Genomic DNA, 72,089 nt, shown 5'->3' on the forward strand with positions numbered 1-72,089 from the left:
GCTATTGTCTCTGAGGATTCAAAAAAATACTACACTCTGAGGATTTGTGGAGCCGGGTAGAGGTAAGAGCTAGTGACCAGCTGCTTTGCTTATCTGACCATCAGCTTGAACCCCAATACCTATCTCGGGATTTTCCTTTTTAGTGATATACTTTGGATCAGTCATCTTCAAATGGGATGTGTTTATGAAATTCCTCCCCTCAAGTCTCAGGGCTCCACATGGAAGAGGAGGTAGAAAGATAGAAGGGGCCAGAGGTGATGGATGGCCCCAAGGAAACAGCTTCTTCCACACACCACAGGACTGATACACGTAAGAACTCACAGAGACTATGACAGTATGCACAAGTCCTGCACAGGTTCCAACTAGACAAAATCTCATCGCTGGAAAGGTGAATGTACACAGAGTCCTTCCCTTAACCAGGAAAATATTTGCAATTGATAAGTGCTGAGAAAGAGAAATGGGTTTCCTCCAATGGGATGTCAGTGGGAATATCAACCACACCACAAAATGGGCCCAGGAATAATTGACAATGCAAAATGGACTCCATGTTTTTGTAAGTGTGTGTGCATTTGCTGTTTTGTTTTGGCTTTTTTTATTCATATAAATTTCTTTTTCATAATTTTTAAGTTTCTTTTTATTTTTCATATTTTTTTCTGGCAGAGAGAGAGAGAGAGAGAGAGAGAGAGAGAGAGAGAGAGAGAGACGAATTGAGTGGGTAGGGAGGTGGTGATGGAAGGAAGGATCTGGAAGGAATTAAAGGAGAGGAAATATTGTGATTAAAACATATATATAAAAATAAATAAAAAGACAACAGTATGAATGTATACAAATACATTGTCCTACTTTGACATGAGAAAGAATGTTTTGATTATGATAGTCAAGACTGCCTAGGGTGTATGCCATGAGGCCTATAGCCAAGACACCTAGATTTCTGATCTTTTTTATCTGATGTCAGCTCTGTTATCTCCTAAGAGAGTTCCTCCCCAACTTTCAAATCCAAATTTGGAAAGCACTCCCACCCCGTTTATTTTCTCCCCATCATTTTCAATATTTTCTCTCTTCTCAACGCCCCACAGAAAATTACACATTTGTTGGCTGGAAATGTGCTCCAAGGGTAGAACATTGACCCTTTGATTCCAGTACCACAAAACAAAATTACATGTTTGCTTTGTGTGTTTCCCTGTTTGTTTGCATGACTTCCCAGAGGGCAACTCGATTCTGTCCATTCTGTTCCTCGCTCTAAATCCAACATTTTACATCACTTCAAACACATACTAGGCATGCAATACCTAGCCAGTCATCAGTTAGTTAGAAATATTTCAAATGAAAGCATATGGAAAGGTTGAAAAAATCAAACAAAAAAATGCCTTTTGGGGGTTTCTAGTCCACTGTGAGAAAATAAGCAATGTATACATAGATAAAACTATGCCTATTTGAAGAATATCAGATGCCACCATTTCAAGGATGTACCGTAGACTTTGTATTAAATAATAAAACAGTATCTCAGTTCTGCCCTGATGTTGTTGATACTTTGATGCATATTAATCCGAGAGACATGCAAAACACAAATAAAAGGCATCTTATGATTGATGGAATAAAACAGAGTGCATGTTAAATGGTGACGTGGTAATGAGAATATGCAGGTAGGCAGAATGTACCAGGAGAAAGTGCCTTGCATTGATGAGTGGATTAAATATATATAGAGGTTAGTCATCAGAAAAATAGACATATTGAGCAGGAACCAACTCTTACTCATGCGCACATTGTGACTTTAGTGACAGATACAGCCGAACACCAGCTATGGCAATCCTTATTATGCGGATTTGAACAATGTTTTCAGTCTGTCTGCTAATTTGAAAACCAGCAATATTCACCAAAGTCATTAAACTTAAATAAAGCATTCTGTATATGGGTGTTTTATTTCATTTTTATTAGTTCATTCAGAAATGAACTTCATTTAATTTCTTTAAAAATAATTAAAATATACATTATTCTTCCTTTCCTTTCTTTTTCTTTTCTTCAAACATTACATACACCTACTACATGTATATATGTGTGTATATATTTACCCCCACACACACACACACACATATATATATATATATATATATATATATATATGTAAGTTAAGTCTTCCTTTTTCTTATTTTTTATATTTTTTATTTTTATAATGGTAATTAGACAAATTTTAAGTTAGAAACAAGCTTCTTTCACATGCCAATCCCAGTTCCCTCTCCCTCCCCTCATCTCCTGCATCTCCAGGCCCTATCCCAACCCCTTTCTGCTCCCCAGGGAGGGTGAGGTCTTCCATGGCAGATCTTCTAAGTCTGTCATATCATTTGGAGCGGGGCCTAGACCCTCCCCCTTGTGTCTAGGCTGAGAGAGTGTCCCTCTTTGTGGAGTGGGCTCCACTATCAGAGGCCCCATAGATTAACCAGATCTCCAAACTGACATGGTCATTCAGGGGGGCTGGAACAGTCCTATACTAATTTCCCAGCTATCAGTCTGGGGTCCATGAGCTCCAACTTGTTCAGGTCAGCTGTTTCTGTAGGTTTCTCCAGCCTGGTCTTGACTGCTTTGTTCATCACTCCTCCCTCTCTGAACCTGGATTCCAGAGTTCAGTTTAGTGTTTAGCTGTGGGTGTCTGCTTCTGTTTCTATCTGCTACTGGATGCAGGCTCTAGGATGGCATATCAGGTAGTCATCAATCTCATCAGAGAAGAACATTTAAGGTAGCCACTCAATTATTGCTATTAGATTGTTAGTAGGAGTCAAACTTGTAGATCTCTGTACATTTCCCAAGTGCCAGAATTCTCTTTAAACCTATAATGGCTCCCTCTATTATGGAATCTCTTTTCTTGCTATCTTCTATTCTTCCCCTGACTAAATCTTCCTGCTCTCTCATGTCCTCCTCTCCCCTCCTCTTCTCCCCTTCTCTTTCTTCTAGCTCCCTCTCCCCTCCTCCCCATGCTTCCAATTAGCTCAGGAGATATTGTCCCTTTCCCTTTCTCTAGGGGACCATGTGTGTCTCTCTTTGGGTCCTCTGTGTTTCCTAGCTTCTTTGGCAGTGCAGATTGTAGGCTGGTAATGCTTTGCTCTATGTCTAAAATCCTTTGTGTACATACTATTTTTGTTTTGTTTTGTTTTGTTTTTTTATGATTGGGTTACCTCACTCAGGGTGTTTTCTTCTAGTTCCACCCATTTGCCTGCAAATTTCAAGATTCCATTGTCGTACCCCCCCTCCCCCGGCCCCGCTGTGTGGTAGTACTCCATTATGTAAATGGAAGACATTTTCTCCATTTTTCAGTAGTGGGGCATCTTTAAGAGATCTCACAGTATGATTTCAGGTCCTCTCACTTTCACAATCTTTCAGTCCCTTCTTCCGAGATGTTTCCTGAAACTTAGGTGCAAGAATTGTATTGGAAATGTGCCCATAGGGCCTGGACACATCACCCACCATCAGTTGTCCTCTGCAGTTTTGACCAGATGTTACTTTTTGAAATGGTTTCTGTCTGCTCCAAAGAGATACTTCTTTGATGTGGAAAGAGAAATACACCTATTTGTGTATATAAGGATAAGCATTAGAATGCAATCAGGAATTTTGTTCATCCAGTAAAGTGGTTTTAGGGGGTTTTCCTCTAAGATTCATGACCTCAGTACCCATGACTTACCTAGGTTTCCTTTACCAGGCATGTTTTCCCTTCTTCTGAGCAGACCTTGAGTCCAGTTAAATAGGTGCTGGTTACCACCAAAATATGGGTGTCACTATGGAACCTTTAGGGACGTTTGGCATGCTATTCATCGTTGTGGCTCATAGGCATCACAGATGGGCAGGAATGTTGAATGCTTCCTCCCTTGGCAGTTTGTGTGGCACTTTATGGCACCATGAAAGCTTGACCTCAAGGGGGAGGCGTTCAGATCAAATCCAGTTCTAACCTTCCATGTGCTGTGATGGAAATATGTGCTGTCTTCAATAGTGACATGCCTTCAACCTTCAGGAAGTAACTAAGGACAACAGCAATTACAAATTGCTTTGGGAATCTCTTGATCTACCTTGACCAACAACTTGAAGTTTCTTGGGTCTGCTTTAGTGCTGCAGACTTTTAAAGCCAGCACTTCATGAGCAGAGGCAAGTGAATCTCTATTAGTTCCAGATTATCTTGGCCTACATAGTAAGTTCCAGGTCAGTCGTGGCTATGTAGTGAGACCCTGCCTTAAACAACAACAACAAAACCGTCATCATACCAGGCCGAGACATCATCCCCACTGTATGACTCTCCATAGCACTCCTCTCTTTTGTGTTTTATGTTTAACTTTTACATCTCTGACTAATATTTGGAAGGAATCTTTCTCCCACCAGATAATTCTTCCTTTAGCATTTAAGCCTTGACTTATTCATAGCTAATGTCTGGCAGCTAGAAGTTCCCTATAATGTTTATTGGTTGCCTGAAAGAATCAATTTGAGGAAACCAGTCACAGAACAGCAACGGCTAGCTCCACTTCCAGGAGGTAACTGTTGTAATCCAAGCTCATGCAATCAAAGAACATGATAATGTTTTCCAGAGGCCAAAGGGTGAAAGAATAAAGGTTTTCAATTGGTATTCATTTATGTGAGTCAAGTAAGTAGTTCTCACTATAAAAACAGTATCAGAGGAACAGTGATTTTTTTTTTTTTTTTGAGAGGAGCTAAGTATGCCCATCCCTTGATTGTACAAACTGCTCAAATCGCACACATCAGGTCATTTCTATTTTTGCATATTAATAATACCTCAACAAAGATGCTAGGAACCAATGATTGCATTTGTACCTAGAAAATGGAACATTTTCATGACTAACTTTGAAATTCCTGGTGGCATCCCTCCATTCACTCAACTGAAGTTTTGCTTGAGAGCTAAATGGCAATAGCTTTAACAGAGAACAATGTTGTTTTCTAGAACGCCCAGGAAAATCCAATGGGATACACAGGTAAGGACTCATCCTGGGATTTTCCCATCTTTCCCATAGGGAGTGGCCCTTCCTTGGGAGATTTGCATGTGCTATGTATCTGAGCAGCCCACAATCAATTGCTAACCTTACAGGGTTCTAAGAGACTGAGATGATTCTTTGTGTTCTTGTAAGAGTGCCAAACATTACATCCTCCACCCTATCACGGTGTCTGTCTTTCTTAGGTAATGCAAAACAACATGGCGATGTCTACTTTTCGAGCCTTATTTAGATGAGCATGGCTTGCAGAGCATGAGCTCAGCCTTGGGCTCATTAGCTGACATGCCAATTTGCTCAGTGATCCTCTAAAAATGACTTAGCTATTTTTCTATCTTAGGAACTGAGTAGGACATTTAAAAATCTATGTATGCCAAACTCAAATTCTTGTTGAAATCTTGAAGTCTTTCTAAGCAAAAATAACCTTCTTCTGCATTCAACGGTCAAAAACACTATTAGAAAAAAAAAATAACAACTGCTCAGAAAGGACTCAAATTCAGCCAACCAGCTGCCAAAATCAACACCACTTTGACGCAGATGGGACACTGCCAGAGAAGTTGAGCTCCAGCATCAGACATCCCTCTTTTCTAGCCTGAGGGTGAAGAGAAGAAGATGCGAAGAGAAGAAAACAGGTCAAGAAATCAACAAAGTATGGCACGTCTCAGAGCCAAGTCACTATGTCACAGTCCTTCAGTGCTGCTGACCAGTTTCTCCTGCATCAACAAGACACTTGTAGACTCTCACCCACAGGCTCCAAGCAAATCAGGATTTTAAAACTACTCTTTAGCCTACAAATCCCCCACAGCTTACTTACAAAATGATAGAAAATAGTTTTAATGAAGTTTTGTGAAAACAAACATCAAATTTGACAGACGACAGTAGTTCTGAAAAGATCTAGGGTTTAGACTGTCTTTAATTTGGTGTCCATCTGTTCCTAGCTGTGCCATCTTGAACGAGTCATTTATTTGGTCCTTATTTTTATCCTTATTATAGAACACACTGATATTGCATTAGCCATGTTTGAAACTATCAACTTCTCACTTTGTTGGGAAGGTCAGCTGATTAAGTAATCACAAGATAATTACCCATCTATAGGTGCTGTGGAAAGTTATCCTTTACCTTGTAATTTAGATGACAAATTGATACCATGAATGTAAAGATATGACTATAAAATACAACTTTAGGAATAAATATATAATTTCCCTTTTATTTTTGTGTGTTTGAGTATCTCTCTCTCTCTCTCTCTCTCTCTCTCTCTCTCTCTCTCTCTCTCTCTGTGTGTGTGTGTGTGTGTGTGTGTGTGTGTGTTTACAGGTACACATGTGCCACAGCATGCCTAGAGGTTATGGACAGCTCCAGTGTTAATATTCACCTTCCACCTTGTTTGAGAGTCTTGTGTTTGCAGCTATAGACACCAGGCTAGGCTGTCGGCAAGCTTCTGTGATGCTCCTATTGACACTTCCCACCTTGTTTTAGGATTAGGGTTGCACCAGTTCCCATGTCTAACTTTCACATAATTTTGGAGATCTGATCTCATGTCTTCACATTTGCGTGGCAAACATTTCACTCACTGAGCCATTTCTCTGGCTTGGAGTTCATTTCTCCCACTCAAGTGCTAACTGGGTCTGTTCCTCCTTCGCTCCCAAGATCAGAAGGGACCTGGCATCTTCAGAGTACATGGCTACAGACTAGAAACAAAAGCCAGGTCTAATTTGGAACAAGTAGTTTTGCAGAATGGAAGAAGCCTTGTCTACAGTCATCAATACTGTCTGGTCTCATCTGTCCCAGGACTTTCTCTTGAAGGAAACAACCTCCTTTGCCTTTATACTCTAAGAGCAATGGTATGACATAATAGGTAAAATGAGATACATTTCTGCTACTTTAAATATCACACAGCCTTGCTAACAGGAAAAACTGATACAAAGTATGGGGAAAAAAAGATTAGTTTGCAAATGGTGTCTTAAACTGATATCTGTGGTCAAAACCTTTGAGCCTCTACAACCCACAGAACAATAGAACTATTATTAACATTGTGTGTTCTTTCTCTAAGAGCCCTCCTTCTTTCTCTACTAGTGACTATAGGCTCTCTTAGCCTTGTCCATTTCCTCTTCTGTGGAACCAAACTCCACGAAGTACCTGGCCCTTTGTCACCAATTCTTATCCACCTACCCCGTACCCATCCATTCCTGGACCATGAGTAAACTTTCTCCTATATGGGCTACATTCCCTTCTTGTGTATCCCATGCAAAACTCTGCTCACTCTTCAAAACAACTGTTGCTCAAAAGCCTTTACATAGACCATTCCTATTCAATTTCCAGTATGGGCCATCTTACCTTCCAAACAAAACTCTTCATATAATAGTTCTATGTTTGTGCTGTCCGATCACTACAGTAAGGGACGGTGGCTCCCCCAAAGTCAGTACACGATACACCTTGACACCAATATCACAACACAAATGAGAGATTCATTACTCTGGGGGGGACAAGAAGACATGTGGGGATACTTATGCAAAAAGCAAACACCAAGCAAGTGATATTTATTTATTTATTATTTTTATTTTTTCAGGAGTGAGTTTTAAGCAGAAAAATGGGAGACTCTGTGCTGGGGTGAGATGACTGGACTCATTAGGCAAATAACAAATTTTGATTGTTGGGCCTTGCTTTTTTGTCCCAGTAATGAGTTGGTGGCCAAATACAGGAACAGACTTTAGGGCCTAGCTTTAGTAATATAAGAGTTTTTAACAAGGGAGAGGGAAAGAGGTAAAAAAGGTAAAACCTGTTGACACCATGTTTGCCACACTTGGCCCTGTTAGAACTACATTTATGAATCATTTTGGAAATCATGCAACAGGCTAGGGAAAATTCAGAGGAAGAGATCACATAAGAAGTAATGAGCATACGTGGACATCCAACATGGTAGGTTGTGCAGTGATGGGCACTTGAGGGTCCTGGAATGATTTCTGTCTTTTGAATCTAGTTTTTTCTGTTAAGCAAGTGGGAACTGTAGAATGGGCATTCTTGATAACTGTACAGTTTTCCTGGGCAATGACCTTGGCAGCTGTGTTGACATAGCACAGAGTACACTCTCTAGTAACTCAGCAATAAATTTTATTGAAGGTAGGAGCTAATGCCTGTGGAGATCTAAGGCTTTCCAGACATTGGTTTAAGCGTTTCATGCATTTTATTTATTTCTTTATTTATTTTTTGCAGAGAAGTTACAAAACACAGTACTGACATTATCATCTCCATTTTCAAGATGGAGAAACGGAAGCACAAAGAAATAGGACGGGATGAGTGAGCCCTAGCTCACTCATGGGCAAACAAGCAGTTTAGCTGCACAGCCTGAAGTCATGAGCACTGTACCCTATTGTTCTTGGTCTACAAAATCCCCAGACAGTTTGATTTCATAGGCTGCTAAGTTTCCAGATCTCCATCCCAGGTTGTCCAAGCCTTTTCTTATATCCGTTGGCTTAAGAACAAACTGTAAACGGTCACACACCTAAAACACAAAATCTCCCCTCTCCCACACTTCCCCCTGAGCTTGCTGTTGGAACTTCTGCTTTTGGCTCTTCCTTTCATCTCTCCTACAGCTAACAGGCACTATTGCAAGGGCAAAGCTTCCTTCCAACACAAACCGCGGTAAGTACCAAGCTGTTGGGGATCCAAGAAACTCCTGAATCAGTCACTGTTTGCTGCTTCCTCTAACAAATATCTCTTTGAGATTCTACGGTGACTCAGTCACACACGCCACACCTGCCAGGCAGAATCAGCTGCCCCAATCTCTGAGCTGCCAGGAAGCACACAATTTCGAAGGGTAAAAAACCAGGCTGGAGTAATGATGCACTAGGGAGCAGAAAACAACCCTCAATTATGTCATGTGGAAAATTCAGCAGCCTGGAGACGAACCCTGGAAAGACAAATATTAAAGTAGGAGAAACGATGATTAGCCAGCATACAAACATCTCTTTAAAGGTGAAATAGAAAGGGGCTGGAGAGATGGTTCAGTGGTTCAAAGGGCTTCCTGTTCTTCCAGAAGACCCCAGTTCTGTTCCCAGGACTCTTCTCGGGTCTCTCGAAACCGCCTGTGTAACTCCAGTGCCCAGGTATCTGGCACCCTTGGCCTCCTCCAGCACCCCCACACACGTGGCACGTGTTCATATAGACGAGCACCCATATGCCTAAATAAAAATGAAATGTTAGCAAAAAGAAACCCCACAGAAGAGGAGATGGAAAGATTTACGAGGCAGAGTGGATGGATGTTTCCACGGTAACCGCATCCTCCAAGCACGACAGGACTGTTACACGTGTGAACTCACAGAACTATGGGATCATGCAAGACCTGAGCAGGTTCAAACCAGACAATCACCAGCCCTGAAAAGCAAGAGTAGACACAAGACATACCGCTAATCAGGAAGCTATTTGCCACTGATCTGATACCCATTGGAAAGGGACAATCAGTTTTCTTCAGTGGAATATCACTAGGTTTATCAGCCACACTCCAGCACAAAATAATCACCATTGTTTTTTGAGTATTTGTTTGATTTGTTTTATTATTTGTTGTCTTATTTTTTGTTTTTCATTTTATCTTGAGACAGAGAAAAAGTTGAGTAGCTGAGGAGGTGGGGACGAGCTGGAGGAAATTGGAGGCAGGGAAAGAATATGATCAAAATGTTTTGTACAATTTTTTTCATCTAAATAAAAAGTGAATTATATGAATCTACAAATTTTTCAAGTAATTAAAAATTAAAAAATATTGTATGTCACTCAAGTCCTATAAAGATCAAAAATTCTCATCCCATTTCAAATCAATTTCTCCTTCGGGTCACAGGCTGTGAGCCTTCTGAAATTAAATGAGAAGATGGTATATGCTTGTTTTGTTTGTTTGGTTGCTTTTGATTTTTTTTTCTGGGCAGGAGAACTCTCATTTTCAGACTTTATCTTGCTAAGCAAACCCTTTTACCACAGACTGACTGAAGTTGAAACAAATACTTTATCCTTTGTGAGCCCAGCCTTTGGTCCCTTTGTGCAAAATGCTCCCAAGTGACTTAGAAGTTCAAGTGTTCCTTTGTCTTTTTTTTTTTTTTTTGGAAGCCATCCCAGCAAGAGAAGCACTGTGCCTTTTGAGAGAAGAAAGCAAAGCCCAGATAACGCCTACCAGACACCAGGAGGTGACCTTGGCATACTCAGATTACCCTCTTCTCACATTCCTAGCCCTCAAGCAGTGCCATGTGGTGCCCAGACAAATAGGAGCTGTCAATGGCAATTGCACTGGGTCTAAGGAGGAGTGGCAAGGACAGAAATTGATGTGTTTTATATTTGTGCATCGATTATCGTCATCCATGCCAACAACTCCCTTCCTCTCTTTCCCAGACTCTAGCCTGGGCATTTTCTGCTCACAAATCTCTTCCTGAACACTTCTCAGTTGGACTGGGTTCCTCCTTCCCTGCTCTTCCCTTATCCTTTCCCTGTCTTTCCTTATGTAGCCCATGTTGATTGGGAAATTGGAATTGTTCTGCTAAACCCTCCAGAGCACTGGAATTGTGGGTTTGCACCACCATGCCCTGCTTGGTTTTTATGACTGTAATATATTTTAAAATTCTCCATTACAAACACTCTGACCTTGTGTGCACTCCAGTCAGGTTGAGCTACTCTCTGCAAGGATGACATTTGATTTATTTGTTAGGTCTACTCCTCAGGGAAGAAACTACAAGCCCAAAAGCCAGTCAGTCAGCCTTGTAACACCAGATGCTTTGTTTCTTAATGATACTAAGTGGACCTTTGTTGTGGAAATTATGGGTAGTCAAGGTGCAGGATTGGTTAAATTATGCATTTTTAAAAGGGGAAATATCTGCAAGAGACAAAAGTTGATGCTGAAAGTTAAATCAGGTAAAATACCAGTCGGAGGCAACCTCTGGACTGCAGTGACAAGGGGTATGAGCTTCCATGTCTGGCAAATCTTACTCCCTAGTGTTTAAGTGTCTCAAGTTCTACTGACCAAGCTAGGCAGACAGCCTACTCCTTAGTATTTATTGCATTAAGTTATATTAACCTTTTCTCCTATGTGGGTAATAGTAGTCGAAAATGCAGTCAACACTGGCTTAAAGCATGTTCATGTCTCCTAAGCCTTTGTCTAAATACAGAATGCACTTCCCCATTTATTTTGAAAATCACTACTTCAGCCTTGTTTTTCAGATGTCCTAGATTCCATTCTGATTCTAGAAATACTGGTTTGTTGGGCAGAGGCACTGTTGTTACAGTCATCTACTGGATCTTGTTACATTTGAATTGCTTCATCCATTTTTCAAATGGTATTCATGGAGGAAAGCTCTAACTTCATCAAAAGTATTAGTTCACATAGGGTCACAATGTGGGAACTGATTGCTAATAAGTACATGTCAATATGCACATGTCTTTAATAAGAGAAGCTAATCTTTACTTACTTCTAACTTGTGGTGTTCTGAAGATATCCCAAACACTTAGCAGTTCTGCATAATGAAATTAATTGAATTTCAGCTTCAAAAAAACTTTTCCATCTAGTAAAGGCAGCAGAGATAATGAGAAACACAGATTCTGAAATTTGACTGTGCGGGGCCCCAAATCTAACTTCTGATGGTCTGTAAGTTAGCTAACTGCTCTAGACACACTCTTCCCATCACAGTAAAGCAAACAACAGTATCCCTGGCAGTATGCTGTTTGTGAAATACTCATGCAACCTTTACAGACTGGGATCATTCGAGATGTCATTATTGTTTGGGAAAACAATAAATACCCAGTATACAGAAAATATGTAGATACTTAGAAAAACCACAGATCTTTACATCTGCACCTGGAGAAAGTTTTCATGTTGTATATCTTCCTGTTATTTTGCTTTGTTTATTCTTATTTGGTTTGTTTGTTGTGTTGGAAGCAGAACTCAAAGCCATGTGGATGCTAAACAAATACTTTACGTTGAGCTCTATAACCAACTTGTCTTGGGGTTTTGCTTTTTTTAATGGCAAGTAAAAATTATATGTATTTATATCAAACCATGTAATGCCTTAATACATGTTTACACTGTATAATAGTCAAATCAAACTAAGTCTGTCTATCCCTTCAAACATCTATTATGTCTTGGGGATGAAAACATTCAAAGTACTTTTTGGTAAGACTGAAACAGTCAGTGCACCAGCTGCCTGCCTTTCCATTGAGCTTTTAAAGGCCCTTCTGTCCATTTTGAGTGTTAATTAAAAGTGGGATCAAGGAAGTTAGCTGTCGCTGAGAGCTAGAGAAACTTGGAGTGCTTTGGGACTCATTAACTGTGACACGATTTGGTTCTGCTAGAATCCTGATGTAGCAGGTACATTCATTCAGTTGACTAGAATATCCATTTTTATCAACAAAAACTCAGAGGCTGGAGACACCTAGAGAATTCACCATAGACATTTTGGTTATAAACAATGGAGCTGAAACTCATTCCATCTCTCAAGACCTGAGGTTAGTCCTGGTGTTCGCTACCCAGTGGTCCTTCTGTTTCATGTTTCTCATTTCCATCCTTTTGCCTGTGCATCAAACTATTTTGCTCATGTTTAAGGCGTGTCAGTAGCTTCCCACTGTCTGTGGAAGAAGTGATCAAAGCTTTAGTTGAAAGAGGGGTTTTGAATATTAATTAGACACTAAGTAAGCATGAATTAGAAGTGTTTTTAAGCTTAGATAGACTTTATCTCCTGTTTTGTTATGTTGTCTGTTCACTGAATATTAGATGACTTTGCTCCCTTCTCTTACTGGTTTCTCTTCCCATTCCTGTGACAAACTAGTTGCCACAAAAGCAATTTAAGAAAGGAAAGATTCATCATGGCTCATAGTTTGAAAACACAGTCAGGAAGTCATGGTAATTGGAATGAGACAGCTGGCCACAATGTGTCCATAATCAAAAGCAAAGAGGCATGGATGCTCAACTCAATTTCTCCTTTGTATGGTGCCAGAGACCCCAGTCTTTGGGATGCTGTACTCACCTTCAAGGTAGGCTTCCCTCCTCAGGGAAACGTTTCTGGAAATATTTTCATAGATACACTCAGAGGTATGTTTCTGTAAATGGAGTTCTTAATTGATCTAAATAATAAAAACTCAGAGTCAGGTATAGAGAAAAATGCTGAGAGATCAGAGAGAAGACAGAGCAAGCCACAGCCACCTTTACCTCATTAGCTTCCCAGTGGAAAGAGAGTGAGCTCCTGTTTTTTCCCACTGATATCCTCTCTCTGTCCAGCCATCTCACTTCCTGTCTCTGCCCAGCCATCTCACTTCCTGTATCCACCCAGTCATCTCACATCCTGTCTATCTGTACAGACCTCCTGACCTCTATGGTTAGCTAGTGGCAAGCTCCATCCTCTGATCTTCAGACCAGCTTTATTTGTACAAGCAATTTATCACCACATGTTTCTATGGAAATTCTGGATCCAGTCAGATTGACAAGGTAGATTATCCACCATAACTCTTTAGCTCAATATTTACATAAAGGTGTTCCTTTAAGCTCTACTTTTTATAGACAAACTGTTGTTCTGAGAGGCAATTTAGTCCTGTAGATTAATTTCTCTAAGAAATGTCTCAGCCAGGCTTCTGTTTCCCAAGCATAGTGTTAGTTAAAGAAGTTTCTTTCCCAGACAGAAACAGCCAATTGTCCATTAACAAAGTAGTTCTAGGGATTCCCATCTTATCTCCATTAGGTAGACATAGACAAATTTCACAGGAGATTGCATACAATAAGAATTGTTAAATTAATATGAGCGATGGCCAGATATTCACAAGGATGTTGGAAATGAAGCCTGGATAAGCACATTTCTTTAACATGTTATTGTTATGAATATTTCTTTATGCAGAAGTCTTTGGGTGACTGTTTATTTGAAAAACATACCATTGTTTAATTAAGGAACCAATTCTTGGGACTGTGTAGCTACTCCCGTTGAAGTAATTGCAGTGATTGGCAGTAAAGGTCATACACTTTGTCAGCAAGAAGTCATGCCTCTTTAGCTGATTGGAACAGAGCCCTGCGTAATGGGCTGCTGACATTTTTGGTCCTGATTCCATAATATGCATCTACAGAGATCCCATAAATTTGGCAATGATTTGCAGCTTAACAGTGCTTCACCTTAATGTGTCTATGCGAGGATGGATGGTCCCCATAATTTGTCAGGGTGAGAAATAGGAAAGTATAACCCACAGAAACTATCATGGTCATGTCATACTCTTCTAGGCTGATCCTCTTTCCAAATTCTTATTTTGAATCTAACCACTCCCCATTGGGAGAGTGATAGTAGAAAGAGCAGCATTGGCAAGTGTTGAGGATGGCAAATCATGAGGACGGAATCCACATAGGTAGGATCTGTGTCCTGATAAAAGAGAAACAAAGAGCAAGCTCTCTAACCCTCTGCTGCTGTGTGAGGCTACAAGGCCAAGTCAGTAGTTTAAAGTCCAGGACCCTCACCAGACTCCAGCATGGTTAATATCTTCTCCAGACTTGCAGCCTTCAGAACTGTGAGAAACCCATTTCCGTTGCTTATGAAGCACTCACTCTGTACTATATGGTTGTGGACACACTTGCAAACTTTAAACACTGTGAGACTCCTTGGGGCTTTTGAGAAAGACTAAACTCAAACTTTCTACCCTGGGCCACTCTTCTCTCTAGTATTTTATGTTTTGTTTGTTTTTTTTTTTTATTTTTTATTCTCCATGCTCCAGCCACACTTGCATTTCTGTCCCTTGAAGTCACAGTTCATATCCTGCTCCCTAGAGGTTACTGTCTTTCATTTCCACCACGAAGTGTTCTTTCTCCAAAATTTTCACAGCCTTCTCACCACCTGCCAACAGACTCAATTTTCAGAGTTCAAATTTAAAGTCACTTGAGGTCAAAGGTTCCCTTTGCAATGGATTTCTTTCCCTTTGGCACATAGCCCTGATTATATTTTTCTGGGGTTGACTGGTTAAACTTAATTTTCAGAAAAAGACATTATCTTGATATGCAAGTCACACAAACTTTGAACATCGCCAAGGTAGTAGTTACTTATCTATAACCCAACTCTTAAGAACAGAGCCTAGATCAAATAGAGACCAACTCCATCAAAAGGGACTGGAGCTTCCTTTTCATATAATACTCTGTATATAAATTAATAACAAAACCAAAAAAAGACCAAAGTTCCTATCCAATTTTTAACCTCATACACAATACCTTTAAAGTTAGAAATTGAAGTTTAAAATATTGTTAACGAAGAAACTAGCAAACGTGGATGAGAAGAGCAGATCAGTAACCTGTCAGTACTACAATTTTCTTTCTGTCCCTCTACCTCAGAATGAAGGCTTTTCTTGGTAACAGGAAAATAACAAGGAATAAATTATTATTATTCAAGCTAATGTCCTTTTATACACATAATGAGTATTTTTGATTCTCAGTAGAAGAATCTTAAGTGCACGATGACTATTGATTGGTCACCTCAGAGTCCTTGTTACCCCAGAGCATGACTTCTCTCTCAGATCGCCTAAATCAATTTTGTCTGGGTTTCAGCTCTTCCGGTTATGGTGATGGTTATAAATGACCTTCTGAATCAAGTGCTGAGCTGCTGTGCTAAAAAGATAAATTGCTCCCTCATGGGAGGCACCCAATATTCAGGCACCATTTTTCTAAGTGTTAGAAGTGACTGGTATGGAAGGTAGAGGGACGGACCATGCTATTCCAGATCATCAGCAACATGTGCAATGAAAATGTTTTAATAGAGAACTTGATTTAAAGACCCCAGGAAAGAGAATTTATGATTTGTATGAAGAGGTTTTGCCAAGAATGCTAGCATCATGCATACCTGGTGCCCAGAAACAGGTTAAATTTACAGGACTCTGATTACTATACCAATGGCCTCTGCCTGTGAGGGTACTCTCTGTCACAGAAAGATGAATGTAGTCTTCCAGGTTACTGTTCAAATGTGTCCCCTTGGGATAACTGCATACCTCCAGGTCCATTCCAATTAATTCTTGAGATGAACTGTAGTTTCAAGTGTTCAGGGCCTTCTATCCACACTGGAAGATCACTTGGGAATATCCCAGGGGGCCAGTCAGAGTGGTCTAGGAACATAACAAATTAAATGACCAATAACTCACAGTCTCTGTCCATTTCCTGCTGGCAAAAGATTAATGAACAGCCCACAGTCAAAGTCTGAGATACATAGTCAATACTTGGTCTATCTTGTGATTCAAGATAAATGATGCTCCAATATGTGTCAAGTGGCAAATGATAACCAAATTAGCATCACCGTTTTGGCTAATTACCTTATTCCCACAGCCACTACTATTACGACTCTTTTACTGAATAGTTACAGGGAGCCAGAGGCTGTAACCACAGGAACATGTGGGGTACCTGCTCTCAAGAGTATAAATTCACCTTGCACTCCAATAAGTTTCCTAAAGACCTTAAATAATAGTGATTAGTAACAGTTAAAACTTAATGCAAACCAGAAGTAGTGACACAAGCGGTCATTCCATCACTAAGGGTGTAGCAGCAATAGAATCTAGAGTTCAAGGCTAGTCATAACTATGTAGGAAGTTTGAGACAATCTGAACGTCAGGAGACTGTCTAAAAATAAATAAGTAAAGCACACACACATGAGAGTAGACATATAAAACTTAATAAAAACCATGTGGTACTCTTTTGAGTGCTTTTGGTTCCTTGTCCATTCCCCTTAAGTTGCTAAGTAGTTCCAATTTGTAGATTGATTATTACTCTATACAGATAAAGAAACACAAATTACTTAGGTCATTTGTCTGAGGTGATTGAAGTAGGAAGATGTGGAATCGAGGCTTAAAGCTAGACCATCCTAGACCTCAGTAAATTGAGCTGTTTGGGTGGGGGTGGTTATGACTTCCATGCCAGCTGCACCCACTACCTAGATGATGACGGTAGTGGTGCTGATCCAGAATTCATAATCTGGAGAGATAGTTCAGTCAGTAAAGTGCTGGCAACACAAGAATGAGGACTGGAGTTTGATCCCACAGAACCCTTTAAAAGTACAAATGTGGTATTGCATGCCTGGGACTCAAGCTCTGCAGTGGTGGATACTGGAAACTCACATTCAACTAGATTTGATGTTGGTTAGCCTGAGGGATCCTTTTGTCTCCATCACCCAAGTGCTAAGAAGGTAAGGCACAGGGTGGGCATCACACCAAATGCCTTTAATCCCGGGACTTGGCAGACAGAGACTGAGGCAGATCTCTGTGATTTCAAGACCAGCCTGGTCTACAGAGTGAATTCTAGGATAAGCAGGGCTATGTAGACCAGATCTCAAAAAAAAAGAAAAAGAAAAGAAAAAGAAAAAAACAACAACCTTCTCTAGCCTTTATACACACACACACACACACACACACACACACACACACACACACACCACAAGCCCTGTCCCTTGTAAATATTTCCTATGTGCACTAATTTACTTTGCATCCATTCTTTCAGTTAGTGTTACAACTAAGTGAACATGGGCACGTATTTAATACTATTTAAAATGTTTCGACTTGCTGTCTTCTACACCACCAGGGGTTTTGTTGTCAATGTTGTTTGAAAGTAAAAACAGTCTTAGAAAGACATGAATCTTTTTATTATCCACATTTCAGAATGAATTCTTTTTGGAGAGTAACTGGGACTAAGGGAGTTTACTTCAATCGGAAATTCCAGGTTAGAATACATCATTGTGGAAAATTCAGGGCAAGAACTTCAAACTTGTGAGGGCTAAGAGACCTGCTGCAGCCCCTACCCAGGACCCCAAAGGTGAAATGCTTCTCAGGAGTGAAGGAAGGGGTGAAGGATTTCTCTAGTAACTTCACACACAATCTGAGGGTCAGGCTCTTTATTTTCTGTGCCCTTTATTGTTTTGTTTCTACTCTAAGAATCCTGTCCTGCTTCTAACTTCTCCATGCTTCTTCTTTTAGCTCTGTCTTCTATTCTAAAAACTCTTCTTCAGGAGCCTTGAAGTGATAGAGAAGTTTCTCATTGGTGAAAAGCACATTCCTAGAGCAAGCGATAAGGAGCTGCGCCATTCACCATGGCAACAAAAGGATCCAAGGCCATAGGATCAAAGCCATGACCAGACAGGGAGTCATTGGGACCAGACAGTGCCCAATGACAACGTTAGGACACAGATCTATTGTTAGTAGACCAGCGAGTGGAGAATTAGCATGCTTTTCTTAGTAACCTTGGTAGACATCTGTGACTATGACTTTGTGCAAGCTCTAAAGTTTTCTTTTTACAGAAGCCTTTAGTCTAATTTGAACTTGCTCTGAGGTGAAAGTAAGCTAATTGTGTTACTACTAGTCTGAGTAAGAGAACAAGGCAAGGCTGTCAAGCAAGCGTTAACACTGGCTAATGCCTGCTGTGTCTCTCATGGCCCATGACACAAAACTAGTCACATCACATCCACAATCAAGAGCTGGAAGAAAAGAATGCATATATACACGCTTGCTTCCTTGAACTCATCTTTATTTCTCCCCTTTTATACAGTTCAGGACACACTAGGGAATGGTTCTGCCCACAGTGGGTTGACATCCATTTATTAAGACAGTGCGGCGCACACAGACTCAGAAGTCTTAAGTGTTGGTATCTCCCGGTTTCAGAAGTAGAAACTAAAGTGCAAGCAAGGGGCTGGTGTAGAATCACGCAACTTTGCCTTCTTCCATGGTGTCAAGTCCTTCACTTAAGAAACCAGCAACTTGTCTGTTTCTGCCAAGAATTATTTGTTTGGTCTGGATCTGCTTTGAACTCATTGTAGGATCAGATCCATCCTGCAGTGAAGAGGAGGACGCCCTGATTCTTGTTGACAGAATTTGCCCTACTTAGCAGGTATCTTACTCACCCTGCCCCTGATAAGGAAGCCAGTTCTTCAGGGACTTTATCAGGTGTGCTGTGACCAGCCTTGCGTGTCCACCTACAGCTGACTTGCGAGCCGCCTATGGCACCTTGGAATGAGAAATCAATTCGGAAACAATCCTATCTAACTTCCAAACCGGCTTTGGGAGGACTGGTGGGCGGGACAAGAACCTTGTATGCAAATCTTGGAGCGTGTCAACAGCAGGGGGCAGTGAAGAGGCGACTTAATCATTGACTAGGCACTGGACTAGAAGCCCAGTGGTTAGGACTCTCAGGTGCCAACAACCCTTTAGAGAGGAGGATGCTGGGAAGCGTAGAGTTGCTTGTGAGACTTTTCTACTCCACGTACTAAGAGTTTATTCTTCTGGCTCTCCCTTGCTCTTGATCACCTAGGGCAAACATGAGTTTTAAAAGCAAACAAAAAAGTCTTCGTCGGCGGGTCCAGGGCACTTTGCACAAACTTTCCCTACAGCACTGAGGTCGATGCCACGCCTTTAAGAGAGGGGATGTTTGGGGGCTCCTGAATCTCTGGGAAAGGTTTAAAATAATAGACGGATTAAAAGGAAAACTCCAGACTTCTTCCAGAAAGGGAACAGTATCTGCGACTTTCGGCAAGCGTCTGTTGTAGTTAAAACCTGGGGTGGAGGAGCCAGCGCCCGGAGGCTGCCCGGAGGCTGCCCGGAGGCTGCCCGGCGTGTGCCCAGCCTCTCGCTGCAGATTCCAGCTGCCCCAGGCTGGCCGCTGGCGGGAAGAGCCCAGGAAACCTTAGACGCAGCGGGACAGCTGCCGCCTGATGCACAGCTCAGCGGTGGCCTTTCCCTTCCTTTTCTTCTTCTTTTTTTCCCTCCTACAGAAATCAGTCACCCCCTCCCTTTGCCCCACGCCTCCACGCAGGATCCTCCCACTCCGGCGCCTAAAGCGTTAACCCTGGAGCGTCTCGCACCCCCTACCACTAGCGCCCAGGGTTCCTAAAAAGGAAAGGTACAAGGTTGGTCCAGATGAGACTTGGGAGATCAAAGGCAGGGCACACTTCCTGCTACCCAGACCTTATATAAAAACGTCATGATCGCCTCGGCTGTAGAGACGCACCTAGCACTGACCCGGCGCCTGCAGCCTGAGGTTTCCCCGAGGACCACAATGAACAAGCGGCTGTGCTGCGCGCTCCTGGTGGTAAGTCGTGGGCAGGAGGCTGCTGGCCACCCGGCTTCGGGACCTCCCCTCCGGCTGATGGGGACCAAGCCGGGCTCCCTCCAAACCCCAGGGACCCTTTTTCTAGCTATACCAGGCTGCTCTAGGGGGTGAGTGGCTTTTCCATGAAAAGGTTCTGCTGAGTTTATGTGGAGGGGAGAGAGACACAGCGAGGGGAGACTTAGACTATTGGTTTGATTTTTACCCATTTTATTTACCGTATTTATTTACTTACTTATGCTTTGTGTGGTGCACCGTGCCTTTTCTTGAACTAACTTTTTCATTACAGCAGGTGAGGCAGGCTATGTTAGGAAGAGAAGGTAGAGTTTTAGAAACTTATGTAAAACAGTTTGGATGCGGGGGGGGGGCGGCTGGAGGGTGGGAGGTGTTCTGGTACATCCTTAGGCATTTTGGGACATTAGAGAAAATATTCTCTCATTTAACTGTGAAATTTAATATTTTAATAAAGTTTATTTTTCTAGTTCTCAATATCAATATAGATATGAAAAATATTAATAGACTACTGGTAATGGTGTCTTACAACATATTTAACCATGTCAAGGTCAACATTAAATAGGGTTAAACCTCTTTTGCAATACTGTTTGGGAAATAAAGGAATCTCTTTAACATAGTATATGTCCTTCTTTCCTTTTCTCCTTTAAAAAACTTCTTAGCTTAGGCTTTTGGAAAATTGCTGTTAACGATTATGTAGAAGTTTTTCTGTGTGAAAATCCTTTTCCTTTGCATCAGTAGAGCGTGAAACACACGCAGTTACAAATTAGAGAAGTCTTTAAGGAATGTTTGTGTCTGGGATGCATTGGAGTCCATGTTTGCATTTCAACCTCTCCCACAGCAAGAAAGGAAAGCTATGTAACCTTCCCCTTAGCTCCAAGGACTCAAAGACATGCCTATGCAATAGCAAAGTCACTCCGGAAACAGTGGGCAGGAGACTACACACGAGTATGTTAACTACATGGATACATGGAGAATTTTGAAAATGTATTTATGTTTAGATATATGTGTGTTTTGCTTATATGTCTGTCTGTGCACCACTTGTGTGCCTGTGGCTGACTGAGGCCAGAAGAGGGCATCAAATCCTCTATAACTGGAGTTACAGGCATGCATGAGCTGCCATGTGGGTGCTGGAAATAGAACTCATATCTTCTGGAGGAGCAGCCAGACCTCTGAACTGCCGAGCCATCTCTTCAGTTACACCTAGAAGAACTTTTTAAGACATGAAACTTTTAGGGGACAGGGAGATGGCTCAGTGGGTAAGTGACAACCTAACAACAGGAGTTCCATCGATGTAAGAGGCGAGAACTGACTCCCGAAAGGTGTCCTCTGACCTCCACTCCCACTCCCTGGCCCGTGTGCACCTGCACTAAAACACACAATAAATAATCAGAAGTACCCAAAGAAGAAAGAACACCCTAGAACAGGTGGTGGTACCTAAAGATGTTTCTCAAATTGAATCCTTGTGAGTTGGCAAAAAGATCTACAAATACATTATTAGCACCCCCCAAAATGTCTTTGTATCCCTCTTTTACTACACTGCTCACATCCAGACTAATCAACAGCAGAAATTGGTTCTGCTTGTATTTAAACTTAGATTTTGGGTTGTGAGCCTCACCTTTACCAGTTGAGCCATCTCTCCAGCCTGTATTTAAACTTCATACGTGGATTTTATGTATTTTTCACTTTGGCCCCCTTCAAAATTCCACTCAGAGATTCATCACTGAATTATTTCTTCCAATTATTCTTCCCAAATAACGAAATGATAATTGTCTTTTAGGTGGTCTATATAGAGATATGTACATAGATAACACTAATTTCAGATAATACCATATCAGAAAAGAAAGCCTTGAATGTGCCTTGGATATACAGATGAATAGGAAAGATACCTCTCTTTCTTTAGATTCTGAGATTGATTTTCTTTTATGGGTGATGGGAAATGGACACATTGTACTTGTGTGTAAAGAGGCCGAATTCCCCTTGGGAAAAAGAGAGACTTGGCTGTCGGAACAAGAAGCACCACAGATACTTGGTTCTTTGTATGAAGCGTTCACTGCATACTGGGAATGAAGTGAACAGGCAGGGAGATGTCCCTGCTGCCCTCTGAGCCCAGCAGCCTATTGCAAGAGCATATGTGGGCCAAGTATTGAACATGTAATAACAGTTACAAAAGAGGAACCCCCCAGATGGTTGGGGAATTAAAAAATAAATAAATAAAAACAGCCTTCCATGAGCTCATAAGGGAAGTTGCAGCACAGTGGTTCTCCACTAAACACTTCAGTTGGCCGCATACCACTTGCCTGAGGAAAAGCAGTGACGTATTCTTCCCTCTGGAGTTCCTCTTTTCTCTAACCTGGGATGTTTATAGACAACCAGTGGTGTTAAGACAACCTCTCTGAAGTCTGTGCTTCTCATTAACACTACCTGTGTGATAACAGCTAGAACCATCTGCATACAAGAAGTACTGATGGTGCCAAGAGGCTGAAGGGATGGCCTTTTCTCACACCTTGTAGGAACAACGTGGTATGCTATTGCTGAAAGCGAAATCGAGACATCTTCCCGAGAGATGGAAAACCATGTAACAAACTGTATTCCACCTTCTTCCACGAGAGAAGGTAGCCAGGCAGTAAAAAGAGAGGAGGGCAGTCCTCGGGATAGGTCCATGGTCATGGGCATTCCTAGAATGCTCACCAGGACAGTTGAGCACAGTGCTGTTCTGCAAGGAGAGAGCATTCATCAAACAAAGTCACTTCCTTCTTGGTTGCCATGTGTTACTAAGAGAGCAGGGAACATCAACACGCCTGGCTTAGGTCTAGGCTTTAGCTGTGGTTAAAACTTCCCATCATCCATCATGCAGTGTCAGAACCCACCCTGAACTTCGCAAAGCCAAGCTCTGAATTCTTCCTTTCACGACAGATGGGAGTGGAAGGAAAGAGAGAGGCAGCTGCTCTTGGCTCAGGGAAACTGCCTGATGTTCCTGGTCTGTCTTTAGCATAATATCCTGACTTTTGTTTGTATTCATTTTTGACTTTCCTCCCCTTCCCCCAGTGGCTGAGTTCGAAAGCTTGCCCCTAGCATTGTTTTGTTTTGATTTTGGTTTTTTGGTTTTTTTTTTTTTTTTTTTTTTTTTTGAGACTATGGATGCTCTGAAGGTTTCCAAAAGCATCCGACACCCAACATACACCCAACTCCACACAGGCAGCCCTGCCCGGTGTCTTGCCCTGTGTCCATAGCAACCTTCCTGGCCTGGGTCACCTAGCAATCTTCAGCACAGTTACTAATTTCAATTTAGTATTCAAGTTTACTGAAGTTAAAAAAAAAAAAAACCACAGTTGCTGAATACCATTGGTGGAAGGCTCGCCAAACATTTTATTCAAAAAGTTGTAGAGGCTATGGCCGCGTGTTTTTCCAAGGGACACTAAGCTCACAGTCTGCCTTCCTTGCTTTCCTGTTCAAGACGGTGTTCTCAGCAGCTCCCAGCCCACATGGTCCCTGTATAAAGGCTTTCTGTGAAAAACATTATTTTCCTTAGTATGGCCTTAACCAAGAGAATTTTCTTCAGCCTTAATTTCTGCTTTGCAGGGTGTGGGGGGTGGGAGTTCTTAAGGTACATGAAAACAAAACAAACAAACAAAACAAAAACCTTTCTATCTTTCAAGGCTTGGACTAACAGTGTTTGGCTGACCCTTATGTTGCTCTGTAACAGAAAAGTTGCCAAAGTTATCAGCATTTTACTGAAAATTGTTTGGGTTTTACTCCATAGGGCAGAGTTTTCTCAACTATATTTGATATTCTCTCCCATGCATTTCTATGGTAAATCATTTGAAACCACCCTCACGTCTCTTGAAATGAAATTCGGTGTACGTATATTTTGCCTACACATAAAACTTTCATGAAATCAATATCCTGGCATAACTATACTGTAACATAGTAATAAAAGAGAAGTGATTTATAATAAAACAAGCTTCAGTAGAAGACATAATGAAGTCATGATATGTTGGCATTTTTATGTGGTATTGTCACCACAGACACACAGCTAGGAATGAAGCTGGCAGGTATGTCTTAATGTTGACTGGAGAGCTTGATCAGTCCTGGCTTTGCTGCTTTGGATTTGTAAAATAGTGAGCCAATCTTGCTAGACATTTTAATTTCGTTGTCTTTCTTTCTTTCTTTCTTTCTTTCTTTCTTTCTTTCTTTCTTTCTTTTTTTGTTTGTTTTTCAAGACAGGGTTTCTCTGTGTAGCTCTGGAGCCTATCCTGGCACTCTCTCTGGAGACCAGGCTGGCCTCGAACTCACAAAGATCCACCTGCCTCCACCTTCTGAGTGCTGGGATTAAAGGCATGAGCCACCAATGCCTGGCTCTCATTGTGTTTCTTACCAAATCCTGTGTTACTGTATTCCTGGCAAACTCATTGTGGATAACAATGATGGCAAAAGTACTTCCTATGTAAATAAAATGGAATCCTGCCATAGTACTAGATGATGGGCTTTGTTTTATTTCTGTGGCTGAGATAAAATGCCTGGACAAAAGCAACACAGGGAAAAGGGTCCACTCGGCTTACAATTCCAGGTTGCAGTGCATCAGAGCAGAGAATTCACAGTGGCGAGTACCTAAAGCAGCTAGCCACATCCACAGTCAGGAGTAGAAAGAAATGAATGCATGCATACCGGCTTGCTTGCTCATGCTCGGCTTGCTCAGCTGCTTCCAGACTTCTACGTTCAGGAACCCCTGTCTAGGGGATGGTGACAGCCATATTCAAAGTGAGTGTTCCTACCTCAATTAGACCATGAAGAAAGTCCCTCATAGGAATGTTCACTGTCCACAGTCCAGCCAGACCGAGGTGGTCCTCCATTGAGACACTTTTCCCAGATTATTCTGGGTGATGTCAACTGAACAATTAAATTCAAACATCACAGTGATATTATATACAATATATACATATCATCTAGTTTATTATTCATCAGCTGCCAACAAGATATTTGAAGGCTTGTAAGGCATATAATTATTCTTCACTTTTCTGGATACCTAATGGCAACTGTCACAACACCCTTAGAAATACTTCCATCAATTTCCAGACTTTCTCCAAGGAAATAAGGATAAACAAATCATGGGCTCATTATAAGCACAGATTTTCATCTTCCTCATTTGGACCCACAAGGTTTCCACCATCATGATACATGTGTTTGCTGAGCCAAATGGACTACGGTGAAATTTTCTAGAGCCTCGGGTAATATATCTGACATCTCCATGGATGTTCCAAGAGAGTTTATCTACCTGTTGTGCAATTGTGATTTAACCTCCTATGGTTGGCTTTGGCTATCTTTCAAAATGTTAATCTAGCATACTTATCTGGCCATATTTTAAATATCACTGTATACATTTCTACTTTGGAAACTCAGAACCTTCATGAAAGCTCTTTCTTAGGAAAGCAGCAAGATGCACTGGGTTAATATATTAACCCTTGGAGGTACAGTGTGAGCACAACTTGACAGCTTTTTGAGCTCCTCATACTGATGGAGGGTTGCTGACTACTGATTAAAGAACATAGGTCTCATGATATTAAATTGGATCATTAGATACTCAGTTTTTCCCTGGAAAAATTATAAATGTTTTCAAAGGATGCAAACACAGTTGATGAGTATTAGACTCAAGAAATTTCAGCCTCTAGAAGGAGCCTGGACTTGAGATAAAAATAATATTAACAACCCAGGTCATTACCCCAGAGAACCATGGAGAAAGCTGATTTCACATGGCAAGGGAGAAAAGGGCCAAGGCTCATTTCTAATACAGAGCGTCTTGCAAACAAAATGCACACAAGAGCGGTAGTGACAACCATGTTTAGAAAGGAAAACAAAAATCAAAATAAAATTTAGCAACCCACAATAGCAGGAACTAGTGAATCGGAAATCCTAGCAACAGCTGTAAGCGATCTGTGTAAGGAGAAAGAGCAAGGTTCGGCCAACTTGAAATAGATACAATGACAGTATTTTTATGTGACATATAATTAGCTTTTGGAACTCATTACCACAGAATATTTTGGAATAACTAGCATAGAAAGTCTAAAAAAAGGAATGTGCTTAGACAGTTGTAAGGGATAGGAATAGACTTACAAGAAGGTGTGTGGTACCCCCCCCACTCCGTCATTCATCTTGCCTCTATAAGTGATGTGTGCTCTACAGACACAGTAGAGTAGTTTGTCCCAACTGTAAGGTGACTCAGTATCCCAAGGGCTGGGGTAGACACATTTTTCGTGCAATTTCTTCCAAGTGTCTGAGCCTGCAGACAGTAAATTGACAGGGGATGTAAAAGGAGGGAGAAATCTCAGAGAGAAGAGTGCTTGGCAGGAAAGCACAAGAAGCAAAGTCTGTGTCCCCAGAACCTAGTGACAAGAGGGTGTGGTGCTCACCTGTAATTTCTGGCTCCCAAGATGGCACCAGGAGATCCTCAGAACAAGTGGGCTAGCCGGGTAAGCCAAGACACCAAGCTGTGACTTAAGCTTAGAGACTGCATCAAGGAGAGCTACCAAGGAAGACATCCACCTCCAATCTGCACACAGGTATACATACATGCACATGCACACACATGGATGTCTATACCCCTACAAATACATACACATGCATACTGTACATATATACACATGACAAAAGAAGGAAGAAAACATACACTAGAGGGAACACAGCCAGTGTCTAAGATAAGCTAGTTAACATGTCCATCCGCGCTCCTAAGCACTTTTATGTTTGAAAACACGCAAGATCTACTGTCGGACCAAATTTCAAATACACAGTGCAGCATTGTTATTGGTTGTATTATAGAGAACTCTAGATTGTACTCAACCTAGTTGAAATTTGAGGCCCCTGGATTAGAACCCCACTGTGTTTTCCCCCTGGTAATTAACATTCCACTTCCAGTGGGAGTGCAGCATCTTTGCAAATGAAAAGACTAGCCCCCAGGCCTTCACCTCAATTCATTCTGTGCCTTCTGCAAAGGTTTTGTAAGTAGCCATAGATAAAGCAGAGAAATGGGCAAGAAGACTAAATTAGACTGAAAAGAAGACAGCAGCTGTTCTGAGCATGCTCACTGCCTTTGGTGATTAACTTTCCAGTTGAAGTTTTTGAAACAAAAAAATTTAGTTTCCTTGCCATGCTTCCTGTTAGGTGGCTTCTCCTTTCTCTGTTGTCCAGCGGCCTTGGTCGCTCTCTGCCTCCTGTTTTTCCCCTTGTGTTTGTTTGCTTTTGCTTGCGGCTTTGTTTTGTCCTTATTCTTGGTCTCTTGGCTTCATCTTCTTCATAGTCTACACGTCATCATGCTCTCACTCCTGACTTTGCCCTTCTCCTGTCCTGCTTTCAGGCTTGTTCTTTGCACCATCTCTGGCTTCAACTCAGTCTCATTATTTTCTTGATCAAATGCATGCCCTTTGTTTTATTCTTTTCTTGTTCAAAACTCATGTATTTTGTCCTTAGAAAATGGTGATAGCAGGAGCCTGTTCTTTATAATATCCCTCCCCAACAATTTGCATCAACACTTCCAAAACCAGCAGTGTAATCTGGGGGCCCCCGCTGGATGCACGGTGATGGGAAAATACTCTACAATGGTCAGGCAGGCAGGACTCAAGGGCCCCCGACTTCTTATTTTCGCCCTTACCTTTGAGGTTTAGCCAGTGACCCTATTTATGCCTCAGCTAAACAGATAAGCTGAGCCAGGTGATACATGGGATGTCTGCTAAAATTTCAAAGTTTTGCTGTCTGAGATTTGTTTTTACAGAATCCACTGAATATTGTTGTCTATCAAATTGTCAAAGCCCAAGTAGATTTGTTTATCTATGAAACATTACAGGAATATTTTGCAGTAGTCTCTTTTGTTATGGTCATTAAAAGTTTCTTTTGCGCCACTGGTCAGACATAAGAAATCAAGAAATTCTGTTGAAGTCAAGGAAATCATCCAAGAAGCAGCTTTGCAAATGTTATCTAACTTTAGAAATCATAACATATACTGGAGGGTCATAAATTACTCTTTTAAACCAAAACCATTCCCATTTTCTCATTCTTGTCATCAGCTGATATACATGGAAATAGGCAATGTGGGCCTTTTTTTTTTTTTATTCTCCATTTAGTTAAAAGCCAAGTTCAAGACCTCCCCCCAGGGCTTGCGGAAGAGGTGTAATTATGGTCACAAGCAATCTTCTTGACTCATTGAGTAAAATTTTCTTGGCGGCTATATTCACAAAGAAGTACTTGACAACTTCACACTGCTCTTAAGAATAAATGTCAAACCTTCACACATTCGAAGCATGGTCATAGGCAGCCTGGCAAGACCATTAACTCTACATGTAAATAACAGATCAGGGGACAGACAGCAGATTTCCATCCCCACACTCTGCTTTCTTGTCTCTTCTTTTAATGTCCAGCAAAAAAGAAAAAATAAGAAATAATTGGTGTGTGAGGATGTGAGTGATGCTGTGTGATAGTCATTAGTGTTTTTCTTTTTCTTTTTCTTTTTTCTGCCAAGAATTCTCAATTCTTCTTCCTTCCAAAACTTGATAGGGAGTTCCAGTCTAGTGTGGCTGGAATGGGAGGGATCTGGCCACTTCGGGTAGAGGACTGGTGAATTCAAATGATCTCTTCACTTCCAAACCAAGCATCTAATTTCCAGTGCTGCACACCTACACATCTGTAGTTTTTAGTTGTTTGATTTTTCTCCTCATATTTCCACACACATAAACAACCTCCAAATATTACTTCCCAGACAAGAATCTTTGCTTGACTGTTGACAGACCAACTGGGCATGACAGCACAAGTGAAAACTCTCCCTTTGGTGTCAGCTACAGGCACTGATGTTTTGGAGTTGCTTATTTGCACAGAATAAAATCCAACCTGTGTCCTAAATGACTCAGCAGCCAACGCCCCACTAGGTGTGATGCCTGATTCACAGTCATGGTGAAGGCACCACCAACAAAAAGCTAGAGTTACAAGGATTCACAAGTAAGGAGATCTTTATTTGGCTGCAAATCAAAACATCTGGCCATCAAACATTATAGAAAACTTTAGCTGGGCAGCAAAATACAGCAGTCATTGGAGGCTTGGCAGCTGTCTGAATTAAATACCCAACTCTGTGGGCATCACCAAACAGACTATACTTCTTCTCCTGTATTACTTCCAGCTGACATTCCCTCTATAAAGGCTTATTCATCTACAGTGTCAACCTCCTTAAATGCCTGCAAAGTGTGCAAATATAAAATAGAAAGACATGGGTACTGTTTACAAGGGTGGTCACATATGCTTGTCACATGTAACATTCCACATGATTTTTTTTTATAAAAATCCTGGGGTGCAGAGATTCACACAATAGAAAATGGGGACCTCATAGAAGTTGGGTGGTTTTCACTAATTTCAATTTACCCTAAAGTTACTTAGTTGAGTTTTTGGGGTTTTTTTTTTTTCTGTTTCTGTTATAGAACATGCTAATATCTAGCCACTGAGTCCAATGGAAACTCCTAGCAAGTCAGAAAAAGACCTCTGCATACCTTCAACCCAGAACATTAAGCTGGAGTGAAGGATGCACAGAACAGAGCCCCCAGGGCTAATCTGTAGAAGTGATTCCATATACCTTTTTCCTTCCTGGACCCATTTAGCTTTTTAGCTCAAGTGGGACACAGTTTCATTTTTTTTTTTTTTTTGCAATGATTTTATACTGGATGTGAATCTAAACCCAAATTTCATAAGTAACAGAGTGTAAGGCAAGGCGGATATGGCTCATCAGACAGTGAAAGCATGGAGAAGAAAGGTCAAGCATATAAGAGGAATGCTGGGAAAAGAAGGAGGGTCGAGGAGTGGAGATGCACTACTGGGGATCTACTGCTTGGCAGGACATGTCATTCATTTTCCAGTCTCGCAGGCCTTTCTACCAAAGTGTCATGTCAACTACTTCAGTGGAAAACAGGAGAATTTCTGCATCAAGTTGAGTGAATACATTGGTGGATGGTTGAGAGAGAATTGGTTTAAGAGATGAGCCGATAGACAAGTGTCAGATTATATTATATTTTACATAGTATTACAGTTACTTCCATGTCTGTCTCTCATAAGACTGGGAAGCTTATATTCAGTTGTGGAAGTGTTTCAAGCAGGTTTGGGTTTGAACTCTGGATGGTTTGGAATTGTTGTCATTTCTGACTAGTCACCAAACTCTCTAAGACTCAATTTCTTCATCTTTAAAATGGAGATTATCATGCCCTTTGTAGGAGACTGTGAGAAATGAAGGATGGTAGTATGTGAAGAATGGGCTTAGGCTATAGGCTGCTATATAGCAATATTATAAAATGAAATGGTAGTCTTCATACCATATAAGATATATGGTGTGATTCTTCAACATCACAGGCAGACAGTGAATAGCTACATATTTAACAAAGATGTTTTTTGACTCCCCTTTTCCTTCTAGCTTCTGTTTCACTTTGTTGCAGACATAACTTTTCTTACATTTATGTCAATTAAACAATAGGTTTGGCTAATCAGCAAAAGGATCTACAAAGTGTTTGTTGTAGGCAATATGTTATTTTCCAAGGAAAGAACCACGAAGATAAAATGTCATCTTAAAACTGAGTTCAGAAGTATCAACATACCAAAATATACCACCAATTCACAGTTTCTGATGCCAGGGACTCTAGCTGAGAGCCTTCAAGGTCTAATGATGCTTGCTAATTACCAAGGTAGGCTGAGTTGTTTTCTAGAAATGATATTATGAGTTGTTTTCTAGAAATGACATTATGTCTCCAATAGGGTGATTATCATAAGACTAAGAAAAGAAGTATTAGGATCTAGGAACCCAAATACGTGAGATTTCTATGCATCTTGTGTGTTAACCTGCAACCCCAGGTCTTTTTTCCTGAATGCTAACTTTTGATTTTAGTTTATGTTTTTCTTTTGTAAGTTGGTTAATTAGTAAAATGTCAACCACCTGTAACACTCTTACATCATAGTAAAATATTTCACATTATAATATTACTATATAGGCTGTAACATAAGCCCATAATATGCAAATCTGTTTTGTCCATTCCGACTGGGTCTAAGCACAAACCAAACAGTGTTAATTAATGCAAATGCCTTCAGAAAACTAACAGAAACTTCTGACATGAACAAAAATTACATTGAAAGTTAAATTTTACCTGGAGACTGTTCTTCAGCCTTAGGGGAAGCGAGCTCACATCAAATTTGGCCTGGTGAGTCATCTAATAAATCATAGTTGCATTTTCCCTCATTTGCCTGAGAAACAAGTTGGCAGCAGAGCACAGATGTAGAGATGAACAGATTCAATTCATTTGCTTTTGCTTCCTTACCTGGAGACATAACCCTGAGCCAAATAACTGGTTAGTGGGGGAGTTACTAAGCAGGCTACACCTCAGAAGGGGACCTGGCAGCTGGAGATAAACCTCTCCAATGAACCGCCTTTGTTCACAGAAGGCTAAGTACAAATGAAACAGTGCTTGCAAAACTCCATGCAAATGAGAGAAGCCTTTAAAAAAACACCCTCTAAGTAAATCCTTTATCCCTGTCATTCTACAGACAAGAAAATGCAGGCTGTGCTCATTCTCTTCCCATGCTGGATCATTACCTGTGCTGTGTAATCCCTAATTATCTGAGATGTACATAGCTTGCCCATTCATCCTTCACATGCTGGATAGTTACGTGTGCTGTGTAATCCCCAATTATCTGAGATGTACACACAAGGCATTCAACCTATGTATTGGATTGCATAAATATCTAGATATACTGAAGACTTGCTATCTGTTCAAACTCACATCAAACATTACAAGAATATGGAGACAAACTCTACTATCCTAGTCTTTTGGGAGGTAGAGTGGGGAAGCATATTGATCAGCCTTGAATCCCTTGGCAGAACCAAGAAAGTAACACCATTTTGAAGATACTGAAGCCAATTTTATTATATGATGTATATTTATTACAGATACTATTATGTACGAGTACATTCAGAAACAGAGTCCTGTGATCTCCAAACTGGCCTTGAATTTTATATAGAGCCAAGTACAATCATGAAATTCTGATATTCCTGCCTCCACCTAGCAACTGCTTGGATTAAAAGACCTGATAACACCCAGGTTTTGTATCGCTGTGGCTAGAATATAGGGATTTGTTCATGCCTGCTATACACTCTACCAAACGAGTTACAATTGAACGTGAAACTAATTTTACTAACCCATCAAAGGGACATTTTGGAGATCATTAAGAAGAGGATAGACAATTAATGTAGGGTCACATGTTAGGTGTGAAACTCCCTATTGACCAAGAAATACAAAATATCTCCAGAAAAAGATCTGGTTCAACATTTTTTATTTCCTACTCCCTGTATAACCAACACACATAGCTATGCCACATGGTTATTTGAGTCTTACATTATTTTATTTTAAGATTTATTTATTATGTATACAGCTTTCTGCCTTCATCCACACAAGTCATATGAGGGCATTGCTCTCATTATGGATGGTTGTGAGCCACCATCTGATTGCTGGGAATTGAACTCAGAACCTCTGGAAGAACAGTCAGTGCTCTTAACCTCTGAGCCATCTCTCCAGCCCGAGTCTTATGTTCTTTATATTATATAAGAAAAGAATGTATGCTTAATAAAAGGAAATGTGAAATAAATATAAAAAATTAATTTGGGGGGAGACTCTCCAAAAATTGTTCTAAGGTTCATTTACCCAACCAAGTAAGACAAAAATTTATTATCAAGTCATGGTGTAAAGATGCAAAGTGATTTTGGTGAATTGGCCCATAATTCCTGCCATATAACTGAGAAATTGTGCAAGATTGGAGATGGATTTGAATGCCTTACCTTCAAATAGCTGGGAATGCATACTGAGAATGGGAATAGGTGAATAAAAACTGATATTGACCCTTAAAATTTTTTTCTAAATTCCCATTGGTTTGAAACTGATTACTTGGGGAACATAGATATCAGAATCACTCTTATTTTAGGAATTTGTAAATTCCTAAACTGCAATCTGGTCAACATAGCCTAATACAGCTCTCCAACTTTCCTTCAGAAAGTACACATTAGTTCACCTTGGGTCGCCAGGCTTTCTGCTTTTCACAGCTTTATTCCTGGCTCATTTTGTATGCAACTCAAAGCTGCCCATGATATCCATACCTTTTCCTTTCTCTTTTTCATCTCATCTCACAAACATTTGCAAATACTAAGTTAGTGTGTGTCTTTCCCTCTTGTACTTGTATTCAGTATCCTTGGGTAATGGATTTGCTCTGCTCTGTTCGGCCTCCTAGAGACATTTATGTGCTGAGAACCTCCTAGGCGTGCTCCACGGTTGCAGTTCTGCCCTGAATTCTCAGTATGCATTTCCATCTCTTTGCTTAGCATCATCCCTTATATCTCATAAAAAAAGTTCCTACCTAAGGTACTTCTTTTTATTCACGCACACTCACACTTCTACTTTCAGCAATTAATGGAGACATTAGGAAATTAAAATTCAGCTCTTTCCACCCATATCAGCCAACATTCATCGATCCTTCCCTCCCTTGTCATCAACTCTTTCTCATGATCTCTGATCTGATTGTCCATCTGGTTCTTTCCTTCATCCCCAGTCCCTCTTTCTGCCTCCATTTTTTTTTTTTTAATCAGTGAGTAGCTTATACTTATCTCACATCAGGCTGGGTTCATATTGACACCATCATCTAGCTGCATTTCCAGAAAACAGTGATTGTTTTAATCAATGTTTGATGAATGAGCTAATTACTTAAGGAATGGAGGGAAAATGGGAGACTACAAAAGACTAAAATGACAAAAAATTAATAAATAGAACTTAATGTGAAGAGTTTATTTTTAATGTTTTTTTAAATTAGGAAACAATCTTGTTTTACATATAAATCCTTCTTCCTCCCATCCTCCCATGCCCCCCCATGACAACACTGCCCCTCCCCCGTGTCCCACCCCCATCCACTCCCCAGAGAGAGTGAGGCCTTCCATGGGGGATCATCAAAAAGTCTGTCTGATTTGGCAGAGGGCCTAGGCCCTCCCCTGTGTATCTAGGCTTTAATATGTTTTGTAATTTATACCACAGGCAATCTTTATGAAACTCTCAACTGTATGTAACCTGGATGTTTCCTTTCACCACTGAGATGAACTTGAAAATGGAATGGATTACAAAACTGACCAGATGTTTAGCTAACTCTGGACAGCCCTCAAATAGTTCTCTGTGGCAAAGATCATGATGGGGGATTACAAAAGGAACTCCCAGACCAACTGGCTATTTTCAGGCTCTGCGTAGGACGCTTTTAATGAATCTTCCATAAATGGAAACCCACTGGCTCATTCATGGTTCTGTAGACCAGAAAGCAAGCCCAGTAGTATGGGGTTGTTGGTATTGCATAATGCAAAAACAAGCCTGCTAGAGGAAGCGTGCTCTTTTATCCTTTAGGAAGTCATAAAGTCATGTAGACCAATAGAGGCTCTAGTGAACTCATTTGTCATTTGAGATGGGGGTGGGAGGAGGAGAAGGCATGGCTGAACCTGAACCTCAAAAGTGGGGATTGGGATGCAAGAGGTTGCTAAATAGAGGAGAGCAAAATGTCTGAAGGAGGTGAGACAAGGAGACTTGCCTCTTAGTTCATTACTAACTAAATTGTCAAACCCAAGAACAGCGCAATGCTAAAGCTAGAAGAGATGCTAGACAGTAAGTTAAATCTACTCTCTATTGTCACTCAGTTCCTTCCTCTGGAAACATTTGATAGATAAGAAAAGATGGAGAGGCTTGGAATAGAGGATTCTTTAAAGGTGTAACAACATTAAACATGGAAGTGGGTAATAGGCCCTTAGAGGCAGAACTTTAACTATGCTTTTGAGAAACACAGTATGGAAGCTTCCAGAAGAAATTCCAGATTAGTAAGAAGTGCTAAACTGTAGGTCTTATAGATTATTTTCAAGTATAGGTGATTGGACCAGATAAGGTTAGGCGGGGAATGGAAAGAGGGCAAAAGAGAAAATACAAAGAAAAAGGAAAATTACATTTATTTTACAAATCAAAATCAAACAACAAAAGATGTTCCCATCTATAAAAAGCATGTTAAGGCTCCGCAGACATGTGTATGTGTGTCTCAGCCTCTCTAGATGTTTTGGAATATCTGGAGATTGCATTATACAGGAATTGATTTTTAAACCCTTATAAAAGCATTCGTTATTACAGAGGAGCAATAACTAATGTTAGGACCATGACTCTTTCCTTGCTCCAGGCAGTGCAAAAGGAAGTGAGGAAAAGACTTAGAAGAAGAACTGTATTCATCTTGACCATTCTCTGTCCAAGCCACTGAGTCCAGAAATTTGGTGTGGGAATTGGGGCTAACCAAAGATTGACAACTAACTACCCAATTTTGACCACACAGAGTTCTGTCCTTTTACTAAAGTGGATTCTTTTTTTCCAAGTAAAGCACAGAGGTCCAATTGGACTTGCTGAAAACAAGTCTGTCATTCTTCAAATCCTTCTGGGTTTTAATTCCACACAGTAGTCTTGAGGAAATTGCATCTACTAATTACTCCCTAATTCTTAAATCCATACCTTGTCTATTAATTTTTCTCTAAATTCCTCCCACTCTCATTTCCCTGTATCTTAAAAGAAATGATTAATTTCCACGGTATCAGTGCAGGGAAACAACAATATTATGTCAACTTCCTAGGAAAACACGAATTGTATTAGTGTTCTTGGTGATAAGAGTCTGAACCTGGAAGTCTTGGGGTCTGAAATATTTCAGATTCTGACTTCTAAAAATGATTTAAGAATATCTGCCTATGTTTTGACAGCTCAAACCCCTTATCCCCAAATTCTACAAAATCTGATAGCTCGTGAACCCTTCCATGAGAGCTGGGAAGGTTTGGGTTCAGATTATATATTTCCAGGTTAGAAATACTAAGATGTTCTTGGTGTTTGTGTGGTTCTGTAGGACAAAACACATGAGAAGTTGTCATTGTTTTTCCTGTCATATCCCATCTTTATCACATTTGACTAATGGAGTAATTATTATCACTGCTCATGAACGAATGAGCATTTTGACCCTGTGGGAACAGGCACAGGACAACGATGAGAAGCATGGCTGGATGTAACCTCTCTGAACCTGTGAGCCAGACTTGTTGAAGGCAAGCAGAACCCTCAAATGTGGCTTTCCAGGAAACTTAAAGTGAGCAGCAAGGGAGAAAAAGAAAGTGTGTCTCATTGCTTTCATATGGGTTTGTGTGTTGTGTTAGGAAACCCTCATGCCCTAGCACTGGGGATTGGAGAAATATTTGAAGCAGATCCTTAAAATGTGGCTCATAGCATATTCAAACGAGCAATCAGCCAGCCACCCCTTTCATCTTTGCTTCCTGCAAGCTGATAAATCGCCTCAGGGAAATGAAGAAACATGCTTTCTTCTAAACCCCTCAAGTTATGGGGTGCCCTCGTGAAACAGCAGGCCTGACTTTCACCCCTCCACTCACAGCTTGTAGATTGGAGTGTCTCACCTCAAGACACTCTGAAAAATTCTCTCTGCTAAAAAAACAAAACCATTATCTTGGAGGAGGTATTTTTGTTTTTTTCCTTTCATTTTATCAGCTCACATGCTTTAAGATGCCGCCCATGTTCCACTGGGAAGTGAAAGGATTCACTTAGATTAAAATACTGAATGTTCATGAAAGAGGCTAGTCTTCACCTTGGCCACATCTGATTTAACAGGGAATGCTGTTTCTCTAGTGCGGTGTGTTTTTCCTAGGTGTGGGTGGTGGAGAATTGGGACATTTCCAGAGCTCTCCAAACAGGAGAGTTTGGAAAAAGAATTATTGTGTTGGTGTTGCTGCTTTCCCCAAACCCGTAAACAGTCCATGTCAATCCCTGTACCAAAAACCAAACTAGAAAAATCAAGCAAGCCACCCTCTACTGCTGCTCCTGGGGACATGCTTCCTGCAATTAGTGTGAAGTTGTTCTTCAATGTTCTCTGAAGACCTTTGGGGATGCAGAACAAGAGGCCCCCCAAAAAGCACTCTTGCTACCCGTTTCTTTCTTCCTGCTTCAAGACTTCTTGCCATGATGGATTTCTGGGGGTGTCCTTCTGAACATCTTTTTCTCTTATTGGTTGATGAATAAAACTCTAATTGGCCAGTAGAGTCAGGAAGATCGGCGGGGCTAGGAGATGAGGAGAATGCGAAGGGGGGGACGGGGGGGGCGGCCAGGGGGGCAGGAAGAGGAGTTCGAAGAGACGCCATGTTGCCCAAGGAGTAACACAGTAACATGCCAGATTACAGGAAAACCAATGCCTCGTGGCAATACATAGATTAATAGAAATGGGTTAATAATTAAGACAGAGCTAGCCAATAAGAAGCTCTAACCATCACCAACAGTTTTATCATTAATATAGTGTCCTGTGTTTATTTGGGGTTGAAGGATGGAGAGACTAGGTGAAACAGAAATCTCCATCGTCAATGGATGGTAACTTCTGAAACCATGCCTGCCCCCTGATGTTTCCCCCAGTTAACCCTGGCAGAGATAGTCATTTCATTTTCTCTATGTGTTTTGCGTACTCAAAACAAGATTGTGAGCCCACAAGCCCGTAGGAGAAAACTTCAATCTCTAAAACTCTAGGAATCTACATAGTGGCTTGAAAGCTCAAAGAGGTGGTACTTACATAGGACTCACCAGGATATTCCTACTTCCTGACACCTTGTAGACGTTTCATGTGGATCTGTTGCGTTAATAAATCAATGAATGAATGAATGATTCATGTTATGAATGGCCACTGATAATATGTACCTTCCCACATCATCAACTCTTCATTCCATTGCTTTTCATCATTAAGCCGCAATTAAGGAAACGAAAAGAGCCATTATCTGATTCTGAGTCCAGCTACTGTGACCACATTAGCAATTATACTCTTTCCATCTCCCACTGGGCATTTGCCATCTCCTTAAGCTGCTTTCCCATTTGTTTTTAAAATAATGCTTACTTTCGAGCATGACATTTAATTTTTACTGTATGTAATTTCTTCTCTAACTGGACTGTAAGCTTCGTGGCCCAGAGTTTGTGAACTATTTCACTTTTTGCATCTGCACTATTTTTCACTATTTGCATCTGCAGTACTTAGAACAGTTTGGCCATTAGTAAAGGTTCAGTAACTAGTTGTCAAATAAACAAGAAAACAATTCTCCGTTCATTCATTCCATACATCAGAATCAACAAATTACTTGGGTTCATTTGTATTGCTAATTCCCAAAGCCCAACTCCCCACCTATAGAACCATACTGCTCCCTTCATAGAATGAGTATTGGAGGTCTACATATTTAACAAGGAGTCTAGGCAACTTTGGTGTAACTATGGTGAGTGACCAGTTCATCCCTTCACTAACCCAGAGACGATCCTGACACCTGCGATGTTTGAAGTCTCAGTGGTGCCCCAAGTATCATTAGTGCAATTCTGAGCTTTCTGTAATTGCAGTTGTCTGTAAAAGTGCATCATTTTGTTTGTCTGTTTCTGCCTATCCTCTTGGCTGTTCCATAAACCAAGCTATGGCTTTGGAAGCGTCTTTGTGTTGGCTCTTCTTGGAATGGCATTAAGGTTAGGTAGTGAGTGACTTTTGTCTCAGATGTTGCCTTTGCACAGAAATACCAACCTATTTCCACCCTAAATAACCACTGTGCCCCTTCTAGCTCCTGGACATCATTGAATGGACCACCCAGGAATCCTCTCCTCCAAAGTACCTTCATCACGACCCAGAAACCGGTCGTCAGATCCTGTGTGACAAATGTTCCCCTGGCACCTACCTCAAACAGCACTGTACAGTGAGAAGGAAGACACTGTGTGTCCCTTGCCCTGACCACTCTTATACAGACAGCTGGCACACCAGTGACGAATGCGTGTACTGCAGCCCAGTGTGCAAGGAGCTGCAGTCCGTGAAGCAGCAGTGCAACGGCACCCACAACCGGGTGTGTGAATGTGAGGAAGGGCGCTACCTGGAGCTGGAATTCTGCTTGAAGCATAGGAGCTGTCCGCCAGGCTTCGGAGTGGTGCAGGCTGGTAGGTATCTGCTACAATGCGCAGGGAAACCGATTAGGACCATGCAAAGCGAGGCAGTAGCTACTTTAGGGGACACGTCCTGGTAAACGGTAACAGTACCTGATAACCGTGTGTCTGGGTGGTTTCCAAAGGACCTTTCTCGAAGGAATACTTTGCCACTACAGTGTAATTTAGTGAGGGTTCGCAAATGCAGCAAATTTCTCCCGAATGAGCTACATGACGGATGGTTCCGTTTTAGAGGCCCGTCGTCTGAGTTGCACCTCGAGGTGGCTGATATACCCCACCCCGTCCTGCCTCTCACTTCGGCATGGACAGATGCAGATTGCAGGGCTTTTTGACAAACATAAGAAATGGTAATCGACACCAGGAGAGTAATTATGCTGATATTAATGAGACTCTGGGGCACGAACAATGAGAAGTTATAATTAATTATGTAAAACTGGGAATGGCTAGGGGAAATACATCTCACTCTTAAAAATGAAGCTGTTTTCTCCTTCTGGCCCGGGAGTCGAATGTTTGGGAAGATAAAGACAATAGCAAACCTCAAACCAGCTATTCTTTATCTTAGACAAAACAGACTGTCAAGCCACCCGGAAGTCCTCGTGGATAAACAAGTACTTTCTCTTCTTGCATTCCCAGCAGGCTGGGCTGGGGCTAGTGAGAAACTTTGAAAGCTGAGACCCATTGTTTTCCTTTTCTCACACATGCTCAAAGCGGCACTGTAGACTACAACTGCTTGCCACTTAGGAAATGAAGAGCTTCCATGTAGCCAGAAGGAGGGAAGAGTGATCCCTGTAAATTCTGATCGCTCACTTTAAAGCAGGACCCCTCAACCCAGCCTCTTGACTTAAGCTGGACCATCTCTTCCGTGGGAGGCTGTCCTGTGCCTTTCTAAGTCCCAGTGAGGGCTTATCAGCACCCCATGTGTCTAGCAACGAGCTGCCAGCTACAGGACTGGTTGAGAGGTCATAGTACGTGTTTAACTAGTATGTGTTCATTACTTGTGACAAGTTTAGATGGCAGGTATTTTTAGTTTGAAGGCATACACCAAAAGCATATACTCATTGCTTGTAAGCAGTTTAAGTTTAGATGACAGGTGCTTTCGCTTTGAAGGCATACATGGAAAGCATATCCAATTTAAGTCAGGGGTAGCAGCAAAGGCCTGGGTCGTCCCATCTCTAAAGACACAAACAGGATGGAAGCAAGGTGGAGGCTAACCAATGATATAGCCTAGGCTATGGAATGAGACCATGTCTCAAGCAAGGTAACAAACAAAATCCAGAACAAAAACTTGACATCTATTTGGTCTCTTTTGTAGCAAATCTTTAAAAGAATGAGCACTGTAGGAGAGCTCACAGTAGCCCTGCTAGATGGAGCATTTGAAGGAGAAAGAACTGCTATGCCCTCCTTTTTATTGGCTGACATTTTGGGACTCAATACTATCCCAACCAATAGGGAGGCAATCTCAAGCAAGCCTATTTACTCCAGTGCAGTGAGTTGTCTCCTTATGGAGAGGGAAATTAGGCAAGGACGGTGTAGCTCCAAACCTTGAAAACTGTGGAAATACCAGCAATAGTAAGGTTGTTGTCCTCACAGGCATGAAAATACTTTTGAGGGGTGAACTATAGAACAAAGGCACATGGTCGAGTTTATTCAACTTTTTCTCTCCAAAAACCCTGTAAGGAGGTTCTGCCTAGAAAATAAGAGGTTTCCAGGCCAAAGGGAAGGACAGACTGTGGTTTTATCCTGCAAAATGTTTGATAACTATTTTTGTTGTTGTTTTGAGACCAAGATTGCTTCATCTTCTTATCATCATATCTGCCTAGTGGCTAGCCTTCTACTTCCTGTTGAGTTGCTGAGGGCTGTCAGAGTGAATTGCAATTCATCTTATCATTGTAGTGTTTTACATTTTGCCTGCCAGACTAGATATTTGCTATTTCCACTGATCCCAATGAGGCAAAAATCATTACTTAGATGGCTTCATCTTTTTTAAGCACAGAAGTGCTCTCAGTTATAAAAGAAGTCCTACTCAGAGATGTTATTAGATGAAGCCTCCAAATAGATAGAAACTTTATTTGTCATTCTTGTATTCCCTTTGTTAAAGAACTGGGAAGGCCAGTTTACCTGAGAAACTGTTTCGGACATATGACCTTCTTGTTAGGTGACATCAGAAAAATCAAGTCACAAACATGCACCCAAAGAGTGACAAGTTCTTTTGCTGTGTAGATACTGTGGCAATCAGCAAATGGATTCTTGAATCCACACACCCAAGCCATTTATTCTCAGTAAGTTGGCAGAGACTGGATGCCGAAATGTTTCTGCTTTACAACCTTATACAGTTTAACATGGAGTGGGGGTTCCATTGAAAGGGAGGAATGTAAGACAGTACACTACAAACCAAACAATAATGAATTCCTCTTCCTTTGTGAGGGTGATTTTTAAGACAATGTCCCTGCAGTGTTGAAAATAGCATTTATGTGAGACTTCGGGCCTGTGGTTTCTCCTCCTCCTCGTCTCGCTAGCCCTTTGTCATTTTTACAGGTCAATGAATCATGAATCTTTTTATAAAGGAAGAGACAGGAGACTAGACTAGAACCAGTCCATTTGACTGCTTTCTTTCCAGGATGGGTAAAAGACACAATAAAATAGGACGTGGAACTTTTTAATAAATGAAATTTAATAACTTGCTGTAGCTTTCATTTGTCTCTTTTGTGTGTGTTATCTTGCATGAGCCAGAGTTGGACTGTGCAATCTACATTTGAAAACTGAAGTCTAAATCTGTTCAGCCAGCTTACACTAGATGGAGATATTTTCATATGCAAATACACTGTAATGTGTGCTGTGTCCATGCATAAGTGAGTTCAGGGTTTGAATATATTTATTTTCTGTGGCATCTCTATTGAAAGTCTCTTGGTTAGAGTTTGCAGTGATGTCTTCAAAGGTATTAAATGTTTCAAAACCATGAAGTAAAATACCCTTGTACTTACCCTTCTGAAATATTTGACACACTCTACTCAACGCTGTAAACAAATGGTTTGTCATTATCTACTTATTATGTAGTTCAATGTCAGGCTTATATTCTGAGTCAGCAGTTGACTTCACCACCACCTTCCAGAGTTTGTTTGCTACAACGTGCTGTTTTCAAGGTTAGCACGTTTCACAATTAGGAGCTCGGAGAGAAAGAACGTCTGTAACAAACGACTGGAATTGAACGATGCACCATTCAATGCTGCTGATTTCAAAGAATGGCAGTTAAGCGGACACGCGGCAGTTATCTTGATGATTTTTCCAGGAATAATTGCGCAAAGAATACGGTTGACAAGCCTCGCTGGCACTTCATCAGAGACAGGACTAATGAGAACCCCACCCTCCTGTCTTTTCATGTCCCATTTCAGCATTTTGTAGGTAGCGGCTCTACAAACTTGCGTGGGTATTACAAGAAGGGGAAAGAGCCGGAGAGGCTGACTGTCGATGTTTTGCTGTCTTTGTCTAATGGAGTGAAAAATGGAAATTCTGAAACTTTCCTGCAATGTGTGGTAGCAGTAAAAACTCAGTGAAAACTCGGTTCAGAACTGTGCCTAGACGTTATCTGCAGAGAAAGGGTTGGGGACCAAGGCGCTAAATTGCTGGCTATTTTCCACAGGAACCCCGGAGCGAAACACAGTCTGCAAAAGATGTCCAGATGGGTTCTTCTCCAATGAGACCTCATCGAAAGCCCCCTGTAGGAAACACACGAACTGCAGCGCACTTGGCCTCTTGCTAATCCAGAGAGGAAATGCATCCCATGACAATATATGTTCTGCAAACAGAGAAGCAACACAAAAATGCGGAATAGGTAATTATATTCCAAAGCACACTGCCTTCTTACCATTTAAGCATATCTTCCTCCTCTGAGAGGAACACACACTCCCATTTTGCCTTTCTGGACTCTTAACCTGCCTGACAGTTGCTGCAAACTCAAAAGGTCCGGAAACTGCTCCCAGCCGCATCTCAAGTCCCCGAACTCTCCCCTCTGTTTCCACAGTAGTAGCAAGCTGATTGCTTGTGCCCAGATGAACAGACTTCAAATTGTAGAATTAACTTCAAACATTTTTATCATTTCTAAAGAATGTCCGAATTAGCTAAAGTATAAATTGGCAACTAATAAGCAAAATGTCATAAACTGATGAGAAATTAGAAATGAAAACTTGGCTTCATTAGCAATCATATCCGTAGCTTCATTGCATGGAAGCTGCAGGATGCTTTGGTTGTGTTATTTGCCTGTGGTCCCTATGCAGACTTTAAACCACTCCCTGTTGGTGATGGAATTGCTAAGTCACTGTGGGACTTAGACCAGTGCTATGTGCTTTTAGACTTCAAGGCAAACAATGACACAAACCAATGTGACTCTCTCAAAAATGTCTTTCTCTACTACATGGAAACATGAAATACAGGATGGACACAGGCATCTTTTATAAAGTTCCAAACATTTCCACTGTTTTTCACTGTTACCAGATATCTTAATGTATCCTTTATTTTTTCTTATTAAAAAAAATAAAATGAGTGAAAGGGTAATGAAAAGAGTTAATTTTAGCTTTAACATTTTTCAATTTCAACTTAAATTTTATTTTTGCATTTAACTAAGTATTTAGTATATGGCAAGTCTTTTTACAATGATTGCACATAAAATAATATAATATTTTGATTATTGCTTGGGTTCCTTCTAGGCAGTGATTCTGTGGTTTTTTTTTTTTCTTTGACTTTGTGGTACCCACTAGTCATTAAGCAAACTTTTAGCAAAGAATTAATATTTACATTAAGTTCTAGAATTTTTGTCTATGTGTGCATATCTATATTAAATTCTCATTAAACATTTATTAGCTTACCCTTTACCCAAAAACTGACAAAGGAAACAAGAGAACATTAGACAACACATTAACCCAGTGGTCTCCACTACTAAGAGCATCCAAAAGAAAGTTGTTATTCAAACTACCAGTTTTAGCATGTAGACAGAAAAACTCAACCCCATATTCATTTTGTGGTTGGTTTTTCTTTTGTTTATTTTATTATTTTGTTGGAAAGACTGTGGGATATTTAAGTGAATCTCTGTATTTTCCACCTTCCTACAGATGTTACTCTGTGCGAAGAGGCCTTCTTCCGGTTTGCTGTTCCTACCAAGTTTACGCCCAATTGGCTCAATGTTCTGGTAGACAACTTGCCTGGGACCAAAGTGAATGCAGAGAGTGTGGAGAGGATAAAGAGGCGACACAGCTCGCAGGAACAAACTTTCCAGCTACTGAAGCTGTGGAAGCATCAAAACAAAGACCAGGATATGGTGAAGAAGATTATCCAAGGTACCGTCTCCTGAAGTAAATGAGTCGGTTAACAGAGACACCTATGTGTCATAAAATATGAATGGGCTACTTGTCTATGGAGCGGGGAGGGTGCTTCCCTCCTGGAATCGTCACAGAACTGACAATTTCTCTATAAGTGGTAGTGTAGACACGATTCCTGTCACAGCTAAGGAAGGCTCTGTTACCTCTGAGACATGAACACTTCAATAAAGAACTAAGCTGAGGGGAGGGTGGGACCCTGCCCCCAGATTCCTTAGCTGTTTGCTCAGCCTCCAGTCATGTCTGCCTATGGAAATTCCTTGGGCCCTTGACGCTTGCTTCACGTTTCACGGCTTGCTGTACTTGGGAAATCTCTTCAGAGAGGCACCAAGTGTCTCGCAGATAACCTCTCATTAATCCTAACAACATAGCCTGCATCCAAATTACCATTTTAGTGGCATCTGTGGTGAGGATTAGCAATGTCCAATAAGCATTTGAGCTTCTCGGAGGAAATGGCCGGCCAAAAGCATGTGCTCAAATGTGCTAGAGATTCCTGAAGAATCTTTGGGAAATAGTGTGGAGGGTGAAAAGCAAGGCATAGAGGGAAGGAGGGAAGACACCCAAAGAGGAGGAAGTAGACTTTAGTCCACATGAAGAATGCATTTCACAATATACAGCGGAAAGAGTTCTGACTTCAGTTACCATTTGGGAAGAAATACCACAGAGGCGAAGAAGGGCAGACAGCATGGAGCAGAAATTACCCTGCTCTACCCTAGTGTCTGACAGAGATTCCCTATGCTACCCAAAAAGCTTCAGACATGGGAAGTCAGAGCAATAGATTTTAGGAGAATTACTACTCCTCTGACAGGCCATTGCTTTCACTCACGCAGAGTAAACTTTTCTTGTGTTTCTGGCAACACAAAATTATTCTTTGAACCTATAATTAGCCCTGAAGCCAAAAAGAAAAAGAAATGGAAAGTCAGGGACTGTCAGTATGTGAAGGGACCCAATTCCCTGCTTTATAAATGAGAACATTGCACTCCACAAAGATGAACCGAGTTGCCTTAAGGCTCACAGATAGTAAATGACTCATGTCGTTAATAGAGACATTAGTTACTCCTTCTCATGTTTATGCCCGAGCTCATTGCTGAAATGCCCTCCAGGCTATGTGTTTGCTGCTCTTGGACTGCTGTGTCTGCCTTTGCATATTTGCCACACCCGGATGCTTCTCCAGTGCTATGTCTATTTATTAAAGACTAGTTAAAGTGTCTCTTGTCAAATAGGGCCAAGGTTAGATACCAACTCTTGAAATTTCCATTACCATATAAAGAACCTGAATACTTTATTTCTGTTTTTTTTTTTTTTTCCCTGAAATGCTGTGATTGTAAAGTAGCAATTTTTTTGCTTGGAAAGTTGAAAGCCATGAGTCCCTAATTTTTCCATGGATCCCTCTCAAAAATCAGAGCTTCTCACAAGACTGTTGTTGGATGCTTCAAAGAGATTGTAGGTGATCCTTTAGCCTAACATAAAACAATGCCACCTTAGCAATCAGAAGTAACTAGAGCCACTTTGGTCACCTAAGGGAGTTCAGGAAAAGCTTGTCCTTAAAATGAAGGTACAGATTGTGTGAGAGCATCTGTCTGGGGCCATAGATGACTAAGAATGACATGAGTATCTCTTTGTTTCATACAGACATTGACCTCTGTGAGAACAGTGTTCAACAGCATATCGGGCATGCAAACCTCACAGCCGAGCAGCTTCACGTCTTGATGGAGAGCTTGCCTGGGAAGAAGATTGGCCCAGAGGACATCGAGAGAACTAGGAAGACATGCAAACAGGGCGAGCAGCTTCTGAAGCTGCTCAGCTTGTGGCGGGTCAAAAACGGAGACCAAGACACTTTGAAGGGCCTGATGTATGCACTCAAGCACTTGAAACCATACCACTTCCCCAAAACTGTCACCCACAGTCTGAGGAAGACCATCAGGTTCCTGCACAGCTTCAAGATGTACAGGCTGTATCAGAAGCTGTTTTTGGAAATGATACAGAACCAGGTCCAGTCACCACCGAAAATAAGCTGTTTATAACCAGAAATGGTAGAGGCACTTTTCTTCACGATGGACCAGCTCCAAAGGAGAAGACTGTTTCTCAGGCACAAAAACAGGCACAGTGATTCCTTTCTCATCAACGGTGGGAGTGAAAATAATCTCTCCCCTCCCCCCGCCCCCCGACTCCATATTAAGAACCTTGAGGACTGAGTGGTGAAAGTTATGCAGGCTATTTTGTAACTTTGCAAAGCCAGCTGTCAGCACAGAATGGCAGGCATGCTGATTGACAGCAGAAGGTATTCTTTATAACCCCAAACACAGGTCCCTTACCTCCCGTGTCTTACTCTCCATTCTGTGGCCATTTGTCCATCACACTCTCTTTATTGTAGTCCTCATCAGGCGGCGGAGCCTTGTCACATTTGTAGGTTCTTAGGCACGCTTGATTGTTAGTTATTTTTCCCTCTGAAGCTTTAGTTTGGGTTATGGGGGTTGGGTGGGCTCGACAAGCCGGGGTGGGTTTCAGTAGTTTATTTAGCAGCCAGCTGCCAAGAGCCCAGCATCTCATGTTCATCTGTAGTTGGACCCACGCTGACTCATACTTTTATTTTGAAAATAATCACCCATTTTTATTTTTTACTCCAACAAAGACTGCTTGTGTTGCAGGGCACTAAAAGAAACGATGATGTGGAGAAAGAATTGGTATCTCCCCAACGTTCAACAAATCCCCAAAAGTATATCCAGCTGTCATGTCTGGCCCAGTATCTATGTGTTCTCTTATTACTGCTTACAGTAACTCAACTGGAAATAATAATAATAGCAATAAAACCTAGACTCCATTGAATCTCTCAGAATATGGGGATCTCTAACTTAAATAGCTTTGGGATTTCAGTTGTGTTAGAGGCTTTTATTAGAAAGCCAATGTTCTTCTGTAAAAGTTACTAATATATCTGTAAGACTATTACAGTATTGCTATTTATATTCATTCAGATATAAGATTTGTACATATTATCATCCTAGAGAGAAATGGTGTAAGACTTAATTTCAGAAAGAAAAATATTCTGTTTATTGTTATGACAAAAGAGAGAAAATATATTTTTTAATAGAAACTTTGTAGGGTTTTCTAATAGATACTGCCAGTTTTCCGGTGTGGAATGTTTTTATAATGTAATTTTATCTGTGTAATATGTAATATCATTTTATAGAAAATACATTATATAGTCAGTTGTTTAATGTCAGAAAGTGTATGAACTATAAATTATCTGAATATTAGATGCTCTGAGAAATTGAATGTACCTTATTTAAAAGATTTTATGGTCTACTATATATAAATAACATCATTAAAGTTTTCAAATTATTTTTCATTTCTTCTCCTCTTGCTTTTATTTGAATGGGCTTACACACTCACAATTTCCCTTTTCATCTTTGATCATCACAAATGTCTAGGAGTTGTTTAAAATGCAAATTCCTGAACCATACTCTAGGGATGAACAACTATGGCCCAGGACAAGCTCCAAAGTGATTCTTCCCATACAAAAAACTGGAGAATTTCAGAAGTCACGATTTTTGTATATGGGGAACAAGTTAAAAGTGATACCACTAACATCAGGAGATCAAACTGAGCACTTCTGGCTACAAACAAATAATAAATGCATTCCCCAGCTATTTAAAAGAAAGAAGACATTAATTGGAAGGGTGGTATATTGATTGGGTTGCAGGTAGTCCTGAGAATATGGGAATGCTACCTTATTTAGGAAAAAAAAGAATTTATTGATGTAATCAGATTAAGGATTCTGAGATGATAAGATCACTCTGGATTATCTCACTGCCCCCTTTCCAGGGATGAGGATCTTTATAAGAAATGCACAAAGTGAGGAAAAAGAGAAGACAGTGAGAAGATCTTACTACCAGACAAGGAAATGGTCCCCATCACTCAGCTATGCTTCAGTCTGAAAGTTAAAGGCATCTATCCAGGCAAAATTACTCAGGTTCTTATTGGCTGAGCCTCAGCAGCTGCTCCTTTGGGCTTAGTTTATCCCAAGTTTTTTCTTTTCCAAGGGAAAAATTCCCATCCTTATTATTCTCCCCTTTTTATACTTATAGTTTCTTCACACCTATAATCCAGGTCATTTTTCCTTTCATTAGAAATGATATTTAGAAAAAAATCATGTTTAGGCACCAATAAGATTGATTTCTCAGTGGGTAGAAGAAGTGTTTGTCCCACAAACCTGGTGACTGGTTTAATCCCTAGAACCCAAGTATAAGTGTAAGGAGAGGATCCACTTCACAAAGTCATCTTTTTAATACCATGTGTGCGCAGTGCCGTCTGTCATGCACACATACAATAATATAGTAATTAACAATTTTAAAATAGCATTTCAAAACCAAGATATGGTTTCCAGGTTCTTTCTTGTCCCTGAGATGTCACTATTTCTAGGCTTTTCTCAATGATGACAGTGAGTAAGCACATGCATTCATATTAATCCATATAAGCACATAAATACATATTCACATGAGTAAATACACATGCATACACACATATCTACAGTGTGTGTGTGTGTGTGTGTGTGTGTGTGTGTGTGTGTACATGGATATGAGCAGCTGAGTACAGGAAGCTAGAGGCATCAAATTTGCTGGAGTTGAAGTTACAGAAGTTTGTGAGCTGCCTGATGTGGGTGCTTTCAGGTCCTTTGGAGCCAAATTCAGGTCCTTTGGAGGAGCAGCAAGTGCCCTTAACCACTAAACCCTCTCTCTAGCCCTCTTTTCCATGTATTTATCTATCAATCTTGAGCAATATTTTGTCCAGATATTTCTCCCATTTTTAATTATATTGTACCTTTTCCAATTGTTGCTTAAGAGTTCTTTATATATTCTTGGTATAGGCTTTTTGGCCTCTATGGTCTTTAAAAGTATCGTTTCTCCATCTATCTCTGAACTTTAATATTCTTGTGAGTTTACAACAGCCAAAATTTGAGCTGTTATTAAGAAACACAATTGTCTTTTCTTTGTGTGGAACAAGGTCTCACTGTGTATACTTGGAGCTCACTACACAGACCACTACACTTTGAATTTGTAATAATCCTCTTGCCTCTACTCCTGGAGTGTTGGATTACAGATTTGGGTCATACCCAAGTCTCTCTCTCTCTCTCTCTCTCTCTCTCTCTCTCTCTCTCTCTCTGTGTGTGTGTGTGTGTGTGTGTGGGTGTGGGTGTGTATGTTTGTATGTTCACATCTTTGGCCATGCAAATATATATACTTTATATCCAAATACCCACACCAGATAGAAATTTAACAATGTTTCTTCTGTTTTCTTTCAAAGCTTTTTTCCATTGTTAATTTTTTTAGTTTCTTTTTTATTATTATTTTTACATTCCAACCCCAGTTCCTCTCCCTCCCCTTCTCCCACTTCCCACCTCCAAGAATCCCAACCCCCCCTCCATCTACTCATAAGAGGGGATAAAGTCTCCCTTGGGGAGTCACCAAAGCCTGGAAAAACAATTTGAGGCAGGACCAACCCTCTGCCCCCCAATCAGACTTGGCAAGGTATCCCACCATAGGTAATGGGCTCCATAAAGCCAGTTCACATACCCAGGATAAGTCCTGGTCCCACTGCCAGCGCCCCTCCCCCAAACAGATCAAGCTGCATAACCATCACTCACATTCAGAGGGGCTACTTCAGTCCCATGCAGGCTCCCAGGTGTTAGTCCAGAATCCCTGAGCTACCGATAGCTCGGGCCTGCTCTCTCTGTGGTTTTCCCCATCATGATCTTGAACCCCCTCCCCCGCCCCGCCCTTGCTCATATGATCTCTCTTCCGAGTCTTCAATTGAACTCCAGGAGCTCAGCCTTGGCTGTGCTTGGAACTGCATCTTCTTCCATTAGTTGATTCTATGATGGGAGTTAGGGTGGTCACTAATCTGATTACAGGGGAAGACCCCTTCAGGCATCCTCTCCACTTTTTTGATCAGTCTTTGGTGGGGTCATCCTTGTGAATTCCTAGAAATTTCCCTAGCATCAAGTTTCCTCCTAGCCCCATAATGGCTCTCTCTATCATGATATCTCTTTAAATGCTCTCTCTCTCCATCTCTCCCCCAACTTGGCCATCTGATCCCTGATTCCTCAAGTTTCCATCCCCCACCCCCTCGATTCAATACCTTCAAGAATTCGTAGAATGTGAGCTGAATTTTGCTTGTTTCAGGAGCATACTTCGTGAAAGCTAGCATTTGTCCATTGAGTTACAGTAGCCTATTTCTAAAATATTTAACTGATAATATATCCACGCTCCTGGCTGTGGGCCTCTGTCCTCAGCCATTAATTTGCGTATCATTTGTTTTAGTTTGTTGATTGGTTGGTTGTCTCTACTTCCCATCTTACATTGAGACGGTATATGAGTGCCAACAAATCTGGCTTTAAGTGGGTCTGGGTCATTAATCAGCTTTGTGCTCCAAACCTTTTTACCAGCTGAGTCATACATTGCTGGTCTGTCTGCTTCCTGAGATAAGGAGTTTTATAGCCCAGGTTGGCCTTGAACTTGGTATGTAGCCAAGGCTGATCTTAAACTTCAGATCCCACCCTCTATGCCTCCAGAGCACTGGGATTGCAGGCATCCACCACCATGTCTAGCTCCATTAATTTGCTGACTCTACCCATTAACTTATATCATAGTCTACTAATGATTGTCACCTTTTAAGAAGTCTTGGAATTGTTTTCAGTGATTATTCTGTTGCCTGGACATGTGGTAGGGTTTGTCTGTGTTGTTTGTTTTCTTTTCTTTTCTTGCCTCTTCATGTACCTCAAGTTTGTTTTTGTTTTTGTTTTTGTTTTTCAAGCTACATTGGCTATGACAGTAAGTGAGCAGGAACATGAATGGCTTGTAGACTTGGCACTTAGCTTTCTTTTCTTCCCTTTTGCTGGAACTTAAATGGAGGACTTCATATTAACCACCTTAATAGTAGGACCTACTTGGTGACTGTAACATGAATAATAAAACCCCAGAGACAGATACTGAGGTTCAAGCTGAAGAGCCAAGCCACCACAGAGCTCTTACCTCCACCAAGGCTGGAAGGGGGACCTTGTCCTCAACATGGCTAGAGACTAATTGCCAGAATCCAAGACCCTGCTCCTATATTATATACCTCCCTAGTGCTTCAATTAAAGGCTTAAACTCTGTTTCTCTTTTAGACTGATTCACTCTCATGCAGCCCTGGGTGGCCTTGAACTCACAGAGATCCATCTGTCTCTGTCTCCTGAGTCCTGGGCTTAAAGGTGTGTACCACCACTGCCTGGCCTCTTATGGAAGTGGCTAGTTTTGCATTCTGATCTCCAAGTAAGCTTTATCATATCGTAAACAATATATCACCACTGGTGATTGCTTTTCCTCTTGCTGCAGTAACACTCGGTGCCTCGTAGATTCGCCTCCTTGTACGTGCTGTTTCTTGGGTGGTGGCTGGCTGTACTCTAGAGCAATGTCTGTTTAACTGAGGTTTTGGTCTTTCCCTGGAGCCCGTGCCTCAAAGACGCTTCCCAGCACATTCATGTGCTCAGTCCTTTCTTGTTTTTGCTGCTAGTTATGCAAAGCCTCTTGGCGTCACCAGGAGAGCGGGAGACACGCACAGTCTCTGATATTCTCATTAAGGCTCTGTATTAGGTATGTGTGTGGCCTTTGCAGTTCTTCCAGCCGTGGGCTCAGCACTGAATCCTGCCTCTATTTCCAGAAAGACTTTTTTGTCTGCCTTGTCTGCTCTCTGCTTTGATGAGTGATTTCTGAAATCATAAAGCCCACAGTTTTTGCCCGTTTCCCTGATGGCTTAACCGTTTTGTTTTTCTAAGTAGGTCTTTTATTCCTCACTCAAGGCTACTGCTCCTCCTCTTTCTCCTAAGATGGCATGGCTCTCTGAGCTCTCAGATGACCTTCTGGGAGCACACAGAGGAGTTCACAAAAGCAGAATCTGCCAAAGGAAGCCTCCCTTTTCTGTAGCCTTTGGAGATTTCTACAATGACCCACTAGTCGATCGTGGCTGGCTTCAGTTTTTACCTAGCTTAATTGATCCTCCTAGATCTAGTCACCTGTGCTCCAGAGAGGCTTGCATTTGGATGTGCCCTGTCCCTAGGATCACTGTCTCGTCTTAGATTTGGGGCCACTTACTTGTTTTATAATCTCAAGTCTCCATTGGACTTTTTTACTCGTGAATTTGAACTTGGATCCTCTGTCTGCATCTTCCAGTTCTGTGTCTACCACAGCAGAAGCCAAAATGTATCAAGTCGGTTTTGTTATTTTAAGTATAGACATAGAAGAAAGGACTGGAATTAAAAAGTGTCTCCATGAGTCTAGATCAGATATCTTCCTTTGGCCAGTGTAGGAACAAAGATACACTGCAAAGTATTCTTGATAGTGTCCTATTATGGACGATAATTCTAATATAAGGGAACAATATTTAAAGTCTTTATTCCATATGTGTCAACAAAACATCCTATGAAGTTTTTATTAGCATAACCTACTCTCTATTTTACCTATGTTAAGCCATATTCACTATGCTATTTAATTTTTTTGCTATATTAAAAAAAGGTTTTGAGTGACAAAGTATTCAAGAGGACTTTATACTCAACTCTAAGAAAAGAGACAGTTAAAAGCCATTGTGCCTTTAAACTGATCTAGTCTTGCATTGTTTTGCTTTATATGCCTGTGCCTCTGCTTCCATCTCTGCCTCAGTCTTTAAAACAACATCTCACTGTGTAGATTTGGTAGTCCTCAAACTTTCACCAACCCTTCTGTCTCTGCCCCCAAGTGCTGTGGTTATACATACACACCATCTCACCTGGCAATAGTCCATTCATGTAATCAAACATTGGGAAATGGTCACTCTCAAACACAAACTGTTTATCTGTGAGGGTTGTCATGAGTGTGAAGGAAAATAAAACCTGGAAAAAGGAGAAACATAACACTTTGCTGCTAATACAGAGATCTCTGGCCCTGGAAGTGTTTCCTTTCTGATGCATTTAATTTATTTGAAGTTGTTTCTTGAGTTGAACATAATCTAAGGATGCACTTCTATTATTCTCTTCCTGTAATCCAGTGTCTGTTTCATGTCTAAGCGATGTAGTTATGATTGCTGGTGTTGATCACAGGCCTTTATGGCTTTCTTGCTTGGCTCTCCACACCCTTGTCCCCAGCTAGAAAATTAAAAAACATATTTAACCATCATAATAACCAGCAGGGATACTGTCTGGAACTGAGCTTCAATGCACCTTTTCTGGAAATAGTTTAGTGACTTTGAGGAAATGTACTATATAACCAAAAGTGTAATTGCTACAAAATACAGCATGGACAAGTGCCATTTGAGTTTTAAAAACCCAGAAAAGTCATCAAGAGTTGTGTCTGAACCTCAGGGAAGGCCAAAACAGGTCACATCAGCTAGACCTGCTAGGAAACCATAGTTATAGACCTATAAGAGGCATGTGTGAGACATGAGAAATTGCACAGGAAAACTTCTAAAGCCTGAAGTACATGGCATGTTGAGTACACATTAGCAGGACCCATGTGGTTTCTATGCAAATTTTAATGGGTGGCATAAAATAAGCTTGTAGAACCTGATTACCAAGACACTGCATTATAATAGCTAAATCGATTTGTTTTGTTAATTTTGAATCTTTTTTTCCCCCAATGAACTCCTTTTCCTAGTGTTACTGACGACTAAACCCTGTGTTTCCAACTGTGTCTGAAACCTCAAACCTTCCACATCCTTCATTCAAGACATCTGAAATTCCTTGGGACGGAAACATTTGGAATTGCTTGCAGTGAACTTTCATGTTCAGTGACATCACTACAGTGTTAATGTAAAATAAAACAAGGCTACAAAGAAATAGATATAGCAGAAGATGTAGGGAGAAAAGACAGGTATAAATAATGAATCCTGATGAGAATGAAAGTCTGGCTTCTTCAATGTTTAGTTTTGTGAATCATTAGATTTTCCTTCCCAAGCAAGCCAGTTTCTAACATTTCTAAATAAGAACCAAGACTACTATGTATAGTAAATAGGTGGTTTTGGAAACAAGTCAAAGATATTTGGGCTTGAGATGCTGCCTGTCTTGATTTGCGAGGTCGTATCCCCTGTGGAGTGTTAACGCTGTAGGAGGAGACACTGGGATCATTTACTGGAAGCATAGTGGGAGCCACCGTGATCTTAAGACTTGAATCGATTATTTTAAGAGAGCATTTTGGAAAGAATTTTCTGGCAGAGGAAAACAGGATGGATTGGAAGAGATGACATAGACGACTCAGACAAAATGTGGGAGTCCAGAATGCAGTGGGGATGTGTGTCGGATTAAAGGATACTTCATCTTTATGCAAGAGTCATAACATAAGGAACACCATCCCTTGGCATTTGGTTATGACTAATGGATGGGGACTTCTGTCTTTTTCCAAGTATTTAATACAAAATAAATCTTCCATTTCCTGGGCTTTTATGAGTCTTTTTCCCCCCAGGGAAATCCAGCTCATCTTGTGAGACACAAAAGCTTAAGTCATATTTCCACAAAATTGTTGTAACAAAAACAAAATGGCTTCCAATTTGACATTTCTACTGCAACTTTGGTTTCTCGTGTTTTACAGGCTTCTGACAAATGAAAGTTTAAAAAGGGGGCAGGGGAATAGTGTATAAGATCTGCATCATTCTCATAGAATAGATGAGGCCATCTGTCTATCCCTCCTTCTTTGGTCCATCCATTCTAAAACTGTCCTGCTGAACTGTGACTTAATGTGTCCGTACTTTACAAAGACATGCACACTCGCAACTAGGGTCCGGAGAGACACCTGCAAGTAAGTCTTAATGAATTCTTGCTCTGAAACAGATTGGGCAAAGGTGATTCCTTTACTGTTAGAAACACCCACACTTCAGGAATTTTCGAGCGGGTATTGGGGATAGTGAGGCTCTTCAGGTTGCTCTGGCCATGTGCAGACACCTGATAAAAATCTCAGTGGCTCCTAAGAATCCTGTCGGGTACTTGTTAAACATTCACATTCCTAGGACTCCTCCAAGCTGATTTTGATTACAAGGATCAGAGGGTGACATGCTGGATTCATAACAGTCAACTTAAGGGAACAGTTTCCTTCTTTACCTTCAGTCATATTAAGACAGCAAAGATAGAAATAAAGAGTTATGGATATCTGGGCACAAGCATTGACCCACACTTCCTAACCATGCCTGTTTCTTAACTCTGGGCCTATTTACCTTCCTGTAAAGAAACACTACATAAAGCTAAAAACCTGGACATCACTTGCTCATGTACTTATTTGCTATTATTGCTTCTACCCTGACCTTGGCACTCACAGTAAATGTCATTTGTCGAGACCTAACAAGGAGCACAGCCCTACACTTAAGACCATTACAGACATCTCATTAAATCTCAATGTTCCAATTATCTTCCTCTCCTGACCTCCACTACTCATTTATTTTATCATCATCATTTCATTAAATCCTAATAGCTTTAGCAGCAGGCCACTGTGCCATCTACCACCATCCAACGCTTGGACAGGGCACACAGTGCACCTGATCTCACACCTCCAAATGGCTCAGGCATTGTGTAATATATCAGCAATCACTCTTAATTTTTCCTTTAGATTCAAGCCAGGGAGTTCAGACACCACTCTTGAAATAGGGTAGCATCAGATATCAGGAAAGAAAAAATTACATATCTGAGAATCAGAAATCCATTCACTATCGATGAATTCAGTAGTAACAGCTTTAAGCAGAAAACTCATACCATCGTTTGTAGGATCCTGGGGGAGTTCTGGTTCAAATTTTCCTCTCCAAGCAGGAGAATATGTCACCTTGGATGGTGTGGAGAATCGTTTTGCCACAAACTCTTACATCATGGAAAAGAAACAGGATTTGTTTGTTACTAAGGGGAGATAGTAAAAGAAACAAACCTTGCCAATGCTTCCAGAATAAATAAGTGTCTAAAACCTAAATCATTGGAGATGGTACTGGGAGTAAAACTTAAGACCAGGAGACTGCCACTTTGGGTGTGGCCGGCACTGTATTATTTCCAAAGGATTTGTAAATAAACTCTATTGACGAAGCCACATTTTAAAAATAGAGACTGTCATAATAAAGTGTCTCAAAAACAAAGTCTAGCGAGGCCTGAGAATACAAGGGAAATAAGTCAAAAGGAAACAGCTTGGAATGGGACAGCAGTGTTTCTCCTGAATAATTGTGTCTTTGAGTCACTTGCTGTGGGGCTTAGAGTGTGTATCCGTATGAGAGAGAGACAAATCCACAGAAGTTTAGTTGGACAATCTCTGTGAGTTTCTATCACTGTGCTAATAATAATATAATAATAAACATTATTATAATATTTATGTTACATATAATATATATAATTATATATTATTATATATTAATGTATATTAGTATATATAATAAACCCTACTTATAAATTTTCTTCCTTTTCAAAAGACGAATGCATGGAGGGAAATTGGTTAGTCACCTCACAGAATAAATATGAGGGCATGATTAAGGGACATTCTGCTAGCTGACTTGGTTCCAAGTTACGACTACATCTCCGTCAAGGGAAGCAAGGCAAGCCAGGAGAGGAGGCTGAGGAGACAAGGAAGTATCCACAGGTGTGGTTTGCTACCTGTGCTCCAGACTTGCTTTGTCTCCCTGGAAAAGTCACATAGGCTTATGTAGCCGTGAAACTAGTTGTACAGAGCTCCAGAAGTACACCTCAGAAGTAGAGTTTGGAGAATATGGCACCAAGCCTCTTTTCATGCACAGCGAACATGGTGAACATTTCTGGTACAGACATCTCAAGTCCAAACTGTATAACTACTGACACTTAGAGCATCCTGAAGAGAGTTCATTGAGTGCTCACTGACTCAGCATCAGTCATGTTGACTTTGGACAAATCTTAAAAATAAGTTTTAGTAAGAATCATTTCAGCAGGAAGTGATTTAAGGAGAGAGGAAAGTACCATTCGTAGAGCTTCTCTCGGGTACCACACTTCCTTCTTTGTGTTCATCTCCACAGCTTGACAAAAATGGGTATTGATGTCTTTGGTGGCCCCAATTTAGGATAATGAGTTACAGTCCAAAGATTGTAAATTTAATCCCATCCCTACTCCTTCATAGCAAGCAAGAATTTGTCTTTACAACACATGATAATAGCCAGACCTAATGACACATACCTGGAATCCTAATGAGTCTGGAGCTTGAGATATGAAGACTGAAACTTTAAGGCCAGCCTGGCCTACAAAGTGAGCTCAGGTAAGCCTGGGAGATTTAGTGAGTCTATGTATGAAAAGGAAAAATAAAAAGGAAGCCCAGGACATAGCTTAGCGATGGAGAATAGCATACTCTGTACTGTAGGCTCTAACTCCAGTTCCAAAACCCAGACAAAACAAACCCTGATATTTTATTCCATCATGATGGCCTCAAATCACAAGTCATTCCCCAATCAAGAAATTGGCATTCAAAAATGGCATTTAATACTTACATTCTTCCTTGGGGGTCTTCCTTGTGGATTACTGGAAATTTCCCTAGTGCTAGGTTTCTCGTTAATCCCATAATGGTTCCCTCTATCAAAGTATCTCTTTCCTTGCTCTTCTTCTCTGAATTTAAGCAATAGTAGAGAGGCTACCTTAAATGCCCTTGCCCTATAATCAGATTAATGACCACCTAATTGCCATCATAGAGCCTTCATCCACTCACTGAAAGAAGATGATGTAGAGATTCACAGCTAAGCACTGAGCCAACTCCTGGAATCCAGTTATAGAGAGGGAAGAACGGTGAGCAAAGGGGTCAAGACCATGCTGGGGAAACCCACAGAAACAGCTGACCCTGAGCAAGTGGGAGCTCACTGACTCCAGACTGACAGCTGGGGAACCTGCATAAGACCGAACTAGGTCCCCTGAAAATGAGTGTCAGTTGGGGGGCTTGGGCAGTCTATGGGGCCCCTGGCAGTGGAACCAGTAATTATTCCAAGTGTATGAACTGGCTTTTTGGAGCTCATTTCCTGTGGAGGGAGACCTAGATCAGTGTATATACAGGGGGCAGGGCCTTGGTCCCGCCCCAAATGATGTGACAGACTTTGATGATTCCCAATGGGATGCTTCACTCTACCTGAGGAGTGGAGAGGGTGTAGAAGGTGGGGAGAGTGGGAGGAAGAGCGGGAGAGTGAATTTGGATTGGTGTGTAAAATAAGATTATCTTTAAAATAAGTAAAAATAGCATTTAATGTCTTTTTACTCCAATGTTAAAAGGAAACTTGAGCTTTGTCCATAGATAAATTATCTATTACATAAAACCACCTAGTGTATGTACATCCCTCAAAATTGTTCCTCTTCCTACTATCCCTAAAATCCCTAATATCTGGTTAGAGGGACCACTAAGTAACTCTTTCATCAAGTCAGATCCTAAAGCCCAGGATTTGCCTTGACTTTCTTCTTAATGCTTCCCATATTCTATTGTCTTCACTCCCATGGCCACTGCCAAGTAGACTCTAAGTCAGGAATCCAAGTCAGTCTAATTTCCTGACTGTCTCTCTCCCTGTCTCCAGATTTACCACCGTCAATTCTTCATGTACATAACTGTGGGATCAAGCATTTAAAAGCATTCCAGGGATTATCATTTGTTCATTCAACCAGTTAGTATATGAGTCCTTTGTCTCTTTATACTAAGGTCCCCCGTCACATCACACTTCCTTGCCTTATGTTCAAGGAAGCCAAAAAACCACTACAATTCAAACAGTCTTAAGACAAGACTATGGTATATATTACAAAGGGCAGACAGGTAAAGCAGTACACAGATAACCCAAAGTATAGCTTAGTTTATTCTTATTAATTGCAGCTTATTTGCCTCCACTATTATAGCCACTTAACCTTGTTGTCACAGGCAAAGACCTTCTCAAAAGTATTGTATTATGTACCTCAACAGAAAATCTAATTTTCAGCTAAATGTTTATTTTCTTTTTTAAAAACACCTTTCTTAAATTATTTCTGGAAAGATCTTGTATTAATTTCCTGCTGAAACAAATTGTCTTGGATGGTGGCTTAGACAATGGAAGTCAGTTTTTGTTTTTTTTTTTCAGTACTAAAGATCAGAATCCTCAGGTGGGCCTCAGTAGGTTATGATAAAGATGTTGGCAAGGTTGTGTCCGCTGGAGATGCTCTGGGAGAGCAGGTATTTCCTAAACTTCTTCCTGACCACCAGAGTCACTTTTCTATCTTCAAAGCCTAAAACATCAGCCCAAATCCTCCTCCTGCTTCCATGTCTCTGGTTTTCCTATTTCTCTCTCCTTTTTCCAGGGTTAAGGACCAATGTCACTATCCTTGGGATGCCTTATGGAAGCTGTGATGTAATGTAACAGCTTCACTCCATCTGCAAGGTTATTTCGGTTTTGCCACAATAAGGCAACATATTTTTCAGTCCCAGAAGCTAGAATGCTGTCATCTTTGATTTGAACTGGGTACTGTTCTGTTACTGAAGGTCAAATTCTTGTTAAGTTCCACACATTGCTTAATAATTACTCAACATTTTATTGTCAATGCTTTCCTTGATGACTTTCACATGAATTGTTTCCATTCCCCTTATTTAGTCATTTCCCATCTATCTTAATTATATAGTACAATCATCTGAAGAAGTCTGCAAATGTCTAAATCCTCTTCTCAAGAAGTGGATTAAATTGATCTGAAATGTAACTTGAGTGGGGGGTATTTTTCAAAGACTTCTCTCAATGACTCTCTTTTGCAGCCAAAATTGAGAATCATATATCTTAATATGCCTTGCTCTAATATATTTTTATAATATTATCTGTCGCTTTAGGAGTAGGTGCACGACAGTGATTAAAAGAGAGAGTCTGCTTTCTCAACTATCCCAGTTTCACATCTGAGGTAAGCAGTATCTCAATTCTCCTGTTTTCTCATTGGTTAGGTTACAAAGCGTGAGAGCGCTGAATACCACATATGGATCAGAGAATGTTTCAACAAGCATGAGCTTTAAAAGTATTTTGTGGCCATTCATGCTGTCTTCAAAGGCATCTAGACATAACCGACTCTTTTATTTCTGTGGTTCCCAGAACACACTTGTTATTTGAATAGAACACAAGCAAAGTGTAGCCAAGCCACAAAATTGCAGCCCTTTGGGCCAGATATTACATTTATTTTATTTTTAGGGTAGTTTTTCTTTTCTTCCCAAATATATTCAGCATGAATGCGTAATAGAATCACTTGATGCTTTTAAAAAATCAGGTGTAGGATCCACCTGCCACAAAGATAGGTATCAGTTGGCACACAGATGTATCTTAGGCAATACATAGGAAGGCAAAAGCTCAGATCAGGACCAAACAGATACAACTCTTTATATTTGGAACACTTCCAGTGAAGCTATGCATATTTGAGGAAGCTGCTACATGTGGACAGAAAGAGAAATGAAGGGAAAATAAAGAAAGGAAAGGATGTCAGAGGAAGAACCAGCGATAGAGCCAAGGGCATGGCTACATGCTAAGTCTTGGCTGTGTTCACGTCACATGTCACTATGCTTCTCCATCCTAATGAGGTCTTTCAGGAGGATGGTGATTATTGAATAGAATCTCATTAGAGAAATGGAATCATGTACTCTTCTCATAGTATGTACTCAAAAATATATTCCAGAAGATAAAAAAGATAAACCAGTAGCTACAAATATTAACTATGTGACTGCACAGGAAGGTGACTCTAGACAAAGGCTCAGGGTTATTCCTCAAGCATCTTTGATGCTCATGCTGGGTATCCATGGGCTCCACTGGAAATTCCAAGAAACATGGGGGCAGAGCAGCCCATTACTCAGGGAAGTTACAAAATATCCTTCCACCCAGTGGTGGAAAGAGGCTCTCAGTTATTCTTAGACTATTAAAACCAGCACCAACAGAATTTTGTTGATGGTCTCAGCATAAAGAATATCTTTCTCTACTGCACAGGGATTACAAAAGTCACCATAACTCGCATTTGTGCTTCTTTCTAACTTAAAAAGTATTTTTCACTGAAGTTCTTACCTGGTGTGTTTTTTTTGGTTTTTTGGTTTGTTTTTTTTTTTTTTTTTATACTCCAGAAGTACTTAAAACTAAATCCAAGGTCTTAGACATGCCAGGAAAGTTATCTACCACGGCTGCATGCCAAGCCTTTTTTTCTGAGAAAAATAAAATGAAACACTTGTAAAATTCCTAAGTCACATATTTTCCCAAAACTTAACATGAAAAAAAAAAGTCAAGTTCAAACATGAAGCTGAAACCTAAATTGAGATGGGAACATAGCATAGAAGAAGGAACAGGAAGGAGACAACTAATATTATAGGCCTTATGAAAAAGCCATACTGAAATATACTACTATAGAAAGACATAAAATACAAACATATATTAAAAAGAGGTTTAGTGGAGTTACCCTAGAATACAGGGGGCAGGGACAATAGTCCAACTAAATACTCCATGTTAGCAAATAAAATCCCAATACTAGGATTATGTTACTTCTTTTTGAGTTATTAGCCAATGGGAACACATAGATCTCTAAGGCAATAGGCTATTGCCAACACACCTGGCTATGTCCATAATTTAAAGGCAAGACCTTGTTGCTAAAGACACTGCATGCCTGAATCAGAACTTGGAGACATTAAGCTGGTACTCACTTGCAAGCTTCATCTCTATTGACTAGCATGCTTCTGGAAGGGACTCTGCATGTGGCTGGTGGAGAAAAATAAGCCTCAATTTCAACCATCTAAGAACCCTGTAATCTACAAAAACTGGCTTGACAACATAGGCTCATTGGTGCTATGGCAGTGACTAACCACTTTCTGATTGAATCATAGTCTGCTTCATGAGATAGAAACCATGTTTGACATTGTTCATGAACCAGTGGCTGGGCAGGATATAGAACCTAGAGGAGTAACCTGCAGAAACAGCTGACCTGACCTAGTGAGAGCACAAGGACACCAGTCGTAAAGCTGGGGAACCAGCATTGGACGCAAACAAGCCCTCTGAAGTGCTAGTTAGGAGGCCTGGGAAGTCTATGGGACTCCAAAAGCTGAGCCAGTCTTTAACCCTAGAGCACAAATGGATTTTGGGAGCCCATTCCCTACGGAGGGTTACTATTGCAGACCAGATACATGGAGGAGGGCCTAGGCCCTCCCCCAAATGATGTGACAGACTTTGATGATTTCCCCCATGGAAGGCCTCACTATCTTTGGAGAGTGGGTGGGAGTGGGTTGGGGGGTGGGGGAGGGGCATGGGAGGATGGGAGGGAGAGGAAATGGGGGGATTGATATGTAAAAAGTAAGATTGTTTCTAAATAAAAATAAGAAAAAGAATGTCATCCCCCATCATTGTTGTTTTAATGATGTGAATTCTGGTAGACTGATTGAAGACAAGAGCAGAATCCAATCTCAAGACAACACAAACTGGACTCTGGGAGGAAAAGTAATCTCAAAGTCAAATTCCACTTTTCAAATATCACCATGCTAAAAGTCCGGTACTTTATAATTACTAATGATAATTAGAATATCTATCAAAATAATTCGAGTTTCTTGACATATTTGAATCATTTAATCCTAGTAATTCCCCTACCACACAGCTCATGATTACAAGATGTTCTGTGTCCACGAACAAGCAAACAGAATCACCGGCCTACAGCTGGTGGATGGCAGAATCATGACTCAGACCCAGGATTCTCTGACTCCAAAGCCTGTGCTTTTTCCACTGCTCTCTTCCATCTCCTTGAAGCCCATAATTGAGCAAAATAATATGCTTTTCAGAAATGAAAAGTTCCCCTGCACTAAATCTATGATATGACTTGAAGCAAATGGCTTCCAAATAGGAGGCAAGATCCTTTTTCTGGAAACCACATTTGGCATGAAGGCACTAGAGTTCAGACAGCTTTGATGATGCTACTCAAGGTCTCCTGGATGTTGTCCTTGATTCTGAAATAGTTTTGAGCTCTCCTGCCCTGATGTCTCCCTCGTGTCCTACCTTACTTAAGTTCTGTGTACCCACAGCACTTGCAAATGGGTGAGGTGACATTGCCCCTGGGCCTCCAAACAAGGTCCATGATGATCTTTTCCATTCCAGTGACTATGTCAACTTCCCCCATTCTCTTCAGAGCTTTGCTCAACAACTTAGGACTTTGTGTTTGTTTTGCTTTGAAAAGCACTCTTAACACTTTGAAACTTCCTACAAGATCTGATGGCACTTACAGCATCCCAGAGGGCTGCTAAAAACAATGGCACACTGAGAGGTGATACTTGGCACTGGGTTTTGAGTATAATGTGGGTTTTCATAACAACCAATTTTGTGGTGGTTCACTCTGAATGCCTCCGTTTTGTCAGTTTACCAAGTACCCAGGGCAGATAATGCCCAAATCACCTTTTTTGAACAACTAAGGAGCTCTATGGCTGTGATTTCCCCAGCTCTTCCTTGCCTCCATGTTTTTTCTTTCATGAGATTTTTACCCTTTAGTTTCTGTCAAAATAAAGGCAAAGTATCAAAAAAAGAACATTGACAATAAAATTCAAAGAACTGTGTCAAAACTTAGTTTTCCCTTTCTTTATCTGATAGGGTCTATAGACAAATCATGTGACTTCCCCAACTGCCTCATCTTACATACCAAGTGGGGATCCCACTTATACTTGCCTTATTAATTTGGTTGACCTATATTTGGATCCAAGTAGCTGAATTCATATTTCATAAAATGTCAAGTAATAATGTACATTCATTCATTTACTGTGTACTTCTATGATAAGACACTGTTTTCCACATTGGACATTAATGATTAATAACAAAGTATCCTTTCTCATGTAGCGCTCATATCTTAATAGGAGGAGATCACAATATTACAAGGCTAACAGAGTAATGTCCAAAGTGCCATGTAAAGTCTTGAGGCCAGATACTGGTTAAGATACGGGGATACAGGACATCACTCAGGTAACAGGGAAATATCCACAGAGCAAGTTCAGAAGAGAGGGAGATGAAAAGGTTCATGGGAATTCACAAAGGAAATAACAAATGAAAGTCTGTCTCAAAGGACCAACACATTCATGGAAAGCTTTTTAAGCTAACTGGAATTTGTCTAATCAATGCCAGAGACCAAGAGTTAGCATTAAATAGAAAGTATGTTTGTAGTGGTTTGAATGAGAATGACTCCCATAGGCTAACATATTTGAATACTTAGCTACCAGTTAGCCAAACTTTTGGGAAGGATTAGGAGGTAAGGCCTTGTTGGAGGATGTTTGTCACAGGAGTAGGCTTTGACGTTTCAAAAGCCATCAGACCACTCTGTCTATCTCCATGATGATAATGGAATAAACCTCTGACACTGTAAGGAAGCCCTCAATTAAATGTGTTCTTTGTAAGAGTTTCATTAGTCATGATGTTTCTTCTCAGCAGTAAAACAGTAACATTATTCTTGCAGTTTGACTTGAGAGGCCACAGGGTAATGAACAGAATTAATACATTAGTTAATATTACTGTAACAGTTGATTTGATGGGAGATTGAAAACTGTTTAGACCAATAGGGAGTTCAACTGTCCTCTACACAAAGGAAACCTTTACTTCATGGGAGATGTGAAGCCAGTGACTGGTTCTTTGACCCAGGGAATAGCTCAACAGGTTTGTTCAAGCCAGCAGAAAGCCTGGTATCAGCATCCCTGAGAAGGAGCTGGTACCATAGAAGGAAATGATCCCAGATTGGCAGGCTCATCTTTGAGTCTAGACTCAGAGAAGTCTATATAAGTTCAAGGGCACTTGACTGATGAGGAAGAAGTCTCCTGGCAGAGTCCTATAGAGATGTTAAGAGCCCTTCAAAAGGGACCCCAGAGACACATTTGAGGCCATTAAATCTGACAGTACTCATGCTAAGCAGAACTTGTGCTCCTGAATTCAATTCCTTCTTATTGTCCTTGAGCTGTCTGCCATGTCGTGTTTCACTCAGCTGTGCTGCAGTGAAATTAAAGGGAATTTTGCTCATGGTGATGCAGAAAGGCAATATGTAGTAGTTAGTATTCACGGAACATTTTCTATGTGCCACAGTCTTAAATGAATTGACTTATTTTCTCACCAGCTTTGCAATTACAGAACACTAATGATTCTCATTTTCCAGGTAAGATATAACTGATGGATGGCCATACCACACGGGAAGGGGATGTGTAAAGCATGGCACAGTTGTTGGGGGATTTCTGAGGATAGAGCAACCATGTACTTCCACTGCTGAGTGATGGAGAAGTCTCAGGTGCAACCCACATTAGCACCATGGATGAAGACAAATCCATGAGAGAGCTACTAGAGAGATTGTGAAGCCTTACAACGATGACCAAACATTGTTCAAAGTAATGAATGGTATTAATCCCCAAACTTGAGCCTAAACAATGTGGCTATCTATTTCCCCAAGCTGGTCCTGCCCAAGGAATATTTAAACTGTTATTATGTGACAAAAAAGAATATGAAAGAGAACAAAGAAAAAGGGAAAATGCAAAGACTTCACAAACTGTCTCATAGTCAAATTTCAAATGTGAAAATTCCTGAAAAAAATAAAAAGACCATTCAAAAGAGGCCAAGGCAAATCATACATTGACAGCATGCTGTGTTTAAAGCCCTTTGACTTGATCTGCTGTTCTATTAGCTACTGTGCTGTTACTAATGGATTTTCTGGTGGTGCTCAATACACAGGAGTTCAAGGAAAAATGAGAAATAGTTTCAGAAATTCCCTTTAAGGCGAATAATATGTCTATCCAAGGGGCATTAAAATATGCCTTTGGATTCAAAACCATTCTCCAAGGAGCTGTATGTACTCAGCCAAGGAGCCGTGTCTCCCAGTGAAGCCTGCCCATTTCTGCAATCTCTGAAGACAGCTCCACGGATCATAAACAACCCCAGGATTGGAACTCTTCTAAAGTAGGCAGAAAAGTTTAAGGATTTCTGCCACTTGGAAAAGGAAGTCCAAGTCAGCAGTAGGAGCTGAAGCAGATAGAACCTCCTTAAAATTCCAGGATCTCAGGTGCAGCCTACAATCTGATAGACTAGAATCTCCACTGTCATGTGCATGTTAAAATTAAGCATAGTTTAGGATTGTTTAACCCAACATAGGCTATAGTATCCATACAGCATGGTATAAATATGCCTTATCCTTTAAGAAAACTTATGTTGAAATTTATCTTTGATTATGAGATATTGAGGGGCAAGACCAGATGGGAATGTGAAGAAATGACTAAGGCTCCACTTTTACTAATAGGATTAACTATTTGATATAATTTATAGGTTAAGCAGTTCTCTGGGAAGAAGATCTCTAACTAAAAGCCCATTTAGTTAGGCATCTCATGCTCCTTTTCTCTTGACATGTGAGCTCTGTACTACCTTAGGGACACTGCCAGCAAGACCTTCATCACATGAAGCTCTTCACCCTTGAATATTCACTGTGAGTCAGAGTAAATCTCTCTTATTGAACCTCACTCATTCTGTGGTCTAATTAGTTATAGAGAAGGGACTAATGATATTACATTAATTCAGGTACAGGTTTGCCTCTCTCAATCAATTAATGAATCCATTAACTATTGATTTCTTAGGAGGGTTCCCTCCTCTGCCGAGCTTGTTGGTTAACAGAAAAAATAAGTAAAAGAGTCAAGACATAATGCCCTACAGAAAGGAGAATTGATTTCTTTTTTAAATAATCTAATATCTATTATTATTATTTATTGTGTATACGGGTGTTTTAACTTCATGTATATCCATGGATAACGTGTAATCACAGTTCCCATGGAGTTCAAAAGAGGGGGTCATAGCTGCCAGAATCAGAGTTACAGGGAGTTGTAAGCTACCATATGGGTGTTAGGAATTGAACCCAAGATGTTTGGAAGAGCAACTAGTACTCTTAACCATTGAGTTATCTCACCATCCCTAAATTCTAATATTTAGGTTGAAGAAAGAAAAAAATATATAGACTCAGAATGACCTATCAGAAAATAAAACCAGGAACTATCAATACAGTCATAAAATTTTTAGGGTTTATTCATGACTACTTCTCTCCTTAAATTCAGTACTGAAATTATACTGACCCCCGTGTACTTAGAAGTCCTCCATATTTCCATGCCTTGCACTTGTAGAGCAACTCAACCTTTATCTGTCTACTTTGGTGCCACACTTCTTTCTCCCAGAAATCTATTTCATTCTTTACACTGACCTCAGCATCTTTTTCTTAGGAAGCTTCTCTTGGGCTTCAATTGCAAGAAAAGTATTGCCTGATTCCTTAAATGTTACTCATGAAAATTCTGTTTGAAAATACCACTTAGGTACCAAGGTATTCAGCAAATGTCTGATTAAATATGATAAAGCTTGTAGATGAAAGAGATGTAAGTTCATGACGTCACCAACTTCCCTTGACATTCTCGGGAGCCTCACCTAAACTGTGAGAGCCATATTCTCCCTTACTTAAACTTGTTGGCTGATCCATGGCAGCTAGAGGTTCTGTTCTATGCCTGGATGTTCTTCCTTACTCTTTTCTCTTGGGATACACGGTGAATCTTCCCTGTCTTATCTCAAACACAATGACCTATGACAATGGTTTTCAAATTTTCCAATGCTGCCACACTTTAATAAAATTCCTCATGGCAGTGTTTCCCAACCATGAACTTATGTCTGTTGTTACTTCGTAACTGTGATTTTGCTCCTGTTTTGAATTGTACTATACATATCTGGTATGCAGCAATTCTAATGTGGGATCCCTGTGAAAGGGTTGTTTGACCCCACAAAGGGGTGACAACCACCAGGTTGAACAACACTAGCCTATAAGACGCTTCTTCCATTCTCCAAAATGAGTGAATCTGTGCCAAGAGTGAGTTGTGTCTTCTCTTCTTTGTTTTTCAACACACTTTTTTCTAATCTCTACCTAAGATACCTGGATGTATATTTTGGTTTGACTGTCTCTGTCTCCTGATGAGTTAGAGCAGTGTTATAATGTACAAGAAAGTTTAGACATATATTTCTCATGTTATGTATTTTCAGTATTCCACAAATGTCTGCACTTTGTCTTAAAGTATCAAAAAATATTGTTGTTTTTCCATTCCTCCACAACCTCTGGCTCTTACAATTTTTCCACCCATTTCCCCAGAATAATTCCTGAATCTTAGGAAGAGTTTGACATAGATGTCTCATGTCAATTCCATGTATTTATCCAGTTATGAGTATCTGCATTGACAAAAATGCACTTCACAAAGAAAATTCTCTTATGAGGTCTGAGAACTGTACCAATCCAATGTTAAAGAGATACAAATTTGGAGGGCAGTTTGATATGTCCATTTAATGGAATAATAATACGGCATTCACCTCTTTAGCTGTAAGCTCTCCATACTTGGGTTCTTGGCCATATTTAAAGTGCCAGATATTTGTTCCTTCTGTAAAGTGTGCCTTTAAATCTAGCTGAAAGTAATGGGTTACCTGGTAACATCTGTGTCACTATTGCACCTTTGAGTATAGGTCACATGATTGCATTAGAGCTGCAGAAGATCAAGACAGTAAATATTGCAGCATTTTATGGGAAGGGGTTTATGGTCTCCAATTCATAACTGAGGGGCTATAGATGGTTGATGTCGTCTGGAGGAGGGAGAGTCAGTTTTCTTTGGAGTGCACTTTCTACCAAACCACATTCAAATAGATGGCTTGACACCCAAAAATATATGGAGAGCACAAATTCAAGTCGATGGATTATTAAATTTGAAAATAGACCAAGAAGCTGAGGGGGTAGAGAAGTAGGGGGTGGATCTTGGTGGAGGAAAGGGGAAGAGTTGGGATATGATGAAAATATATTGAATGAAATTCTAGAAAACATGAATAATGTACTTTTATAAAAAGAAACACTTCAGCCGGGCATTGGTGGCACACGCCTTTAATCCCAGCAGAGGCAGGCGGATCTCTGTGAGTTCTAGGCCAGCCTGGTTTCCAGAGCGAGTGCCAGGACAGGCTCCAAAGCTAGACAGAGAAACCCTGTCTCCAAAAACCAAAAAAAAGAAAAAAGAAAGAAAGAAAAGAAAAAAGAAGAAAAAAGAAACACTTCAGTTAAGCTTGCTCTGAAGGAGTGACATCCTTGAACCTGTCTGAGCGATTCCTTTTCTAAGTAAAATCTGTCAGTTCTTTGACATACTTACCTTGTTTGGATGGCCCATGTTTTGTTTAGATGAATACAACTTATTTTTTCCAGCATCATAGCGCTGAGCTCAGTGGTATGTAGCAATCTGTGACTAACAGATACAGAAAAGAAAGTAGCAGGGTCATAGCTGACGTTAAGAAAGAAACATCTTATGCAGTCAAGTTTTTCCTCACCCCATATTCCATATTTACAACAGACAATGACCACATCTCCATGTTATCTCTAAGTGTTCCTGGAGAAACATAATGAGGCTATAATTAAACTCAGATAGAGTCCTCAAAATCAGGGCTATTCTCTCAGTTCTGTGACTTTGGACTCTTCCTGATGGCTAACTCACCCAATTTAGACCCATTGTCTGCAGGAATAAATGAATGACTAAGAAGACTCTGGTAGATGGACATAAGGAAAAGCACATTCTTCAATAGGGGGGTTTACAAAGAAAGTGCCCACGCACCTTCAGAAAAGAGCTTGGTGTGTGAACAGGTTGAGATGAGCAAAGCGTTTAGAGAATGGGTGGGTGCCTCTGATGTCAGTGCCGGTGGGATTTCTAATCGTGGGCCTGTGTACTGTGCAGAAGCAAGTTCTTGTAGCTGTTTGTCAAGGAAGTACATTCTTTCTTCTTTTTCTCCCCTAATTTATTCTTCTCTGATATATTCCATCCTGACCAGTTTCCTCTCCCTCCACTCCTCCTCATCTCCCCTCTACCCTAGATCCAATCTTCCTGTCATTCCCTCCAGAAAGAGCAGGCTTCCAAGGGACATCAACCAAACGTGCTGTAACAAGTTACAATAAGTCTAGGCACAAACCCTCATTTGAAGTATGGACAAAGTGAGAAGAAGGCGCCAAAAGCAGGCATAAGAGTCAGAGAGACAACCCCTACTCCCACTGTTGGGAGTCCCACAAGAATAGCAGGCTACACTTCCTGATCTATAACAGAGGACCTAGCTTAGTCCCATACAGGCCCCCTGATTGTCACTTCAGTCTCTGTGAGCCCTTATGAACCCTGCTTAGTTGATTCTGTGGGCCATGTTCTTGACTCCTACTACGCCCCGCCTCTTCAGCAGGATTCCCAAAGCTCTGGCTAAGGCTTGGCTGTGGGTCTCTGCATCAGCTCCTATCAGTTGCTGGATGAAGCCTCTCTGATGAAGGTCGTGCTAGGTGCTGGTCTACAAGTGTAGCAAATTTTTTTTCACATTGAATTATTTCTGTATTTGTATAACTCTTATTACTTTTCACATCAAATACACGTTGCACTGTCTATGCTCCTCCATGTCATCTATATTTTGCTGGCATGTCACCAATTCCTCCAGTCATAGTAGAATTGGTGTATTTGCTTTGCCACGCAGTTTCTCATTCATTGTTGACAAAGGAAAGTGAGACAATGACAACCAACAACCAAATGTATTGATTATTATTATATATCTGGAGATTTCCAAAGGTAATTTCCAGGCATCCCATCTCCAGCTTCTCCTGCCATTTTGGTGGAGATGGGTTTTAAAGTGTGAAGATTTAAATGGCTGTCATAACCCAAGCTTTTCCCTCCACCTCCTGATAGTTTCCTTCGCTCAGGCCATGCCAGCTTCAGCTGCTGCACTTAAAAATGGAAGTATTGTGTCAGATGATTTCCTAGGAACTCTTATTTCTAAAATCAATGGATTTATCTTTGCAGTCAGAATTCTCAACCCAAAGGAAGTTCCTTTGAAGATGGGCTATTCCTTTGCACATCGCTGGACCCCGTTCAATAATTGCTTGCTGAATGTAAGAATTGAATTTTACCACCAAGGCAGTCCTGGGAGATAAACACAGTATGGTATTTTGCTGTACTTAAAAAAAAAGTATTTGCTCAGATTTCCTGAATAAACTTTGTGTGTTCTTGTTTTGTCATTTTTAAATCCTGTGACTGTCTCTGCTGCTATCAAAATTCTCCTCTCCAATGCTCAGCTCAATTGTCCCCTTCTGCACAACCCACTTTGGCTGCTGATAAACTAGTAGCTGTGAAAAGCAGTATTGGATTAATCCAGTTGTCTAAAGGACACCCAAACCTTTGACGGATGTCTAAGGAAGAAAGAATAGAACTGATATGGGAGGCAGCATCAATGTAGAATATATGCTTGGATATGAGGACTAAAGGAAGAACAGGTGCAGAATTACTCTTGCTAAAAGCACTGACCTTCATAAGACCCCATCAGTGTCTTAAAAATGCAATGACTGAATCTACCCTTAAACTCTACATTGCCTCTAGCTTTTCAGAGTCTTCATGGATTTCTCATAACCAGCCTCTGCTTTGCTGTTACATATCATTAAACCCGAATGTCCACAGTCTCATTCTTCATGGAATCTCCCCTTCTGCCTGAGATAATAGTGGAAGATTACTGAACTGAACTGAAGTATTCATTATACTTTGCCCTGAAGAAACCTTGTAAAGAAGCAGGCCACTGTCCATCAGTCTTAGCAAGCAGATCTACTTGTTTGATGATTAGCACATCT

General features: G+C 40.7%; 1 protein-coding gene across 1 annotated transcript; it reads left to right on the forward strand.

Moving 5' to 3' along the window:
• The first annotated feature begins 19,911 nt into the window (after positions 1-19,911).
• On the forward strand, positions 19,912-46,497 carry Tnfrsf11b (TNF receptor superfamily member 11b). The gene is made up of 5 exons (XM_027431411.2): positions 19,912-20,019; positions 38,735-39,101; positions 42,745-42,936; positions 44,210-44,434; positions 46,106-46,497. The coding sequence occupies exons 1-5, from the start codon at positions 19,912-19,914 to the stop codon at positions 46,495-46,497; spliced, it is 1,284 nt and encodes a 427-aa protein (XP_027287212.1).
• Positions 46,498-72,089: the final 25,592 nt, after the last annotated feature.

This window comes from Cricetulus griseus, chromosome 10 (assembly GCF_003668045.3).
Source record: "Cricetulus griseus strain 17A/GY chromosome 10, alternate assembly CriGri-PICRH-1.0, whole genome shotgun sequence".
Lineage (NCBI taxonomy): Eukaryota > Metazoa > Chordata > Mammalia > Rodentia > Cricetidae > Cricetulus > Cricetulus griseus.

Excerpts from the sequence above, each read along its gene's own strand:
- Tnfrsf11b (XM_027431411.2), top strand. The coding sequence starts at position 19,912 with ATGATCGCCTCGGCTGTAGAGACGCACCTAGCACTGACCCGGCGCCTG. Across the intron at positions 20,020-38,734 it reads TGTGCTGCGCGCTCCTGGTG|CTCCTGGACATCATTGAATG; the intron begins GTAAGTCGTGGG and ends TGCCCCTTCTAG. Across the intron at positions 39,102-42,744 it reads CTTCGGAGTGGTGCAGGCTG|GAACCCCGGAGCGAAACACA; the intron begins GTAGGTATCTGC and ends TATTTTCCACAG.